This window comes from Nuphar pumila, chromosome 15 (assembly GCF_984573655.1).
Source record: "Nuphar pumila chromosome 15, dmNupPumi1.hap1.1, whole genome shotgun sequence".
Lineage (NCBI taxonomy): Eukaryota > Viridiplantae > Streptophyta > Magnoliopsida > Nymphaeales > Nymphaeaceae > Nuphar > Nuphar pumila.
The window spans coordinates 36,148,600-36,220,688 of NC_143263.1; the positions used below are offsets into that span (position 1 = coordinate 36,148,600).

Here is a 72,089-nt window from a genome sequence, read left to right on the forward strand (position 1 = left end):
GTCTCAACTACGGTTCCCAAACAGGGCCTAAAAGATCTTGAGATCAGATATTCTCGGATCTCTGGTCCGAGGTATCATCCTCAAGTCTAAGATACGAGCCATTCAAATGCAGACCTGAGGCTCCAAAATTGGATGCATGCCCACGCCTGCGCTGGCACACACACAGAAATATCAAATTCTAACATATCAAGAGAGGAGAAGCTAACTTGAGACTTATCCACTATAGGCCAGATTCATTTACATTCCCATACAAAACTTTGCTACAATTTCAGCAGAGCCATCCTACTCTCACCAGATAATGATACTGCAGCATTTGCCAATTCCACTTCAGTGCAAAATACAAAGGGGAAATGCTGTAACTGCCTCCCCAACTCCTCAAATGTCTTCTCAGTTCCTTTCTCCCAAACAACCATCGTTATAGTGATTTGACCTCCTCAACTGTTTACTCCCAAACAGAGCCTTATCTCATGATGCTCCTCAACTTGCCAATATACAGCAGACAGGTTGCCGTCATGAAGCTCCAGTGCTGTTACACAGACCAACAAGGTCCATCAAAACTGCATACAGTTCCTCAAGGGATAAGTGCCCCAAGAACCGCTTGTTGTCGGACTCCCCATTGCTGATAAAATCAGTCTGTATCTGCACTTCTTCCATCATTGAGTCTTGAACAAGCCACCATGTTAAGCACTGGTATTCGTCGTCGGGATCTAAATGGGCCAATAAGCTTAATTTATCACCGTTCTCCAGCTCGAAAGACATACTCAACAAGTCTCTTGTTACCTTCATCCCTACAATCAGAGCTTCCTCGAAAAGCCACTGCATGACTTGGCTGGCAATCTGTTCAGCATTATGCGGAAATCAGTTCATTTTTATTCTGAATAAACAAGATGTGGTTACTAACTGAAAGGTTTATGAAGGCTTTATATTTAACCTGTTGGAGCAGTACAAGTGAGAGATTTGTAAAATCACATTCATGACGGTTTATGGTTGAGTTGATTTCCACTGAATCACCTACAAACAGACCCACAACATTTGGGGTGCCTTCTCCCCCAACTGTAATGCATTCTTCATTCACTACCACCTTATTGTGGAATCTTGACATGATTATGTCCCTCATAAAATCCACACTAGAAGGCTTGACTTGACGACGAAGATGCAGATCCAGGATAGCTTGGGGAACATCCACAAAGATCGACCATGAAGAAGAGCGAGAATGCCAGGTAGGATGAGATATCAACCGAAGATACGGGACTTTGGCTACCTGTCAACGAACAATCTTTGTTAGTTGTACTGAAATCTTTATTTAAAGAGTTGGGCACAAAAGAACTGAAGTTTGTACCAGATTTTCAATCTTGGATAGGACTTTATATGAAAATATGCGGTGTGCAAGAGTCATGCAGAAATGACTCAGGAGACCATCCCCCCCACCTGCAGGCTGGACAGCATTTTGCAGCCTTCCAGAACTTTGCTTCTCCTTTGCTCTAAGAAGTGTAGTTTCATGGACTAGCTGTAGCAAATAAATCTCAAAACTGAGTGGATTAGGAAGTCTCAGTATATCTTTTTTAAGATCTTGTTTCTTTATTGCAACTATTGCTCCCTCCATTGTATCAGGCATTGTGCCACCTTCCCTGCTTTGCAGAGTATCCTTGACAATTTTACCAGCATCTTGGCCAGAAGGCAAGAGACGCAAGAAGAGTGAAGCATCTTGACCTATGCTCAAGAGTACAAAATTTTCATGCATTCCTGCTACATACACCCCAGGATTTTGGCATAGAGCCTCGCAGTTAACCAATTCAAACACCTGAGCTACCATGTGGCAGTTAGCATATAATAATTGGATGCAAGAGAGAACAGACAAACAAGTAGGCTACTTATTTAAAGAGATCAAACTATACCAGCTCATCAAAGATAGCCAAATGAATGTCACGGAGAACAGAGTGTGTTTGCCTGACACTTGTATTGACATCTTCATCACTGATGACTTCCGCCTTTCCCCCAAGGGAAACCTCATCTGAGCAATCTGTCTTGTTTGTGCTGAGCTGTCTCCGCTTATCGGTTGCTTTACCACCAAGAAAACCAAGCTGAACCATGTAACAAGATTTTGGAGGGACATGAACAGTGAGAATCCCTGCTGGATCATGATCAATGCGAACCACAGATGCAGAAGATGGACGAAGAGAAATTTCTGGATCAGATACTGAGTTATCAGCCAAATCAATTGTGAAACCCTCACTGCCTGCTGTGCTCGCGAGTGCACGTTGGCGCTTTACTTTCCAATTCTGCTGCAATCTATTCAGATAGCGGAAGGACAGAGCATTCCATAAGAGCAAAACAAACCCAAATAAAAGGCTTGCAATACCAACCTGCTTAACGCACCATAGAATCTTGCCTCCCTTGCCACTTTCTGTTCCAATGCTTTGGCGGATTGCTTCAGATATTTCCCTAAATGCTGCAAGATGAGTTGCACAAATGCTAAAGATGGCGATTCATCAACCAGTCATGACCAAGTCCATGACCTTAATTCATTCATATGTTTTCTTTGTGTTCCAAAAAATAGAAAGTTTCCCCAGAATCAACTAACAGCCAATAAATATGAAGTTCAAAAGGAGATATCCAATGGAATTATATGCCAGCAGAAGTATCTGAGATGTTACACAACAATGCAGACACCAGTTCAGGTAATAAAACCCACGTAACAAAGTGCTCTTCTTACCAAAAAACTGCATTTCATGAAGCACAAAAGTTTGAGCTACTTTAATACATAAACTGACTGGAACGGAAGATATTCGTGGGAAATGGATGGCTCTGAAAAGGGCACCTTCATTACTTCTTAGTATTATTTTCTTTTTTTAAAGTCAGCATCTATCCCACAAAGGCAGCATGTTATTATCCAGAATATGAAATTTCAGTCCCTTTCCTTCAGAAGAAGAATAGAACAAATTTCAAGGATGTGAGCTAAATTTGACGTCCCAACATTCCTTGACGACCTAATGAGGATAACGCTAATTGACATACCAAATCGTAGAGTTTTTCTTGGCTCTTCTAGATAATCAAGTGAAGCCAAGCACCCAAATTTTCATTTACACATTCAGTACATTAATGCAATGGGCAATGTTGAAAGATGTGCATGCTCAGACACTATGTGGTGTTAATGCCTCATGGAATGTATGCTGATTCAATTAGAAAGGGAGGTAGAAGTGCCTAACTAGTAGTGGTATCATAAATACCTAATTCGAGTAATATTTCAACCACTTCTTCAGGTATATCCAGGGATGTTAAAAAAAGGGGTTTTTAAACAAAACAAATCAAGCTAACAAGGGAGCAAAGCGACCAATGAAATCTCTTTTATTTTGTTTTTCCCCTTGACTAAAAAACAAAATAAGTGAGGGAGCGAAGCGACCGATTAACGAGAGATTAGATTAATGTAAAGTGGTTAGATCTACAAATTTAAGGGCAGAGGAAGATGCTAAAATGTATTGATCCTTTATATATATATATATATATATATATATATATATATATATATATATATATATATATATATATATATATATTTCAAAACCCGATAAAGGGTATTTCAGTCTTTTCTCATTTTGCGCATATTCTCATTTGAGAATATGACTGTATTTTGCTTTCTTTCAATTCTTTTTAGTTTTTCTTTTTTCTTTTTTGTATTTTGTGTCACATGGGGGGGGGCTCAACATAGACGTTGGAGAGTATATGTTGGAGCCCCCCCACTCCTCCAACATTGTATAAATAGGGGTGCTCCCCTTCTCTTTTTTCTTATGCTTTTGTAAAGCTCCTCCTGGGACCCAATATATTGAAATTGATATTTTTTATGCTCTCATGCATTTGTATCCGTGCCTTTGTGCACACTTTGTGTTTTTAGCATTGTGTTTATACACAAAATCTCTTTTTATAGAGATTTTTACATGGTATCAAAGCAAGGTTCCTTGAAGAAAGAAATTTGTGCCGTTCTTCACAATATCGAGTGCCTCGAAAAGCGTGCCTTCAATTTTTTTAGATTGGCATGAAGACTTCTCTTCATCAAATATTTTAGAAGATTACTTCAACGAGTAAGAGTTAAAATCTCTTTTTGGTACGTATTTTTTTCCTTCATCTTATCTCTCTAATGGGTGAAAAAGACTCCCATTTCTCTCTTTGCTTTAAGCTCAATGGTTCCAATTATCATGTATGGGCCGGTAATATGGAAGCCCATATTAAAGAAAAAAGGGTTTTGGGGTTATGTTCAAGGCTCGATTTCGGAACCAGAGCCAAAAATTACTTTGGTTAAAAGAGAAATCAAAATTCTTGAGGGAGATGAAAGAACGAAGGCTCTTGAAGAATATAGCAAAAAACATGAGTGAGATATGAAGAACTTCAAGATTTTATCGTGACTTTTCTCATTCGTTGAGACTAGAATCAACGTTGATATCATAAAGTTTAAAAAGGCTTCTCAAGCATGAGAGTACCTTGAGAAGATATAGACTTCTAGAGACTTGTTCCATAAGTATTACTTCCAAAAGAAAGCGCTAACCCTTCTTCAAGGAGAGATGACTATAAGGGAATATTTTGTCAAGTTTTCATCCATTTAGGATGAGCTTGTTATGCTCGAACCTAAGTGGAGTGGAGAAGCCATAGAGCTTCGTCATAAGCAACTTGAAGAACATCGTTTTTTCAACTTTTTGAATGGACTAAGGGCCGAGTTTGAGCAAATTAGATCTTCTCTCCTATCCTCCTTCACTTCTTCCTCTCTTGAAGACGTCATTACTAAATTAAGTGGAGAGGAAACTCGTATGGGCATTAGCAAACAAAATCCAAGTGTTCTTGCAATCTCTACAAATCAAGATAAATATAATGGAGCTAATGCGGTTTCTAGGCCCGGGAACAACTTAAGGACATATAAATCTCTTCATTTTAAAAGCCAAAATCAAGGTGGTCAAGGTGGAAGAAGGGACTATAGCAAAGTGTTACTTTTGCAAAGAACCGGGTCATATCAAACCGGTTTGTCCTAAGTGGAAGAAATTGCTAGCAATGACCACCACATCTCAACCACAAAAAGAGGAATCTACAAATAGAGCTCTATCTCTAAATCAAATTGTGGAAGCTCTTCAACCTCTTCTTAAGACGGCCATTTCCGGAGACGTTGTGTCTACTATGTCTCCTCCAGGTAAAACTTCTTGGCTTTTAGATTCTGGTGTTTCATTTCATATGTCTCCAAGCATTTTCTCCCTTTTCGAATATTTTGAAAGTTTGTCACCATCTTTTGTTTCAACCGCGGGTAACACTTCTCTTGAAATTAAGGGAATTGAAAATTTTGAAACTCAAAACTTCTTTATTCCAAAAATTAAGTTTATACCAAAATTGAATTTGAACTTACTTTCTATCTCTCAACTCTTGGACCTTAGGTGTGACATTTAATTCTCATCTAATAAATGTTTAATGCAGGATCACCGGTCTGAGAGGTTGATTGGGGAAGACTCTAGGAAGGGAGACTTATACTATGTGGATTCACTTCAAATTCCAAAACCCCTTTTTTTGTAATGTGGCCCAACATAAAGACATAAATGTTTGGCACAAAAGACTTGGTCATCCCAATATCACCAAGTTGTCCTATTTGACTTTACTAAATTTTTTTGTAAAAATATTTTCTCTTATAATGATTGCATTCTTGAAAAAATGAGAAATATGCCTTTTGAACAAAGATTTATGTTTACCACTAAACCTTTTGAAATTGTTCATTCGGATGTTTGGGGACCGACACCCGTTATATCAAAGGGAGGTTTTGTCTATTATGTGATTTTTGTGGATGATTTTTCACGATATTGTTAGATTTATTTTCTTAAACATAAGCATGAAGTTTTTTCATGTTTTAAATCATATCATATGATGATCAAAAAACAATTTAATAGTAATTTAAAGATATTTAAGACCGATTTCGAAGGAGAATATCTCTCTAATGATTTTAAAAAATATCTTGAAGAATATGGTATTGTCCATCAAAGATCGTGTCCTAAGACCCCACAACAAAATGTTTTGACCGAAAGGAAGCATAGGGATATCATTGAAACCACTAGAACCCTTCTTATTTCTTAAAGTATTCAAAAAAAAAAAATTGGCTGAGGCAGCTCTTGCTTCCGTTTATCTTATTAATCGTCTTCCATCCAAAAATTTAGATAAAATTTCTCCGTTTAAGGCTCTATATGAAAAAGAACCCGATTATAATAGATTAAGAGTGTTTGGTTGTAAGTGCTTTATCCTTACAGATAAAAATGATAAACTCTCCCAAAAAGTCATTCCTTGTGCTTTTCTTGGCTATTTCGAAACCCAAAAAGGGTTTTAATGCTATGATGTTAAGAATGATAAGTTATATGTTTCAAGGAATGTTACGTTTTTGGAAAATAATAGTGGTTTTGAAAAGAATGAATCTCATTTAGAAAATGCCGACTATCCCTTTCTCTATGATTTATTATCTAAAGATGATGATATCTCTAGTGATGATGAATCAACATATAACAGTGACAATGAAGCGGTTGAAATCAACAATAATTCTAACCCTACTACCTCTCAAGAAGAAAATATATCTAGAGACCCTATCACTTATACTCATAGAGATAGACACACCTTTAGAAGGGATATTGAACGATATAGTGAACCTAGCGAATCTATCTCCACACATGATTCAAATCCTACAAGAACCGAAAGAACTAGAAAAACTCCCTCTAGATTCGTCTCCTTTGATTCTTTCTCTCCTAAATATCGGGCTTGCTTAAGTGTCATTCACTCGTATTTTGAACCAAATTTTTTTTAAGATGCCAAACGTTGTATTGAATGGAGATAAACCATGAAAAGTGAACTCAAAGCGCTTAGGAAAGCCAACACTTGGGAATTTCAAATGTTTCCCAATGGAAAAAAAAAACTATAAGATGTCGATGAGTGTTTAAAGTCAAAACCAAGAGTGATGGATCTCTTGAGAGGTATAAAGCTCGTCTAGTAGCTAAAGGGTATAGCCAAGAATACATGATTGACTATGAAGAGATATTTGCTCCAGTAGCTCATATGGTTACTGTCAGATGTCTCATAACCATTGCTTCCATTAGAAAATGGAATAGTTACCAAATGGATGTCAAAAATGCCTTTTAAATGGTGATCTTAATGAAGAAGTCTACATAGACGCTCCACTTGGTATGAAAATTCCTAAAAATAAAGTTCTTCGTCTTCGTAAAGCTCTTTATAGTTTGAAACAAGCTCCAAAAACTTGACATGATAGGTTTAACAATGTAATGACTGAAAATGGTTTCACTTCATGCTAAGTCACAGGGACTCGGCAAAGCAGGTGCCGCACCCGCGTTGACGCGACGCGACGCGACGCGGGTGCGGCACCGGGTGCGATCAACACGACTCTGGGTGCGGGCAACGTACCCAGGGTCATTTAGATCCAATTTTTAGACTATTTTTTTTTTTGCCCGATGAAAAGCGAGTGAGAGAAGCCTGAAGCCGATGCCGATGCCGATGCCGATGCTGACGATCTCCGACTCCTTCCGGCCGCTCCTCCTCAGTTCTCAGGTATGTCGCCTTCTGACTTGCTCTCTCTCTCTCTCTCACTCTCACGGTCTCTCTTCTCTCTGTCACTCTCACGGTCTCTCTTCTCTCTGTCACTCTCACTGTCTCTCTCATAGTCTCTCTTCTCTTTGTCACCCTCACTGTCTCTCTCTCTTCGTCACTATCATTGTCTCTCTTCTCTCTGATTGTATTATATGTGGGTCATTAGCATCTAGGGTTTTTAACTTTTTATTTATAGGCTTTTTGGACATTTCAAAATTTTTTCAATAATATTATTTGAGGGTTTTGGGCATTCCGAATTTTTTTCAATAATGTTATTTGGGGGGTTTGGGCATTTCAAAATTTTTCGATGAATTGATGATGCTATAGAGGTATATAGTTAATGAAATTTGTATTTATTTTTTGGGGATCTTTGACTATTTGATTTTGGGGCTTTTGATTCTATGCTAAAATGGGTTTTGTGGAGCTTCTTGATTTTTTTATTTCGTTTACAATCTATTTTATTAGTTACTTATGCTTGATGACTCAAGGTCAAATGTTACTTTCATCTTTTTTGAAAAGTCGTTCTATCAACCATTGCTTAAAATGTGTTGCTATGTTAAGGGCATGTAATGGGTTTAATTTATTTGTTTTGGGATTGATTCATTATCTAAGTTCAGTTCATAGGATTATAAGATCTACCAAGTTACAGAAGTTATTGATTTGTCAATATTTTAAGGTGCAGTTGCTCACTTTCCTGTTTTAAGAAACACAAGGTATTCTCTTCATTCAAGTTCTTTTTCTGGTTGCTCTTCGTAAAGGTGTATGCTTATATGTGTTTGTACTCTATTTTAGTTTCTGTTGCATGGTCATAATTATGCTAGAGTTCGTTTCATAACTCATTTAATGACACATGCTGCGGAAGGTTTAATGTTAGAAATATGAAGTTACATTGAATCACTCAAGCATGTATATGTTCATATAACCTGGTTAATGTACCCCTGTTTTGACCAGTCCAAGACATATAGTTGACTTAGAAAATGGTCTATCTGACTATGCCATGATTATGCCAACCTTGAAACTGTCAAGGTTTCTCTTTTATATATATATATATATATATATATATATATATATATATATATATATATATATATATATATATATATATACATTTTTGCCCCTGCCGCACCCCCGCACCCTAGGTTTTTGAAAGTGCCACACCCGCATAGACTTCATGCTATACTGACACTGCATTGTTTGTTAAGAAATCTGATGCAGGAATTGTTATATTATTGTTATATGTTGATGATATGTTAATAACAGGTGGTGATACCAAAGAAATCAAGAGTATTAAATCTATCTTGACTTCCAAATTTGAAATGTCAGACTTGGGATTTCTGATAGATTTTTTGAGAATTGAGGTTACTTACTCTCAAAGAGGTTGTTTTTTGTCTCAAACTAAGCTTGCTTGTGAGATTCTTGACAGATCAGGTATCACAGATGATAAGGTCTGTGAAACTCCTGAAATAGTAGGTTCGAAGATGAAGATTGATGACGGGATTCCCCTAAAAGATCTCACACCTTACAGGCAACTGGTTGGATCTTTGACGTATCTCAGCATTACGAAACCTGATATCTCTCATGCAGTACATGTTGCTAGTCAATTTCAACATGCACCTACTACAGTTCATATGAGCGTCATTCTCTGCATCATCTGATACATAAAGGGTACTGTAAACAAGGGGGTATTTTTATCTTCTTCTTCTAAATTGAATTTAATTGCTTATACTGACTCTGATTGGGGAGGTGACCTGAATAATCGTCACTCCACCACTGGTTTTTGCATTTTTTTAGGAGAATCTTTAGTTTCTTGGAGATACAAGAAACAACTGAAGATCTCACTTTCATCCACAGAAGCCGAATATAGAGTCATGGCATCTACTACCATGGAGATCGTTTGGATTCGCAGCTTGCTGGAAGATATGAATGTTCAAGTTCAAGGGCCCACAAAACTGTGTTGTAATAATTAAAGTGTAATTTACATTGTCAAAAATCACACATTTCATGGGCGTACGATGCATATTGAGATGGACTGCCACTATGTTCGTGAAGAATACTTGAGAAGAACCATAGACCTCCCATATGTTACATCAGAATACCAATTGGCATACTTCTTTACCAAAGCGTTGTGCTCACTAAGATTTAACTTTCTTTTTGGCAAACTTTCGGTTATGTTATCCTAAGTTTGAGGGGGAGTGTTAAAATGTATTGATCCTTTTATATATACATACATATATGTATGTATGTATCGATCTATTTATATATATTAATATATTTTCAAATTTTGATAAAGGGTATTTCAGTCTTTTCTCATTTTGCGCATATTCTCATTTGAGAATATGACTGTATTTTGCTTTCTTTCAATTCTTTTTAGTTTTTCTTTTTTCGTTTTTCTTTTTTGTATTTTGTGTCACATGGGGGGGCCCTCAACATAGACGTTGGAAACCCCTTCAACGGTTATATTTATAACCGTTGGAGGGGCTCCAACGTATATGTTGGAGCCCCCCAACTCCTCCAACATTGTATAAATAGGGGTGCTCCCCTTCTCTTTTTTCTTATGCTTTTCTAAACCCCCTCTTGGGACCCAATATATTGAAGTTGATATTTTTTATGCTCTTGTGTATTTGTATCTATGCCTTTGTGCACTTGTGAGAGTTCTCCCTTGTGCACACTTCGTGTTTTTAGCATTGTGTTTATACACAAAATCTCTTTTTATAGAGATTTTTACAGAAGAGAACCAACTTCATTCTAGTTTTTTCAACTCCTCAAAGATTGGGATTTTAATAAATATGCCCTAATCTGACCATTGCAAAGCTTGGTTCATGCTTGAGGTAGACTATCGATTTAAGGAATGGCACATGAAAAGTTAAGAGGTTACATCTACATTAGAATCCTTCAAATCAAGATTTAATATTTATTTTTTTCAGGTTTTCAAGATCTCTAATTTTTGGCATTTTAGAGTTCTTTTTAATCTAATATTCTAATTTGACTAGACAACTCATGACAAGATTCAGTTTATGCTCTCAGAAAGTAATGACATTGAAAGCAAACGGAAAACTTAAAAATGGCATGGCATGGCGATTTATATACAGATTGACTATCAGCATACTTTTCATACCATAGTCACAAATATTGGCAACAGTTCAATTTTATCATGAAAAGGATCATGATAAATTCACTCACCAATATTTATACAATTAAAATGCTGTGTGTTCAACATATCATTATATTTAAGTTTGTTGTTTTTTTATCATGACATTTTTATAAAGTCATGATAAAATTGATAACATATCCCAAAACTCTAAAGGGCAATATTGATTAATAACCGAACTTTGAATTTTTATTTTTATTTCTTCATCCTATTCATTCCTCGGAGTGAAATAGGTGAATGGACAGAAAGTTCACCAACATCTACGGCAAGTGGTCAAGGAAAGCAGGTATGGACTCTCCAAGAACAGGCTATGCTACTGCAGTCAGGATGCATGTAGGAGGCCAAAAAGAAAACCAAACAACTATATCCCTCTATAGATACCAGTAAGCCATGCATCCACATTAAACAAAAAACAGAACATATCATAAGATAGAGAAGGAAAACAAACATGTTTATCCAATGGGTTCCTACTACTATGACAAAATCACATCAAAAAGCAAGAAAATAGACTCACCCGAAAGCACTGCAACTTGGTTGACAATGAGACAGATAGGTCTGACAGCAATTCATTTGGTAATGGTTTTGGCTTTGTCATCCCAGCAACTGCTACTGCATCATTTGCCTCAACCTGTTATTAGCCATTAAAGAATTTAATGGATCAAAATTCTGCTCAAATCAGAACCTAAGAAAACTGTACCCAAATGATCAACTGTTAAGTGTCAGGAAGAAAGGCTGGAGTAGCACAGTGGGGGAATGTGCTTGAGTTTTTGAAGAAAATTACTAAAATGATATGCAATAATGCTCTGCTAAAACTGATGATGCTTGCCATGCAAAAACTAGTTGCTTTCCAGTAAAAATCTTGGTCTACATTTAGGACATCGGAGAAACTTATCAAGGTACTCCCTCGATCTGAAACCTGCTCGAACATCTAGTTATTACAGCGCAGGCAAGCAAATACTTGTGCATGAAAATGGTGAGATAAAAGACTAGCCACTTATCTTAATAAATTTAGTCTGCCAACATTTTGTTCTACGTTGTCATCCAGAAAAATAAAACATTTCTTATTTTATGCAGTTCAGCTGAGAAAGGTCAAGTACAGATTTATATCATAGCCACCCTTATCGCCGATATTTTGAAAATATCGGCATTTTCAGCTTGGCCGATAATATCGAGATATTTTCAAATTATAGCAAAAATGAAAATATCGCAATCTTATCACGATATTTTGAGATTTTTTTAATTTCCTATATTAGTATATTTTAAGTTCAGGTTTTCTATTTTTAGGTTTCTTTTGCATTTTAAAAACTTTTAAAACTCGTTTATTTACATTTTCTGAAAGAAAAACAATAGAAAACCTATAATTTTCCTATCTTTGTTATTATTGTTTATATTTTTTTAATTTTTAAAGCTTCTGAAATTTTCTCGAGAAAAATCACTTTTTGAAAATATATCCGAGAAAAATCCTCGCCGAGAAATTACCTTGAACGATACACGTGACTATGATTTATATATAGCACAACGAACAATGGTCCTCATCCACTAAGTGAAAGCATGAAAAATAAAATAATTTATCTGCTTCTTCTTTGCCATAAGGATCCTATGTTCTATGAAAAAAGCAGCTTGACATGATTTCTGCAACTCATTAGGTCAATGTACATAAGGGAATGAAAAAAGGAAAAAGTGATGAATCGATGAGAAGGACCATCCACGGAAATCAGGGATATCCCCACAAACAGATACAGACATACATCTTCAAATCTAATCTGTTATAAACAACTTTCGCTTAGTGATGAGCATATCGAGTTGCATAAAAAATCGAACAATTCGAATCCGGATTTAATAATTTACGAAGCCAAGCTGACTCGAGCAACACAGCAATTAGTTTTTTTTGTGAATTTCCATACTTTTGTTTGGGCAGAGAGAGAAATAAGATCACTCACACTGTTGATAAGGTCCATGACGACTGAGAGCTCTTGATGAGCCTGCTGAAGGTTCTCCACCAGGCTCTGCCACGACCACTGCGCTGCCGCCGCCGCCGGCTGGCTCTCCTTCGAGGTCTTGGGCTTCTTCGCGCCCCTCTCGGCGACGAGCGGAGTGAAATCGATGCCGTAGAGCAGAGAGAGCAGCTTCTCGTCCGCTGAGACTTCGCGCCTTCGGGGAAGACGATGGCAGAAAACAAAGAATTCATTCGTTTGCGAGGAACGAGAAAAACACCCTGAACACACGGGAATTGCAGAAAAAAAAGGGAGAAGAAAGAAGGGGGATTGGGATTGAGGGAGAGGAGAGATTAGGGTTAGGGTTTTGTTACGGTGGGAAATGCTCGACGCCGTTCTCGTCGATGGCGCTCAACCTCCTTATGGGGAGCTTGTCCAGCGACACCATCATGCTTCCGCCTCCTTCCATCTGAGCTTCAGCTTCCACACTGAAAGGTGGGATGTTGGTCCATGTTTTCATTCAGGTTTCATGCGTTTATGGGAGAGGTGGGCTCACTCACACGTCACACTACGTCACACTACGTCACACTGTCCGGTTGGTTTGGATAAGCTTAAGTCTGAAATTGTTTACTTATTTTTTAAGTCCCATATCAGCGTCTCATATCAACTGGGTATCGGCTAGAAACCGTCAGCTCCTAAGGGCTTACTCAAAAAAAAAAAAGATACTCAAACTTGAGAGAGCAGTTCCTTCTAGAAGAAGGCATGTTACGACCTTCCCTCACTGTTATTCTTTTTTTCAACTGCATGCATTCCTTCGGGGGTATCAGAGCTCGAGTTCTTGCTGCGTCCAAAGACTTATTCACATCGCATCTGTCTTAACTCAAGTTTGTCGATCATCATTCGAAATTGCAGATCACCGCTCAAGGTCATCGATTCGTCGTTCACCATTCACTCAAACACACCAAAAATCAAAACAGAAAAATGAAAGAACTGTTAATACCTTTTCTTTTTAAAGGAGTAGTGTTTGTTTATAAGACTTAGCAGATAGGTCACCAGACGCACAACAACAATAGCAGGAATAACAAAAATAACCAGCAAAAGAAGAGGCTGTGTGATATCGGAATGCTCTTATGCAGACTAGGCTCTTTCTGGAAGGTGAGTAGACTCTGTGGCAATACGTTATATAGTCATGAGCAAGGAAGAAATGGTAGACATGATCGAGTATAAACCCAGTGAACATCGGGTATACGTGGGCAATAGCATCTACTCTGATGTTACGGGTATTTGAACTTATCACATTGAAACTTCTAGAAACAATGTTTTGCTGGCAAATGTCCTGTTTGTACCATCTATGAAATGTAATCTAGTGTCTGTTTCGACCTTGGTTGATAAAGGTTTTGAAGTTAGATTTTTATCAAGAAAGGTTACTATAAAAAAACATGGTCGAGTCTTATTTGATGGGGTCTTTAATAAACAATATAGTTTGTTCAAAATTTATGATTCTGATATGAATAACATTCTTTCAATTTCTGTTTATATTGATAATGTCTTTAACGTGGATGTAAATGTGTAGCACCAAAGACTTGGACACATTAATTAAAGAAAATGAAGAAACCTGTTGAATTAAATCTAATACCTGACTTTAATGAATCTTCATTTCACATATGTGAACCCTGTATTTATGAAAAAATGACAAGAAAACATTTTTCGAATAATGTAATTAGAGCATATAAATTATTAAAAACCATACACACTGACATTTGTGATCCTTTTAGGACTCAAACTCATAAAGGAATGCAATATTTTATATCTTTTATTGATGACTTTTCAATATATAGTTATGTCTACTTTATAACTTATAAGCATGCAGCATTAAACAAATTTAAATAATATCGTCAAGAAGTCAAAAATCATCTTTGTAGAAAAATCAAAGTTTTACAGTCCGATCGAGGAGGAGAATATACCTCAAATAAATTTTTTGAATATTATAAGATTAATAGGATCAAACCTCAAACTACGACTCCAAGCACTCCTCAACAAAATGGTGTGGCTGAAAGATTCAATAGAACCCTTCTCAACATGATAAGATGCATGTTATCTAATGCTTCATTACCCAAAGTATTCTGGGGTGAAACAATGCATACCACAACATATGTTTTAAATAGGGTTTCTTGTAAAGCTATTGTCTCCACATCTTATTAATCGTGAACAAAAAAAACCTTAATTTAAGTCACCTTTGTATATGTGGTTCAGTAGCTCATATAAAGGTCATAGAGCGATCAAGAGATAAACTTGATACTAGATCTATAAGGTATATCTTTATTGGATATCCCAAAGGATCAAAAGGTTATAAATTTTACCACCCTGATAAGGGTTTTACATGGCATGTAGAAATGCATTGATATGCATCTAAAATTTTATGTTTGTGCTATGCTATGAAATATTGAGGTATAAGTAAACATCATAGACTTGTGCATGGACAATATCTGACATATAAAATGAATGTTGAAATACATAGTTGGTTAATGCTTTCTTATGAGCTTGGGTGAGTTGTGAACCCACAAATTATGAGAGAAAGTTTTACTTCACATATATATATATATATATATATATATATCCATATATCAAAGATCTTTGTCACCAACTTCACCGACGAAGTGCTCATATGGGCTAAAGGCACTAGAGCACGTGAATGAGTGGGTATAAACCATGTCATGACATGTATACTGCCCTGAGGGGAGTATTGAGGCTATTGAGCATATTTGCCTCATGAATCGAGGGCGTGATGTACTAACTATCCTAATAAATATGAGACCACCCATGTAGCCCATTCACAATGTGGTCCACTTTAGAGAGGGTGGAACGATACAACCCTGAGTGATAATGTTGCTTGTAAGTCTTATCTACATGTCATACCAACTTGAATTAAAGAGCAAAGGTCCTTGGACCTTCAGTCATAGGGAGTTAGGGAGGTCAAAGCTTTCCAAAAGTGGTATACCTTAGCTATTGTAGTAGTAGGGATTACAATCTGGTTTACCCATGAGCAGACAATCTCTTGATCACAGACCGCTCGCCTGAGTGTGTTTATCTGGTATGTAGGTACTATAGCAAAAATACAAAAAATGGTATAATGAACACGATAGTATACTCTACCAGACCCAATGACAACTACCTCTGCATACCTACAAGTGTAATAAAGAGAAACAAAAGTTCATTAACATTGCTAACTATCTAACTTGATTATTGCATATCCAAGTTGTGTAATTCATGATGATTATCTAATTGATATTTCATGTTATGATATTCAATACTAAGACTCACATGTTGTATCATATGCATCTATTGGATTGTTAGATATCCATGATAGATGCTTTGATATTTATCATTATGCATATGAATGTGAAATTGCTTATTGATCATGCATATATTTCACATTTTATTAATCATTCTTTATGCATGATCCATGTTAAAATCGCCTTAAAACCCCATTTTTATCGTTAGTTTTGAGAAACTGCATTGAATTGAATTTTATCAAAAAATCATGTTTTTCAAAGCTTTTCTTGCATTTTTAGTGTTTTTATTAGATTTAGAATTTCTTAATTATAGTTTAGTTAGCTTAGGTTTGTATTAGCTAATTTTTTAATTAGTTTAGTAAGTTTCGATTTTTAAAAAAACATATTTTCATAAGAGACCTTGTTTTGAAAATTATAAAAAATATTCAGACTCTTTTGAAAACTTTGTTTTAACCTAATTAGGCCTATAAATATTAGTAAAGAAGGCTGTGAAAAATATTTTTTCCAGTAGCCCTCTTGCTTCCCTCTTTCTTTCTCTCCCTTGCTTTTCCTCTCTCTTTTGTCGATTTCTTTTTCTCCTTGTTCCCCTCTTCTTCTTTTTCTTCATCTTTTTCTTCAAACTTCGAACCCTTTCATCATCGGCAACTTCTTCTTCTTCGTCGGGGCAACGTGCATGCAGCTCGGGATCAACCACACTCTCTTCTCAACCCATCCATCGTAGGTAACCATCTTTTCCCTTTCTCGTTATTTTTCTTAGCATACTAGATAGTAGTATTGTATTTTTTTATTGATATGCATAATGTATTGCATTTAGGATAGTGTGATTCGTATTTTATTTTTAGCATATTAGGTTAGAAGCATAATGCATCATAGATTCGTTTCTTTTTATTGTTTTGTTTTATCTTGATTTTTGTAAAAAAAACACAGTATAACTGGTTCTTTATGGCCTGGAAACAATCTGGTGTGACCAGCATAGTGATGCAAGATTGTTTGGATCCAAGCGTGTCAATCATATTCAGTTGTGCACTTTCATGTTTTAGGCAAGATTGACCCGATCAGATCGGTGTTGGTTTGCAGATTGCATGCTTTAGTTCGGGAGTGCTTGATTGATCCAAATTGACTCACAAACTGTGGTCATTTCCCTTTTTTTTTTAGTGCTGGAATTTCCAGTCGATCAGCAAACCACAAATCTACGATACTACGGTCCAACATGAGCGTGAGATCACGTTTATAATCAGAGCCACCAGTTTGTGTCTGGCAGTCTTTGCCAAATACGCTAGTTGACGCTAACTGCAGCATAGTGTGTGTTATCAAGTCTTCCTCAGCATATATTTTTTATATATGGTGCACACATGTGAATTCCAGATCCTACTGACATGCAGTCCAACAAAAGCACGTTGGTCATATTGTGTTTCAGGTCTATAGGTATTTCAATTGGCTGTGTTAGTTAGACTAGGGTTATTTGATTTTTTTTCGTTAGTAGTGATTTAGATTCAACGTTTTATATTGCATTTGTTTGTTTTGAATAGGTTAAATCAATTAGGATCATTAGGTGCATTGTTTAACGCACATTCTTTTTCTATATGTTAGTTCTTTGGTTCAATCAGAATAGTTGAATCTTAGGGTATGATTAATCAGTTAGTGCTATTAGTGGTTCAATGCAATGAGACTTATTTGGTCAAAGTTATTAATTCAAATCAATTTAGCCTAGTGGATTCTGTTTTTTTATTACTATTGTTTTCTTTAGTTGATCTTAATGTTTGCTTAATTATAGTTGTAGCTAGATTCAGTAACTCATATTTCATTTTTATTTTTAGTTTTAATGTTTAGGGTTGGTTAGTTCGTTGATTCACCATTGAGTCTTTGTTTATTCTTTTTGTTGGGTGGTTCATAGGGTAATTATTTAATTAAGACTTATAGTTTTGTTGTAGCTTAGAATAATACTCAATTAATTGAAGTTAGTTTAGAGTCACATATTTATTGATTAGTTAATTTCTTGAATTAGTTTGTTAAAAGCTAGTTCTTGAATTCTTGTTAGTTAGGTTGTTTAGATATTTTATCTTTTAGTGATAGTTTGTTATTAGATTGTTCATAGTTAGTTCTTGTTAGTAGTTTGTTTTTAGTTAGTTGAATCTTGATTTTGTTGATTTGTTTTGTTAGTGAGTTTATAAATTTTTGTTTAGTTTCCTTCGTACTGATGTGGTTCGTGTTTGTGTTTTGCAGGGAAGCATCTGGACGTGCGGTGAGCCCCTTTTCGTGCCCTCGAAGTGCCTTCTAAGGTCCCCTCAAGTCCTCAAAAGTGCCCTCAGAGAGCCCTAAGAGGGTTCTTAATCAAACCATACAAAAGTGTTCAACCTAGAAGGGACAAAAAGGTACCACAAAAGCCTCAAGCACTGAAGACTATTGCTTTCTGTTTGGACTAGACTTTTATTTTATTTAATTCAATTCATGGGGTTTGTAATAAGGCCGTTTTATTCTTTTATTCGTTTAAGCCCTCTGCGTAGGGAAATACCCTTTAGTTATTCATTTATTTAATTATTTCTTTTTCTTTATTTTGGCAATAAAGAGTAGCGTAGCGTGTTTGAAAACAAGTATTTCCCGTTCCTTGAGTTCAACCCGGACTCCACCACTTGTGCGAGCTGGTTATTATAATTTTGGTGTCTAGCATTCACTAGATTTTTATTAAAAATATTGTTTTAAAACAGGTTTTCATTAAACTCACACCACTTATCAGCTTGTAAGAGTTTTGACCCTGTTTCATGGGGCTCTGGTGATGAATGAGGAAGCAGTGCAAGAGTGTGATGTGGCGGCAAGACCAATAACCATCATTTTTTAATCATCTTGGTGATCTTAGGACAACTTTTGGGTGTCTCAATCTATTTGAGATATTTTTATTTCCATTGCAAAACTTGTATTTCCATTTTTGAACTTTATTATGAAATTGGAATGAAATTGGTTTTTTTTTATTTTGTAAGGGACGAATGTGGTTCTAATAGAAATTGGGTCTGGCATAATTAAATTGTTTCATTTCTATAACTCTCTAGAATTGTCCAACTTTTTAAAAAACCCAAATATATCTGTTGTGCTATCTCTATTTCAAAAAAAAAAATTGGTTGAAATTTTACATTTTCTAAGTTGAAATTTTTGGGGCGTTACAACTCCAAATTGTTCGAGATCAATCTGGAGAGAGCCCATAAGTACAAACATGAGGTTACGAGAAGGGTTGCGGTCTCGCGTAATAACAAGCATGCCACAGATGTTTCACGTTGTGGTAGTGACAACTTAAAAAATAAATATAGACTGAGAGCGATCCAGGGGATCGTAGGAAATAAACTTGTTGAGAATTAGGAGAACAACAAGTGGTCATCCCTTAGTGGGCAAGAATCACGACCACCCTTCCATAAGAAGGAGTTTCGAGGAATGAACTTCGCTCCACCAGGCATGAGGCCACCATAGATAGAAGGAGCCTCTCAGCTCGACGAACAATCCTATTTTAGTTGCCCGAGGTACGCACATCACCCCGGATAGGCTTGTCCTCATGATACAGGTGGTTGTCTATATTGCAGCAAGCAGGGCCATTTTATGAAATAATATCGCAAGAAGGCCTCAAAAGATCAATTGAGAAATATTAGATCAGCCAGACCCTCCTAACAGCCGCAACATCATCCTTCATCACAGCGTCTGCCACCACCAAAGACAGAGCGAAAACCCATGGTGGGTCATGTTTATGCTGTATCAACCGAACAACTTGCACATGATGACCTTATCGAAGAACTTGAATACCCTTCATAAATCAAAGTTGTGTTAGATAGGAAGCAACCTTTAAATATCATGCACCATTGAAAACATGTGCTTAGATCGAAGGTCATCCCACTTGTTAAAGTAAGATGGCAACATTATGTAACAGACGATGACACCTAGGAGCCTAAATCTAATATACAGGAGAAATACCCTAAGCTATTCACGTAGTACCCATAAGGGAATTTGGATTATAAAATTCTTTTAAAGGGGCAATGAGATAAGATCCATAATTTTTCAGTAAACTTTTAAATAAAAATATGATGTATTTTTTATATAATTTCATCGTAATGACCTGAAATATGAAGCAAAAGGATTTTACAAAGCTGATTATACTTAGGACATATATATCCTCAGGGATATACACTCAAAACATTCAGAGAGTCATGTCGTGCTCATTTGGCAAAACTAGAGAATTTCGTAGAGAAAATCTACTTCGTCTTATCAAAACGAAGATAATGGCATACTTACTTTTTTTCGTGAAAAATATCAGCAAAACCCCAAAAATATGTGGGTCCTATAAAATAATTGCGGATCCCATAAAAATATCTTATGGGTCCCACATAAATATCTATGTGGGCCCCATAGGGAATATGTTTGTTCTTATCCGAAAAGAACAGAAAAAAATCGAGAAGAAAGGGCATGCTTATCCCTTGGGGTGGGAACCACACCCAAATCCTCTATAAGTAGGACCCCCTCCTCTTTTTAGAAAATCGCCACCCACTCTCTCTAGAAAAGAGCTCTAAAAATTTTCATGTTTCTTTGCACCGACGAGTTTTACAGGAGACACTCTTGCCTGTGACGGTACCTAATGTAAGGATGTATTGGCCATGACCTAGGAGCGCTCCTATGCTTGTGCTAATGCAAAACCGCATTTACGTAAATATCTAAGTCACCATAGTGAAGCCTAACTGAGGCCTAGGTTTTCAATAAACCATGAGAGATGAGACGTACGCACAACGACGCACATCTATCCAATAATAAATGTAGCATTTTTCCTATTAAATAGGGGATATGCTGCCAAAAATTTTGACAAAATGCTCTCTGAGCTAAAAAGAACGTAGCATTTTCTTAGTTAAGTAGGAGAGATGTTGCCAAAATTTCTGGCAAATGATTACCTTAATCCTAAATGGCATGTTTATGCCCTTAAACATGCATAGTGTTTTCTCTGTTAAATAGGAGAGATGCTCTAAAAAATTCTAGCAAAATATTCACCTAAGCTTGTATGGATGACACGATGATGCCCTCGTTGTTGGAACCCTACTAGGGATGACTCATTCCATTTTCTCATTCAAAAGCATCGTACTTGCAAGGCCGCTACGCCAAAGTAGTTATTGCGCCTTGTTAGGTTGGTGCTCGTTGCGACTAAATACGCTTAAGCAGTCGATCAAAAGTAATCCTTGATTATACATGCTTTTGTAAACTACTGTTACAAAAATAATATTTGTAAGTGTTGCCAAAGTTGGTTATCCACCCATAATGGGGTGAAGCACTCGTGAAGGTCGTAGGCCCCAAGAGCGATGTCTACATGCATATAAACAAACATAACGATATCCCTTATCCACACGAGAACCGGTCCATACTTTAAAAAACTGGATGGGATTGGGTTCATATTCTTTTTATGCATAATGCACTGGTTGCCTATGTGACACTTGATGATAATGGTACCACCTCAAGTGATATACTATATATCTTATGAACCAGATAGTCCATGTGATCTTCCGGTAACTCGGAGGTTCGAAGACTGGAATATCCCTAAAACCTAGGGGTTGACCCCGCTACTGCAGTAGTAAGATGCATCCAAACCAGCCTAGCAGGGGGTTATTTCGACAAAAATCTATCACCCTGCTATGAACAGGGTCATTCAGGCATCTTGGCACAAAAATACATAGCATAAGAAACACCCAGATGACTTCGTTTGATGTCGAAGTTAGGTTCTTCTGCATACCAAGGTGTGAACTTATAATTATCGAAATAATGCATTAGTTATAGGTACATTAACAAATGAAAGAATGAATGCATGTTAGTACTACTCGTGCATCACCTTATGTAAGGTACTGATCTTGGTGCACTATTGGACCGATCGAGTAAAGGACCCAAATTGTATTAGTATGGCTAAGCTAGGTTAGATGAGCTTCTGCTTCAGTCCATGGGATACCTATATGCTAAATCGTGGAGATTTGAGCAACGATGTTTTCAACTATGGCCTTTGAGTGGTCTTTTATGTCTTCAACATATTATACTTGTTAGAATTGGAATGCTTTTCTGCCAGACTAGAAATGGTTCTGACCCTACTTTAATGAGGATACAAGTATTGAACATGCAATGTGCGATGCAGTGCATGCCAACATCAAAATCAAAGGTTTCTCCATACTTCGTTAGACATTTCGTTTATAAACCCAATTTATCTAGTATTGCTTTACTGAGTAATAGTGTTAGTAATAAATAACAAGTTTTGGTTTGCTTAAATGAAATATTTTGGTGGACAATAAGTGATTGGCAACATACTTGTGTTCTGCCCGACATCTTCTAAAATCGATGACTAACTATCATCTATTTCTGTTGCTAAAGTCTTTTCTAAATTCCACTGCAAAGAAAAAATAATCCATGAAAATTGGACAAAGTATTATTTTGAAAATCTGGGGCGTTACATTGAGAGTTGTCCATCAGGATGACCAATGCATGGGAGTCTTATATTGACTCCTTCATCCTACTACTGACCATAGACTGCCACTGATTGATAAATTCATGGGCACCTTCCTCTTTTTTCTACTTCAGGTCATACAATTGGCTTATAGTAGGAAGGGCATCAACATTAAACCTAAATCGCTCTATCAATGAATTTATGATCTGCTTGAACTCGCTTATGTTTTGGAGGTTCAGGATGGCAAACCATTCTAATGACTCTTCCTTCAGGCTTTTGGGAAACCAATTAATTAACCTCCTATCGTTGTTTCAATATTTGGTCATACTTCCCATAAATATGGTCAAGTGAGTCCTTGCCATACTTCACATCCTTTGGGCAAGAAGTCATTCATAGAGTACTCTCTCTGATTCATGTCCATGTATCTCATTCTTGACATTAAGCTCTAGACCATGTCTTCCAATGATTTGATTTTTTTAGCTAACTCAGACGATATGGTATGGACTAGACGGATCAGTCTGGATATGTGGGCTCTCCTCGACAGATCAAACACTCGGAACTCTCCCCACTGACTGTACTCCCTGTCTTCTCATGGCTCTAGAGTTTGTCTAGTTCTTCTTTTGGTCTCTTTATCAAACCGTGCCCTTTCATGTTCCGACTTCTTGGCTCTTCAGGCTCTCCTTTTAGCTCGTGCCTATTACCGTTTCCACTGTTCTTGGATCTCTCTTATCTTATCCTCCATTCTTTCCATGTTTTGTCTAGTCTATACTAGCACTTCCTCTTTCTTGAACTGAGCTTTGAAATGTGAGGTCCTAGAAGTTCATCTCCTAATGGACTCACCTGTGCTAGAACTATCAACATCGTAACCCATGGAATGGACCTTACGAGACTGATGAAAGTGTCGTTCTTCAGACTAAGCTTTGAAATATAAGGTCTTAGGGACTCGTCTTTTGATAGACTCGTTCGTGCCAAAACTACCTGCGTGGGGGGACTATACGAGACTGATGAGGGTACTGACGTGAGTTGGTCTCAGAAAGCATTTGAGCCTTTCTCCTTTTTTGATTGTCCATAGACTCATCAGGAATGTCTGTATGGGTCCTTTCTTCAAGATCCTCGTCGAATATGATGTTTTTGCATTGTATGGGCTGTATGGGGTGGCATCTCGTACGTGGATTTTTTCAAAGGTGGTTCCTTTGGGATGAATTGGATTTTGGATTTAAGGGCTTTAGATAGAGTATACATTATACCCCAAGCAAAAATTGATTTACACAAGCCCAAACAAATAATCGAGAGATTTTTAAAATAATTGGGTATCCTAGAATGGTTTATCCACTGATCAACGAGGTCTCACCGGGTTTTAGGGTTTTAAGTTTCCCTTCCAGGTTCATACCAATATACCTCAGCTAACAACTAGAGGGTACTAGTGTGGAGAATCTGGCTCTAATCGTATCATCACCTATATACCCCAGCTAACAATTGAAAGGTACCAATGGGGGGATTCGAAGATCTAAATGATAAGATAGAAGAATTTGAAAAAAAAATCGCTATAAAAGAGAAGGGCTCTTTTCCAAGAGAGAGGAAGATAAAAAATAAGAGCACACAATAAGATCACACAATGTTTAAAATAAAACTCTATAAAAAATAAGAGCACACAATAAGATCACACAGTGTTTAAAACAAAACTCTAACTTACTCGAGGTTATGTTTTTCCTAATTTCTAAGTGAGCATGAATTTTCTTCAACAAGTATTTCTAAAATATAAGAAAAACCTAATCCTAATATTTGATGCATGACTTTAATGCAAAAGCAGCATATACGCAAGATAAACAAATTAAACAGGAAATCTGCCAAAAAGAAAAAAAATAAGTTGCACACACGAGGGTATGTGGACGACGTTGCCTGTCAGTGGATGGCAAAACCTGCAGATGCGAGGATCTGCAGACGGCTCTGCCTGTCAGTGAATGGCAGAACCTACAGATGCGAGGATTTGCAGATGACCCTGTTTGTCAGTGGACAATGTTGTCTATCAGCAGACAATAGAACCTATAAATATGAGGATCTGTAGATGGCATTGTCACTCAGCAAATGACAAAAACTACAGATGAGAATATCTGTAGACGTTATTGTCTGACAACGGACGATAGAATCTGCAGATGGCCCTGTCTATCAATGGACAATGCTGTCAGTCAGCAGACGATAGAGCCTATAGATGCGAGGATCTACAAACGCCCTGTCTGTCAGTGGATGATGTTGTTAGTTAGTAGATGACAAAGCCTATATATGCAAGGATCTGCAGATAGCTCTTTGTCTGTCAGTAGAGGATAGAGCTTGCAGATGGCCATGTCTGTTAGTGGACGACGTTGTCAGTTAGTAGACGATAGAGCCTACAAATGTGAGGATCTACAAGCAGCCCTATATGTCAACGGGCGATGTTGTCACTCAGCATATGGCCAAACTTGCAGATGCTCAGGTCTGCAGAATGACCAAATATAACTGGATGACGTTGTCTGGCAGAACTTTTCAACATATGTTATTGGACGACGAAATTCAGGCAGCTAAAGGCCGATGGACGACAGTCAACGAATGGCCAAACGTGACAGACAATAGTCAGCGGACGACCATACATGACAAACGACAATCAACAGATGACCAACGCTCAACGGATGACAAAACTGAGATTGTCATCCGACACAGACAAGAAACCCCCAAAAAATAAAGTTTTTCAAAAGAAAATTTTTGTAATGGAATTCTAGCTACGAAAGATTAAAAAAAACTATGGTCTTCCATCACGGCCACCAAAAATCTGTTGATGATTATTTTTTAGCGTTGGCAAGGACTTACTTGGATTCATTAAAATCGTAGGGGACACCATTACAAACTTCGACTGTCTTTCGCCTGATGGGAAGGTAAAAATGGGGCAGGTTTTCTCAATCTCCATAACTCGAATCGTGCCACTACAGATTCCAATATGCAAATAAAAAATAAAAATGTGTATAAGCACATAATCCAAAAAATATATGAAATAAAAATAAGCTGATTATGGATCTGTAAAAAATACTTTTTCCAGACTTGAGGGTTTGTTTTATCATTCAAGCTAGTTCTTCTGTCTGTTAGTACCTCAGTGTGGGTATGAGCATTCTTTAATGGCTTCTTGGACAATGTGTTGGCAGGGCTTAGGTAGGCTTCTTCCCTAGGGCCAACACATAGGTATGAGATTTCTAGATACTTTCCAAATGCTTGAGGTATAGGGGTGAGCCCCTATTTATAGAGTTCATCACACTCATCCAAGGGAGTTTTCTTGTACAAAAACTCATCCCAAGAAGAGTCCTTCCGTTCTGCAAAACACACAGGATGATTGAAACTATATAGGGACAAGCCTTAGGGATTATCTGCATGTTCAGTACAGCGGACATCAGAAGGGTTGTGCCATCCCCTAATGGACGACACTCCTTGTTCTGTCGTCTAACAATGAACAATGGTCTTGGTTCTACTATCCACTAATGGACAACGATGATTGTTATGTCATCCATGATGGGGGTGTCCAATTCTAGTACATGCAAACACTTGTTTTAAGAAAGATATTAGTAATCATGAAATTTTTGGTGTCTATAGTACAATAAAAATGACACATTTTAAAAAATGCCCCATAATTTGCCAAATCTATCAAATGGACAATTTTGCAGGTTTTCACTTTTTTTTATGCTTTTACCACTTGCAAATGTGAATTTTTGATTTTTGCAGGTCACGATGCTAAAAGTGGATGAACTCACAAAACTCGTCAACAAAATCGCATCAGAGGTTGCAATATTCCAAAAAAGTTACAAATTTTCAAAACACTTGCAAAAATCATGACGAGTATCGTAAGACACATTGCAAAAATCCTTTAAGTGTTACGAAAGTCTATACCTTGCAAAAACTTCAAAGGAGTATTGCAAATTTTTTTTTATAAAAATAACACTTTGTTTCTCAACCCCTTATTTGCATCTAGATGCCCTATTTTCACAACCTTAGGATTCTTTTTGTTTCCAACCAATGGTCCCCAATCCTTACGGTAATCTTTCAAAAACATTTTAGAGACATTCTAACGATATTTAGACTTTGCGAAAACCCCTCATTGGCAACAATTCATCAACAACAGTTCACTGGCGGTGGTAAACCCTGAAAGCATGAGCAACACTTCATCAACAATGATTTTTTTCGGTAAAAGCATGAGTGACAGTTCATCGACAATGAGTTTTTTTGTTTAAAACATGGGCGACACTTCATCGATGGTGAGTTTTTTCAATAAAAGCATCAATAGTGAGTAGATGGATGACACTTCTGGTAAAAGCATCGATGGTGAGAAGATCGATGACACTTAATTGATGTTGAGTTTTTTCGATAAAAGCATCAACAATGAGATCTTATGGTATGGGTGGGATAGGAAGCTAAAAGTTTGAAAGTTGTTCGTGAATGTTGTATTCTCATCATAGAGAACATGAAGGATAATGATGTATAAGGCATCCACTCTGACAAACTGTGATAGCCAAAAAACTGTGTTTTGACGATAATGATGTAGAGTTGATGTATCTCATAGTTAGCATTCATTCGATCACATGGTATGAGTGTGATAGAAAACATAAGGAGAACAACACAAAATTTAAAATCAATGATGTTATACTATATTTTTTCCCTATCAAAGATGCAGTGCACTTTGGCAAGGTACCTCGATACATACTCTATTTTCTCCCTATCAAAAAGGCTGTGAGAAGCAACATTCTTGTAAATGAATAGAATGAATGCAATGTATGAGTGACTTCATTTTGTGAAAGAATGAAATGTATGAGCGACTTTATTTTGTGAAAGAATAGAATGAATGCAATGTATGAACTACTTCATTTTGTGAAAAATGTAATAAATGCAATGTATGAGTGACTTCATTTTGTGAAATAATAGGTTGTATATATGCAAATTTTCAATACAAATTCACATGTATATATGTGAATTTCTTTTAAAATATGTGAATTTTCTACTTATGTGATATTTTTACTTTAAATTTCACTATTAAAGAATAAAGTCGCCTATTTAACAATACATACAAACAAAAATAAAATTTATAACTAAAATTCATTCACAAACATAACAAAATAAGTACAAATTTTGTCAACCTTACATGCAAAATTAGAACCAAGTTTTTAAATACAACCATGAATGAACTTTACATCCAAATAGCATCAAAGTTTTTATTCATTATATCAAAATGACATCCACATAGTGATGCAAATAAGAGCTTAGGACCACAAGAACTCTAGAGTTGCAAAAATATGGCATCCAGATGCAATTAAGGGGATTAATGAACGAAGCATCATTTATTTATAACATAATTTTACAAGAAAAAAAAAATTCAATACTCGTGTGATACTCGCCACAATTTTGCAATATCAAACTTTCATAAGTTTTTTTTATAATTTTGCAATACCTCATGTGATACTCTTTGGAAATTTTGCAAGGTACAGACTTCTACAACACTTAAAGGATTTTTGCAACATGTTGTTACAGTTTCACAAGTGTTTTGGAATTTCGCAACCTCAGATGCTATTTTGTTGACGCATTTCGTGGGTCCATCCACTTTTAGCGCCGTGACCTGTAAAAAGCATCAAAATAAAAAATTGAAACATGTTGAATTGTATGCATCATTTTTTTTCGTATAATACGGTCATTTAATTTATAGGTTGGTTTAGGAGTTCTATTTATCATAAACATGTAAATTAGTTTACGGTTTTTTTATGTATTATGACAATAACAACAAGGTGTATAGGTGTTTTAATTTTAAATTGCATCCAACTCTAATTATGAGGCATGCTATTTAAAACAGGTTGGTATATGATATGATTACTGTTAGTAACCAATGCACTTTTTTCAGATTTAAATTTTATACCAATTTCAACTTTTAACGGGGAAAACAAAGAATTTAACATGCAACCCTACATTGAAGAATGATGCTATTGTTTGACTGTAAAAATGATTAACAAATTGAGTATTTTAAATAAGATCCTCTTCAGCTATTGAACAAGAACAAAGTTCTCAGTAGAATGATCCACCTATATTGCTTCGGGAATGAGAATGAGGGGAATGAATCACTTTGAAAATGAGCATGCAATTGTCAAATGATGAATTTCAAGTAACTCAAACTCCTAGTTAAAACTCATCAGGACAAATAATAAGTAAAATATTGGCTACCTTCATGGTTTCAAACTCCTAGTTTAAAACTGAGTGCCAAACATGTAGTAAATCACATCCAGAGGGTCAGGCATGAAAAAAAGAGTTTTTCACTATAGGGTTTGTGTTTGTAACTCACAAGTATAACAAACATTATCTTATCCCTATATATATATATATATATCTGTTATATGAGTCCGGATCAAGTGCTATATGATGGCACAACAATTTGTGCCTTACGCATCTGATCAGCTTCCATTTTGGGGATAGGGTCTGTCAATTGTGGGGCCAAAGACCTGATGGAGAGTGATCAGGTGTTGTAAGGCACAAATTTTTGTGCCATCATATGGCACTTGATCCGGACTCGGCTTAAATAGGGATGTCGATTAGTCAGATTTGGTAACCAAATCTAGAGCAGATTATAAATCAGATTCAGGTTTGGTATTGAGTTTTGCATTGAAACCTGACCTGAATCCAACTAAAACCTGAATTCGTGAAAATATTGGGTTTTAAACTAGTCGGTTTTAAATTTTTTCATCTGAATTCGAATCCAATTAGGTTGGATCACATTCCATTTTATCTTTTTTTTTTCATCCAAATCCAACCCCTTGACATCTCTTAAGCTTAAACTGAACTGAACCAGCTTGGTCCGTTTACCAACCCTATTTGGATCCTGCAAGTCTGCCATCAATGGGTCGGGTTTGACTCGGACCTGACCCGTACCAAACCCTATAGGGTTAGGGTTTGGTGATAAATGAGAAGGCTCAAATAGAATCCAGGTCAGACATGAAGGGTCTGATTAATATATGGATCCTAGTATGGTTTGTGAAATTTCATACCAGACTTAGGCCGGACCTGAGTTTCAATTAAGAACCATATTTTTTCAATGTAAAAATAATAAAAATTATTATTTTACGGGATATGGTTCGGGTCCTTATAGGATCCGGATATGGTTTCTCTTATGATTGGTCCGATTAGACTCGGATCAGAACCCGGTATCCTCATCTCAAATCAATTTTGGGTCTAGTTCTACCTGGGCCCGAACCAAACCCGACCCGTTGAGACTCCAACCATGATTTAACCAATTGTACCTACTTTAGTAGGTCCAGACCTTGGTGATATTTGGGTCTGCACCGGTAGTAAGATCCAACCCGAGTTCCGGGAACCAAGGCTTGTTGAATTGGTGATTCAAAAGCAGAGCGAGCGAGAGAAAGAGAAGAAACCCTAGACGCAACCTCCTTCCTCTATTGTTCAAGAAACCTCTCTCTCTCTCTCTCGCGCGCGCTCTTCTGTTGCTTCTTCTTCTTGTTGGGTGAAGAAGCAAGAGAGGATGGAGGAGATAACGGAGGCGGTGAACAACATGAGCATCTCTGAGCCCCACAAGAAGAACAGGATTCAGGTCTCTAACACCAAGAAACCCCTCTTCTTCTACGTTAACCTTGCCAAGGTATACCTTCTCTCTCTCTCAGAGAATTTTCACCATGAGCTGTTTTTTTTTTCCGATTTTTCGTGTTGAGTCTCTTTCATTTCTTCTCTCTCTTGACTGCCCATGTTCGGATTTCTTTTTTTCCATCCTTTTTTCTGTATAATGTTATTGTTGGATCTAATCTTTTTTGCGCTTTCCCGAGGTGTAATCTTTTCGCCTGTGGAGTCGTGTGTCGTTATTTGCAGAACAAAGCGTTTTGAAAGATGATTTATTTGTTATTCTTGGCTTCTTTGTGCTGTTGCCATCATAAATTCTTTTAAAGTCTATAGGACCAGAGCTTCGATTTCGTGTAGATTTTGTTGCTTTTAGTTGATTGTTGCGTTGATTCCTGGAGGGAACAATTTCTGTTTCATGAGAATCGTTTTTTATCAAGGTTTTCTCTTGTTTTTCTCTCTGGGTTACACTTTGGTTCTTGTTCGAAAATTTTCAACGTTGATTAAATTTTTGGCGTTTTATTTTGCCACATTGTTGTTTTGCTAAGCAATTGCGCAGTCGTAGTGTTGATGATTCTTCTTCCTATTGCAGAGATATATGCAGCAGCACAGCGAAGTGGAGCTTTCAGCTCTGGGCATGGGTATTGATACTAATTAGCGTTTTATGCTTCCCTTGTGCTTGTATTTAGTATCAATTATTCATCATGATTTGGAGTTTTTCGGGCACACACACACACACACACACACACACACACACACACACACACACATATATATATATATATATATACATGGGTGGGTGGGTGGGGGCTTCCTCGCCGGCTCCCCTGTCATCAGGTCACCAACTTTCTTAACCTTCTGGCACTGGGCAAGCATCAGCCCCCATACATGGTCTTACGACTTTGCGGAGACCTGCCCATATTGTAGGGTGGATCTCCAAAGATATATATATATATATATATATATATATATATATATATATATATATATATATATATATATATATGTTCCTTTATTGTTTTCCTTCCCTCAATCAGTCTTATAGGGACGATTAGTCGCTCAATTTCATGTATGTGATCTTGATGGTTTTAGGAATATTTTTTTGTACCCCCATTTTCTTGTATATGGTTTTTCTTACTTTCCTTTCGCAAAAATATAATGTCTTAGTCTGATATGTTCAACAGAAAGTCATACTGATGCCTTTTCATTTTTCTCTCTTTGTGTGTGTATCTCTTTTGGACCCATTGACAAGTGTTGTATTCCTTCAAGCAGCCTAATTTTAAAAGTGGCTAGTTATACAGGTCCTATTATGGTCGGTCTCGAGGATTTTAGTGTTGCTACCACTGATTGAATTTCTGCTTCTCTTCATATCTTCTATAAGGATATATGACACCTTGCACCAAGCAGCTGGTCTTGACAAAGTAGGTAGTAAATCTCAGTTTAATGGGCACTTTTTGTGTCATTGCTCATTAATCAGCTGTTGGTTTTCTTATTTACAGCCCATAGTTAGCAATATCTGAAATGACAAAAAATTGTTAAAACTGAATATGTTAATGGAAAGGATTTGCGCAAAAAATATCTGAAAAAATGGTATAGAGAGCGAGTTGCAAAACAACTGGCAAAAAATACATACTACTTTAATTCGGTTTGAATTTTACAAAACAGAGTTAAAAAAGACAATATATATATATATATATATATATATATATATATATATATATGAGATTTTTCATGAAAAATAAGTTAGGGTACATGAACTATGAGTTTCGGATTCAAGAATCATTATGAACTGAATCCAAGATCCGATCAATTGGATCCATGATTGAGTTTTTTTTTTGAAAAGTATTTTGTTTAAATATAAATTTTTGTGTTCTAAATGCTTCTATCAAAAGAACATGTTTTTTTGCTGTTTTTTTTGAAAAAGACCGTGTTTCAGTTGTTTTTTTTAAGTTTTATTTAAAGAAACATGTTCTAACTTTTAAACAGAGTTTTGTTAACTATGTTACAGCCACCGATCTTTACTTTTGCGTCTTTCTATCACTTTGAGCATGCATTTAAAGTTTACACATTCTTGGACATCATTTTAACTGTTGTCATTGCACAAATTTATTGTTCTATCATTTTGCTGTTAATGCTGCTATCAGTGTTCATGATAGCATTGGAAATGATGAATATTAACAAATTTATGTGCTTATTTGTTCTGTATTGATTATATGTATATGGTAATTTTCTCCTCATTGATATGTTTTAGCATTGTGTGCTATGTGTAATTAATGAAAGTGATAAGTGTCAAGAGGTGGCTTCCATTGTAAATCCTGTACTTTATACATAGATAATATCCATATTCCGATGTAAATCCTGTACTTTATTTATAGATACTATCCATGTTTTGAAATTAATGTTGTGAAGAATCATTTTGGACCTGCCTATTTCTACATGGTTTGAACTTGTAAAATCAGATTGCTTGCTGTTTTATTTCTAAAAAAAAAGATTTTCCTTCAGAGTTTCTCATTTTTCAAAGCATATAAAACTTGATAAAGTCAGAATAAAATTGGAAAATTAAAAAGGATACAATTTGTGAAATGCCTGTAGTTGGGAGGAGACATTGCATGTATTTTATAAGTGGTACTTTTGGAAATGAAAGTTGTAACTTATCAGGCGCAAATATCAAACTGCTCTTAAAAGTAATGAAACCGTGGAAAGGTAAGACATTGCAAGTCTGCAAGAGAATAAAAAGTATCTGTAGAATGTTTTACACCATATAGATAACAAAACCTCTCTCTGTGTGAGTGGCACATGCACACAGAGGCACGAACTGACAGACATCAAAATGCACTTTGTCATGTAGTTAGCTTGTATAATTGTTGCATTCTATATTTAATTATCTCATTCCTCTATCATTGTACATATGCTGATATAATTGGAGGATATGTTTCTGAATTTGATGAACAAACTCCAAAAGAAGGATCCAGCACACACACACACACACATATATATTATTACTGTTGGATTCACCATGTTTATGCAGAAACCTGGAATAATTTGGGATATTGCTTTATGTAAAGCAGAATACTATGTCGTACTTTATCCATGTTTCTGGATAAGCGGGTGCACCCAATCACCATGAGAAGGATCTGGCATAGTTTTTTTTGGAGTATATTACTGCAACTGTGTGGCATGTAATAATATCATAAAGTATGCAGTGTGGCAGCAGTATAATAAACATTACTAATACTGATGCGCAGTATGTTATATGTAAGTTGCTGTTATCGGTGATGCTGAGCAATGTTTATTGCTGTTATACATATCATGCTGTAAAATGCTATTGTAAGCATATGAAAAGTACAAAAGGTTCTGTTTGAGGTTATAGAAGCTTGGTTTGATGGCTGTTGGTTTTAGTTCTCTCTTTTTGTTTGGTATTTGCTTTTTCAGATGTAATCTTCAGTTTGGCTATGTTTGTGCTTCCATCACTGTCATCTTTTATCACTCACCTGCTTATTCTTTGCAAACCTGCAGCCATTGCAACTGTTGTCACGATAGCAGAGATACTAAAAAACAATGGGCTGGCTGTAGAGAAGAGTGAGATTTTATTCTCCCATCCTTTTTTTTCTCTCTTTCATAAAGAAGGTACTAGTCTCTATAACTTCACCTGTCATGCGTGTGCAGAGATTATGACATCTACCATCGACATGAAAGATGAATCAAGAGGGCGACTTATCCAAAAGGCTAAGGTATGCAACATGTACTTGTGATGCTTTTGAATGTTGGAAGTTCTTAAGATAAAATCTTGATCTGCAGATCGAGATCTTGTTGGGGAAGACTGCCAATTTTGATGAGTTGATGGCTGCTGCCGTGGAGGAGAGGGAGGCGGTTGGAGATGAGCAGAGTTAGATGCGTGCAAGTCAGTTTTGGTTTTTCTATGTTTCTGCTTTAGTGTGGGTTATTGGAGAATGATCTTTGTAGCTCATATTCCTAGCTTTCATTGTGACAAGGTTGTATTGATAGTTTTGCTGATGTATGGTTGGATTCTTTGTTTGCATCCTTTCACATTTATATCAGGAATAGCAATGTTCTCTGATTACTCTATCAAGTTTGGCTGCCTTCCAAATTTTGGCCCCCGGCTAGGCCAAGGTTCTTCCCACTGGGAAGTATAGTCAGCTTGGACCTTAAGACAAGGGACGCCCCTCATGGGTTTGAACTGTGGTCTTCCCATGTTATGTGCCCAACCATGGTTGCTCCTAACTAAGTAGGCTTTGTGGGCTACATTTCAAATTCAGTACAGTACAACATTGACTTCAAACCTATGTCACAGAGATGGGACATGCCATTTTTGTGGAATAGAGTGAATTGGAGTATCCTTGTAACATCAGCTTATGTACTTCTGAATATAGTGTTTGATGGGATTGCTCTTATATTAGAACTCATGATTTGAGCTTAATCTGATTTTCTGGCCTCATTTGTAATCACTTTGTTGCTGATCCACACGATTGCTCATGATTTAAAAGCTCTCTAATTCTCTGTTGGCCTGGGCTTTTATTTAGAACTTTGGGAGAATTCTGGAAACCCTTGTTTTGCGAGATGTTCTGATGCCCTATTGTATTGCAGTTGAGCACATTGAGACCATGAACACTCGATTTGCCAAACAAGGTTTTAGAGTCTATAGAAATTCCATCCTGGTTTTGCTGACATGAACCGGCTGATCTCCAACTCTGAATGCTCTACGAGAGCTGCTTTATCAAGTTGCCCACGTAAGGGAATTTATGCACGACCAAGTAAAAACAGTCACCAAAGGGGGGGTTCTGCTTGGTGGTAGGAGCTGTCAGTGCAAGTCTCCCTGTGGTGGGACGTTGCAGGTTCAAAACCCCAGTGGTGGGATTGAATAATAACTGGTGGGGGTCTGCCTATCCCCAGCTTGCCTTTTAGAAAAAAAAGTAAAAACATAGTCCTAATAATCACTGAATAAACAACAGTGATAAGGTGTCCCAAAAAAGAAACAAAAATTCTATGTTTAGGACAGTGTTACTGTCCAGGCCACCATATTGACACCTTAGTGTACATAAATAGCCTTTAGCCTAAGATCTTCCGTGAACAACAATTGTTACGGATCCTTCTCTCCCCCTTCTTACTCTCTTTTTGTAATCTTGCAACTTATGAATGAGTTACTTCCTCTCTATCTTTCGTTTCTTCTCTCTCAATTGCTCTCTTCAAGTTTGTGTGAGTTTTGTTGCGATTGTGCACCCTGGTGTGGGGTGTTTGTGTTGCTTTCTCGACTCGGAAGGCTGACTTGGTTGGAACTACCAGGTGCAGCACGAAGCTTCTAGATAAGCTTGTGACAACTGGTACCAGCTTACTAGAGAACTGGGGAAAGGAAATAGGGTATTTGCTGATACCCTCGTGAGTTGAGTTCAATAATGTATTCGGAGTTGGAAGAACTCCTTGAAAAAGTCCATAAAGGGAAAGAGACAAGGAGATATCGTGTCGATAGAAATGTCTCGCTTTGAAGAAATGGCCGGCCCTATAGAGAGATGGGTGACCAAAGTCGAGAAAAGAATGACGGAATTGACATGTGACATTTGTACCTATGTCACTGCTGTTGAAAGTGCACAGGATGACTTCGGAAAGTTAGATGGTGATGTGAGGGTTGAGACTGACGAATTGTTGGCTACGGTTCAAGAATTATCAGATCGGTTGGGTATGCAAGAGGCTGAAATGCGAGAACTTTAAAAACGATATGGAGTATTAGAAAGGCTATTGGGAAGCGTGATTGGTGGTGTGGCCAATGGCGAAAATCTTGGAAACAACCCACAAGGGGAAAACACAATGATGGTTCGTCGTGAATGCCCTAAGTTGAAACCAGTTGAGCCGTTGAAATATAAAAGGGAAAAGAGATGTCAGGATTGTCGAAAATTGGTTGTGGGATGTAGAATAATTCTTTGATCAAGCGAAGATTGACATTGATGCTGATCGAATATGTACGACGACTAGATACTTTGTTGAGAACGCAATATCGAAGCATGGAACACAAAGCAGTTATGATTGAATCGTGGGACGACTTCAAAAAGGAAATAAGTGGATATTTTCTTTTACACAATGCTGAAGAACTTGCCCGTGACAAGTTGATGGCCCTAAGACATACATAAAGCATCAGGAATATGTGGCGACATTTTCAGCCGTAATGCTCGATATAGAGGACATGTCGAAAATGGATCACATTTACTTCTTCAAAAGAGGCCTAAAGTTTTGAGCTCAACAAGAATTGACTCGGATGAAACTGACGAACCTTGCAAGTGCAATGGCGATAGCTAAGCAAATAGTCGAGTTTCCTAATCGAGGGGGACCTCAAGCAAGGCCACCCCGTAGGGAGGATCAGGGGAATGTTGCAGGAGGCCAAGGGGAAAATCAATATCGATTACCCCCCGAGACCAGAGAAATCATACCCAAGCACGACAAAAGGGACTTTTGGGAAACAGACCGGTACATCCGAACCTTCGGTGTTGGTATTGTAGTGGAAATCACTTTGCGAGGGATTGCCCCAACCAAAATCAAGAAAATGTGGGATGAAGGGTGGCTAATGCTATCGAGATTGAAGAGACCCCCGCGGAAGAGGAAGTCAAAATGAGAGCCTTACAGAGGGTAAATGCACTAGAGGGGTCCACCTCTGCAGTGCCCGTGGTTAAGAAGGAATTAATGTACTTGACAATGACTATCAATGGGAGGACTACTAATGCGATGGTTGATACATGAGCCACACATAACTTCATGGCCCAAGAGGAAGCTCGGAGATTGAGCTTGCAATGGGATAAAAAAGCCAATCGTATGAAGGTCGTGAACTCAGAGGCACAACCCATCTTCGTAGTAGCTCAGAACGTACAAGTTGGGGCTGGGCAATGGATTGGCAGAACAGATTTCTCTATTGCTCCGTTGGACGATTTCAAAGTAATCTTGGGGATGAAGTTCCTACGGGCGAGTAAGGCAGTGCCCATGCCCCACTTGGATGTGGTCAGCTTATGAGTGAAGAGTCCCCTTGCATGATCCCTGCCTCGACATCGGAAACGTCGAACGTCCACATGATCTCTGCATTGCAGATAAAATGAAGCCTCCAAAGAGGCGATCAAACATTTCTAGTAGCGGTGCGAGAAGAAACAGAGGGGAACCCCCCGAAGATATACCAGCTCCTATTGTTACGATATTAAAAGAGTTCCAAGAAATTTTACCCCAAGAGTTGCCAAGAAAATTACCATCGCGAAGGGAAGTAGATCATCAGATAGAGTTGGTACCAGGTGCAAGGCGTCCTACAATGGTACCATACCGGATGGCCCCGCTTGAACTGATAGAGCTTAGAAGACAACTGAATGATATGTTGGCTGCTGGTATTATCCGACTATCAAAGGCTCATTTCGGAGCTCCCGTGCTCTTTCAGACCAAGCATGATGGGTCCAAGAGACTGTGTGTGGATTATAGGGCACTCAATAAATTGACTGTCAAGAATAAGTATCCTTTGCCCCTAATTGCTGATCTGTTCGACCAGTTAGGGGAAGCTCAAGTTTTCTTAAAATTAGATCTGCGATCAGGATATTGGCAGGTCAGAGTTGCAGAAGGAGACGAGGCCAAGACGACATGCGTTACTCGATATGGTGCCTTCGAATTTTTAGTGATGCCCTTTGGTTTAACGAAGGTTCCTCAACTTTCTCTACACTGATGAACCAAATATTTTATCCATATCTTGATCATTTTGTGGTTGTGTATTTGGATGATATTATTGTTTATAGTCGAAACATGGAGGAACATGTGCGACATCTGCGCACGGTGTTTCAGATTTTAAAGGAAAACGAGTTGTATGTAAAAAAAGAGAAGTGTATGTTCGACCAAGAAGAAATCATTTTTTTGGGTCGTGGTTGAAAAGGGCTGTCTAAGGATGGATAGTCAGAAGGTAAGAGCTATTCAGGACTGAAAAATCCCAACCAAGGTTCCTAAGCTACGATCCTTTTGGGGCCTAGTAAATTACTATAGTCGGTTTATTAAGGGATATTCAACTATTGTGGTGCCTCTAATAGAGTTGATAAGGAAGGACAGAGGTTGGGATTGGTAAGAGGAATGTCAAAAGGCATTCGAGACTCTTAAGAATGCCATGGCTAAAGAACCGGTCTTACAACTGTCGAACTAAGAAAAATTGTTTGAAGTATATGCAGATGCATCAAACTTTGCCATTGGAGGTGTATTGATGCAAGAGGGTCATCCCATCGCCTTCGAGAGTTGGAAGCTAAACAACGCTGAACGACGATACACAGTCCACGAAAGAGAAATGACTGCCATCGTGCATTGCTTATGTGCGTGGAGGCATTACTTACTGGGGTCGACATTTGTTGTCTACACTGACAATGTTGCCATGAGCTATTTTCAAACACAGAAAAAGCTCAGTCCTAAACAAGCTCAGTGGCAAGAGTTCTTAACTGAATTTGATATGGTTCTGGAGTACAAGCTGGAAAGCTCCATTGTAGTGGCAGACACAGTGAGTAGGAAGGCCGGATTGGCGACTTTGATTGAAGATAAAAGTGGGAGTACTGAACCCCAAAGCGACCTTCTCGACAGAATCCGAGAGGGCTTGCGAGAAGACCCCATGGCACATCTTTTCTCTCGGGTAAAAGAAGGAAAGACAAGACGATTTTGGGAACGAGAAGGATTGCTGATAACAACTGAGAATCAAGCATATGTAACCCGATGGGGATCCTTGCGTTGGGAGATATTAAAGGAGTGTCACGACTCTCCCTGGGCAGGACATCCGGGGCAAGAAAGGACATTGGCGTTGATGGAGCGAGTTTATTACTGGCCTCAAATGCTTAACGACGTAGATGGTTACATACGTACTTGTTTGATTTGCCAACAGGATAAGGCCATTAATCAGAAGATTGCGGGTCTATTAGAGACTCTCCCCGTTTCAAGCCGACCTTTGGAGAGCATTTCTATGGATTTTGTTGTTAGTCTGCCAAAAGTTGAGGGGAACAATATCATCTTTGTTATGGTTGATAGATTCTCAAAATATGCGACCTTTGCACCTGGTCCTAACAATTGTTCAGCGGAAGATACAACTCGACTCTTTGTGAAGCATGTCGTGAAATATTGAGGCATTTCGAAGAGCATTAACAGCGATCGGGATACCCAGTTCACAGGTAAATTTTGGAGAGAAGTCTTTCGGTTATTGGGATCAAAATTACACTTTTCTATCAGTTTCCACTCGCAGATAGACAGCCAAACTAAACGTATTAATGAGATGCTGGAAGAATATTTGATGCACTTTGTAAGTGCAAATCAGAAAAATTGGACGAATTTATTGGATGTCGCTCAATTCTGTTACAATATTCAAAAGAGTGAATCATCATGACACAATCCATTCGAGATTGTGACAAGGCAACAACCTCAGACACTACACTCTATCGCCGCCCAAGGTTGAGGAAAAGCGCCCTTTGCGTATAACTTTGTCAAGAACTGGCATGATCAGACAAAATTAACAAAGACATTTCTACACAAAGCTGCAAAATGAATAAAGAAATGAGCAAATCAAGATCGTCAACATGTCGAGTTCCAAGTCGGAGATAAAGTACTGGTCAAACTATACCTCGAGAGAACGGTTATCTTTCAGGGACATCATCAAGGAGTCATTCGAAAATATGATGGACCCTTTTCTGTCATCCAGAGGATTGACAAGTTAGCATATAAGCTAGACCTTCCTAATAGTTTCTAGGTCCATCTTGTCTTTCATGTGTGTAATCTAAAGCCCTTCAACGAAGATGAAGAAGATTTCAGTTGTAGTCTACCTCAGCGAGTTCCCATTCCTTAGCGAGCCCCAACAACAGCCCCAACATCGACCTCTAGGTAAATTGAATTCATCATGGACCACGTCAACAATTATCTAGGAGAAGTAAAGAATTATCTTGTAAAATGAAAATGATTGCCAGAGAGTAAAGCCAATTGGGAGACTCCAAAAAATATTCGTCAATTTCAGCAAACCATTGAAGACTACCAACAACAGATTGCGCCGAGGACGGCGCCAGTTTAGGCAGGGGAGAGTGTCCCAGGCTGTTATTTTGACACCTTTGTTTCTTGATGTAAATACCTCTTTGATCCTTCGTAGTGTACATAAATGACTTGTGGCCTAAGATCCCCCGTGAACAACAATTGTTACGGGTCGCTCCCCCCCCCTCTTACTCTCTTTTTGTAATCTTGCAACTTATGAATATGAGTTACTTTCTCTCTATCTCTCACTGCTTCTCTTTCGATTGCTCTCTTTAAGTTTGTGTGCGCTTTGTTGCGACCATGCACCCTAGTGCGGGGTGTTTGTGTTGCTTTCTCGACTCAAAAGGTTGACCTGGTTGGAACTACCAGGTGCCGCACAGAGCTTCCAAATAAACCCGAAACAGTTAGCCCTTGAACTGATAAAATGATTATTGTAGGCTCAAGTCTCCATTATGTCATGCTGCCACTTTGTATTGATTCAGGGGTGTTCTTAATATTGGGCAAAAGGTGCAGGGGATATTGTGGGAGAATGCATGCGAATTTTTTTCCATAGGTCCAGAAATAATCTTTCCAACTAATAATGGGAGAACACTTCCTAGGAAGTTTCTCCTAGGAATGTGAACAAAAGTTCTTTTGGAAAATGATCTTTATATCGTTCATTTTTTTTTATAGACAAAGACGGGGGACATCCCCATGGGATCGGTTACAATACCGTGTGGCCTAATCATCCAGCCACCTCATTCAACTTGATGGTCTTTGATCGCTGTAGGGGTCTGACCAAGAAGTTCGGTATTGTAGGCTTACACCATACTCATATTAGGTGAACGTGCTACTAATAGGTTCTTGTTTGGTATAGGGCTTGCATCTCTTCCTGAACAGCCAACAACCAAAAATCGTTTCAATGCAGATCTCAGGATAGGTTGGATCTAAGACTGGCTGCATGTACCATTTGCTTAAAAGAATACAGATGAACAAAATTTAAATGTGATCATCTAATGTGCCAGTATGCTAGTTCATAGATGAATTACTCTCCTTGGGCCACCCGCCCAATGACGAAAGCAAGTTTGCCAAAAACTATGGCAAAACGTCATTGGCATTTAGAAGAGCAGAAATGGGAACAGTATCATCAAATCAAGCAGCCTCTGCCGAAAGTCACTGGACACTCGAATTTTCAAGAACCTGAATTTAAGATAAACAGTACATGAACTGCATAAAGGTCGATATTTTAAGTGGGGTTTAAAACACAAAACTAAGAACTGATATATATGCAAGTCGAGAGATTCATCATGCTAAAAGATGACACATCAAAGATGCCACCGAGATTTCCTAAATGGTGGTTTTGTTAATCATCATTGTTCTTCACTTATATAAATAACCACATGGCTACGGCAAAAAGAGATTTGAGTGCTCCAGAAGCAATCAACAAAGTCTAAGCTAATCCAAGCTTATTTGTCAAAACATTTAGCTGACATGTGCAATAAAATCGAAGGCAAATAAGACAGCAATATGATGATGACAATGGTGACTACATTCTTATTTTTGAAGTGAAGAGTAGCACATCCATTTCAGGAGAATGGCAAGTTATAAGACACCAAAGGAGCATAGGACAACCCCAGCCAAAAGCAGAATGAGACAAAACTGAGAAGCACAACACTGAGGGCAGAACTGCAGGAAGAACCCTCCTCTTGGCTCAGCAAAATGTTCCCCCAAAATTGGTCTCAAACTCCAGCTGAATAAATCAGTTCCAAGCTTGCACAGCATCAGAAGTGATGATAATGACAGGGTCTTGCCACCACACTTTTCTGCCTCTAAACATTGCAAGCTTCCAAAAAGTAGAAAAGAAAAATAATGGGTTCCCAGTGCTTCCTTTGCTTCCAATAACAATAGCGAAAGACCATAGTTCAGAAATCTCAAGTCTAAATTCATCCCATCCAAAAGGCTTTTATTAGCTAATTTATATCTGACCAAATAAAGAAGCAAAAAAAAATGAGGATCTGTTTAGGTGAACAGGAAGAACAATTTTTGGGAAAGTTGGCATATGGAGAAGACAACCGGGTGTCTTCCATTCCTGCCCCTCCTAAGAAGGCACCAATATGTCAATGCCATAAACTCCAACTATCGCTAGCAAAGAAGGCTATCCTTCATCCTCCTTCATAATAAGTATCCTTTTGCAAGCCTCATAACACATGAATGAAATGCCAGCTGCAGGTACCAACTTCATACAACTAGGCCCTAGTCCTACATAAAGCCCTCCAATCCCTTCTTTCTCTAATATGCTTGTCAAGGCATGAAGCATATTCTTGTATACCTGCCTTCCACTAACAGCACCAACTTGCATGTGTTTCCTGGCCACCTCAAGTGGGAAAGTAGCACTGCTTGAAATGGCACCTGCAGCTGAACCGATCAGAAGTGTTGCAACGTTTCCTATTTCATCTGTCTTGAAGGCTTTCTTGTAAGCCTTTCTCAGTGTTTCATAAGCACAGTAATTAGTGGCAGCATATGGCACCACCCCAATAAGACTTGGGGTAAGACCTCTATAAAGTTCACTAGGCCCTTCCTCTCGTATAATCTTTAGAAATGCATGCAGCAGGTTCTCATAGACGCCTCTCTTCAGCAGCCAAACAAAATGACACGAAAATAGTAAGGCAAAAGATGTACAGCAAAAGTTTCAAAGATGAACATCTTAGTTCAACTTTTTGATACCTGAATTGTCAAGCGAGTCTTCACTAGCTCCAAGGGATATGTACACAAAGTTGAGCTAACACCAGCAATTGCTCCAGCAACCAAAGAAGCAGGGACAGGCAGTTTTGGAGGTTCCCCCGGTTTAGGTGACAAAGCCTTTCTCACTGTATCATAAGCAAATAACTGCGGAAAAATATCTATCAGCAGCAACACATAAAACGATCAGGAAATTGTATCAAACCATAAAAATGTACATGATGATTCCTACCTAATACTTGGCAACTCTCTCTCTCTCTCTCTCTCTCTCTCTCTCTCAAGCTTGGGTCAACATTCGTGGAAAATATGGATGGTGCAGATTGAAAGCATTTCATATCACAGCACACGCAGCCATGCAGGTGTACATACAAACAAACAAAGAATAAACTACACTATCTGCTGCAGCTAGAGTCCATTTATAAGAACTAAATGCACTAGATATGGTTCTGCCATCCTCTGAAACGATTGATTGAAGCTCATAAATCCCAAGCCCTCTCCCTAATGAAGCAGCTTTCTCCTGGTAAGGGGAAATTGAGGCCTAGATGCCTTCAAGGCCCAAAATTCCCACACACCATTAAGTTTGTATCGTTTAGGATCTTTCTAAAACCCCACAGAACATGAATTTTGTCCTAAATTTGAAGTTTAGGATCACACTGTCCATGCCACCAGTATCATGTCAAATATGAGCAAATGTTAAGAGCACGAGGCATACTGAATATGGAACAATTGAAGAAATAGAATCAATGACGTTGCCCTTTTTTTTTTTTTGGTTCTGGCAAGAAATCAAGCATCAAAACAGAAAGTCCACTCTTTCTGTAACAAAATATAATGTTAAACTGAATTTATCATTCAAATCAACTCCCAGTTTAAGGTGAGCACAGAAATTTATTCAAATGCCCAAATTCAGACTGCTCATGTTGCCTTCAGACAAAGGTAGGAATGCAAGATAATGAATTTTGGTTAAGAACTGAGAGAACAAGAAGAAAGAACACCTTTTTCTTTTGATTGGCAAGCTGGAGATAACCCCCATGTCGTTCAAAAGACAGAAAGAAAGAACATTTGATTAAGAATGTGATGTTATAGCAGAAAAAATGGTATAAGATACATATCAAGAGAAAATGTGAGCTGATATTAAAAATGAAAACATAAAACAGGAAAAATAAGAAAGAGACAGAAAAAGCTGAATACAAGGCTATGGTTTCTAGCAATAGGCTACTAGATGTCATATATTTAGGGGATGAGTACCAGGCTACCAGCTTATATAATTTTTGTGATGTTAAGAGTGCCATTAAATTTCCTGCAGAACATTTCACAACCAAACATAGCATGTTAAATTTAAACATATGTTTTAAACTCAATTTCCAGGGCATATTTCTACACCACATGCATAATGTGTAATGAAATCAAGCGGAGAGCGAAATCATAATGTGCATAAGCACAAGAACAAGTCCTACAAAGGACAATACAAATGCCAAAGACAATACAAAAGCACCTAAGTGAATACAATGGCTACAAAGAGCCTAAATGTGCACAAACACAAGTCCATAAAGGGACAATACACAAGCCAATAATGGCAAATACATGAGATCATAAGAGGCACCAAAGAACACACACAAAAGAATACAAAAAACATAAAAAATAATAATCTTTATTGAGATAGAATGCTTAGGAAAGCATTAACAACAAATGAGGGGGAGATCCCCTTTATAAAAACATGGAGAGGCTCAAGAGCCGCTGGGAGCATCCCAACGGCTATAAATATAGCCGTTGGGTAGCTCCCAACGGCTCTTAGGGCCCTTGACCAAAATGCACTTAGCCAATTAAAAAATTACAAAAATAATAAAAAATAAAAAATAAAAAATAAAGAATAAAAAGACTGATGTGCCCTAATGGGCACAACCTATGACAAAAGATGAAAATACCCCTAGAGGGTATTACCTATTACAACATTACAAATAAAATATATGTATGGAAGTACATACATATATATATATATATATCATAGTCACAGATATCAGCGATATTTTAAAAATATCGCGATATTATCACTGTAAATTCAGCAAACGATAATATCATTAAAATATCACGATATTTTGAAATACCGCTAGTTTGATAATATCGTGATATTATCAATTAATTTTACTGTTTTTATTTATTTTTTACATTTCAAATATGTTTTTCTTATTTATTTTATGTTTTTTACTTATTTCATTTATTATTTATGTATTTTTTGTCTAAACATGATATTTTCTTACTTATTTTTGTTATTTTTTAAGCCTCCGAGATTTTCCCGAGATTTATCACTAAACCTATAATATCGCGAGAAATAGCCTGCCGAGATATAGCTGATACCGATATTTGTGATTATGATATATATATATATATATATATATATACATGTACAACTTAATATAATGGCAATCAGTTTTTTTCTTCAAGAGTATCATGCATGTATGTGTACATGGAGATGCAAAAGCAGAAATCAATCCTTAAAAACTCCCGATAGTACTGACTATATATATATATATATATATATATATATATATATATATATATATATATATATATATATATATATAGAGAGAGAGAGAGAGAGAGAGAGAGAGAGAGAGAGAGAGAGAGAGAGAGAGAGAGACCAAATAAATGCCAACAAAAGGGCAAAAAAATCTATATGGAAAGCACTGCACATAAAGTCCAAGAACAAAAGATCTGACCAACAAAGAGCACATGGCTGTGGACCGTGTACTCCCGAGGAAACTCTTAGTACATTCATGGTTCATTGCGATTGGAGAAGGCTCAAGACATGAAATTTGATCACCAGTTTAGAATTGAGTCACTTGGAGGGATGCGCATCAGACAAGCAATGAACACTCATTTCTTCTCTATCCTGACAGCTAACATCCCTGTGCCTAACAAATGCTCATTTGAGCCCCTAGTTGAGCATTTCCAAATTGAAAATGAATGATGGATTTGCGCGTACAGTTCAATAGTTGGTTCTACAAGGTAATGACCAGCAATAATTTCCAATCAAAATGTATCTCCAGATTCTCCACAGTGATAAATTGCATTCTATGTTGCATCATATTCGAGAACTAGACATCTTGTTCATGGAAGTTCTATCCTTGAAGAATTCAACCTGCTTGAGTGGCTGAGGTGAACAGGAAGACTTATGGCTTCAAGAAACACTAGAATGCTGCCACACATGCAATTGCTCTTACTTCTAGACCAAGACTGGGAAAAGAATATTCAGAAATGGTGGCAAATCCACCTAAAATTTGTTCAATCTTTCTTTTGAGATGGAAAACACCAGCTTGATATGCTTTGATAATTCCGGCTGGGCAGAGACTGTTCTTGAATGCAGAATGTGGAGACTTGAAACCTCAAATTTGCAAAAAATGAACAAAATTGACAACACAAATGTCTAAATTGAAATTCTAGAACACAAGTCCGACCATTTATTCAACAAGGAATTATTACTTTGCAAAAGAATAGAATCATTAACTAGAAAATTGCAGTCTAGTGGTTACTAATGATTAAAAGGAAACTTTGGTATTTGCAATGCCTCAAAATTTTTGTATATGCTTGCCTACCATTTTTATTATCAAAATTATGTATATCACATGAACTGGGCTGGCTACATCAATTTAAGAGCACCATATACTGGGATCTCTTTAAGTACAGAATGGGTTTAGGTTTAAGGATGGAGAAATAGCCTAGAAGTATCAATGAGAAAAATAACGTGCCATTAGGAAAAGCCAATCTAGCAAGAGCTCAGATAGGATCCAGATTCAAGATGCTCTGGAAATGAAAGCCCATCTCATCAATAATAATGTAATGCTACATGAAACACATAATCTGTCAACAAAAAAATTGAAGAAAAAGCATTCGTGAATAATGCCCTTTCCTCACATTTTATGAGATATGGATGCAGTTGGTCAGGAGAAAATTCTTGATTCCTATCATCAATGTTCAATTCCATGAAAAGAAAAAAATCTAAGGTTGTCTAAAAATCTAGATCACTAGCATGGCCAAAGCTTTTATACAGCTTATCTTCTTCAGAGAAGAGCCAGTCTATCAAACAGATGATTAAGAAATCTTATTCCCAATTTCTTCTACTACAAGCAATAATAATTAAGCTTTAGATCCTTTCTGCACTGATTGAAAGACCTAAGTCATGCAAGATCCAAATTTTTTAGTTGAGAAATAAAATTTTCCTCCATGAGATGATGCATGGAACAATCGTTATGTTATACCCTCAAAAATATCACTTTATGTCTTTCCAATTATGCTAGCCACCCCTCCAAGTATATTGCCTGCAATGGAGATGGTAAAGAGACTACAAAGTCTACCTCATCTGGAAAACCATCATGACAAGTAGGAACTTTATCCAAGCACAGACGGAGAAAGAGAGAATGCAACCAAGCCCCATCTGCTAAATCTTAGGCCAGCCTATGATAAGAAAAATTGCCAGGAAATGAAAGGGCTCAATGGAGAATAGTAACTTTCACAGGTTGACCAAGTAAACCTGGAGGGGAACAGTTACTTCACAGATCAGAATACTGAATGAGAAATTTAAGCAGTTATAGTAATAAACTCTACATTTTAAGCAAATAAGTTCCCAAAACAGAAACAGAACCAAGACTTCTAAAACATGAAAATAAACTCTCATAGGCTGTTCTATGATCCTATTATTGCTAAATAACACTCCATAAGGAACATGTAGAAACTCCTAAACCTATCAAGCAATTGGTACTTAGCACTAGGCAGTCAACATGTGACATTAGGCATTTCATACGGATTTTTGTTCTTCTTCATCCTTTTCCTTTGTACCATTTTTGTTAAAATCTGCACCAGTTTTGGGAACCCTGGCACTCAAATAATGTCCACAAGAGATGCAAAATTTTGTAACACTCACAGCAATTTAAGTGGCCCAATCATCATCTGATCATATACAAAGAGACAATAAGATTACTGTGAGAAAGCATCATAAAAGCCACCTCTATGTCTCATTACGTAATAACTCCTCTTGGTGATGGATGATCACACCAGTTTCATCTCAAAGTACCAGTCAAACAGAAACGGGGAGAATGATCCAACTCAAACTCAGGTCATCATTTATCTACCTCAAACATAAAAAGGAAGAAAAGATACCCTACTCAGTTAACGATAAGATCAGCTTAGCTAGCTTGTTTTAACTTAGATTTCCAGTTGGATGAACCAAAATATTCTGTAGAGTTAGAGTACATCTGGTATGCTTCACAAGCTAACTTCCACGATCAATATCTTCCACCTGAAGCCTATCTAAGCATGATTAGAGGCCATCATAAATCCACAATCAACTTTGCGATATAACGCTGCTTAAAGCATAGGTCCATTTGACCATAAGACACACACGTCAGTAGGGTTGAAAATGGATGTGATTCAGGAAGGGGCATTTGCAAATTTTGGCTGTCCCGGATCCAACTCCCCAATGTATTTTCTGATCCAAAACCAGAACCGTTTGCATCACTAAACGTCAGGAACCATACAGTTAGTTAAGGACAAAGCATGATTAACCTTTTTCTCTTCTCTGATAGATAACCTTGGTTACCCTTTTTTTGCTTAAGAAAAGCTATGTTACCCAGACATGGATACGGGTTTTCGTATCAAACAGGAGTGCAAAGTGCTTCAATACTAGATTCCCTCATAGCATGCACAATAATCATCAATCTGATATTTGAACTTCAACTTTACTTTTCACACTCTAAACTTCCAAAAATCAGCACCTTCCCTATTGCCATTTCAGAGAAAACTTACATATAAACCGCAGGTCTAGACATCTCAACCACTTAACACTAGATACTGCAAGAACAACAGATTCACGAATTACAACCAATTAACAGAGCTCTGAACATCCAGCCTTACAAAAGAAACAATATCATTTCAAGGTGCATGCTCTTTATCATGCAACCAAGCTGTCATGATTAAGTGGAAGGATGGAATTAAAAAAAAAAGAAAAAGAAAAAGAAAAAGAAAAAGAAAAAGAAAAAGAAAAAGAAAAAGAAATGATTTAAATCCAACAATCTCAAGTTGGATGAAATGTTTCTTGATGCATGTCAAATTTTGGTTCTATCAATGGTTTCAAGAGAAAGGCTCCAAACGCAGAAATCCAAGCAACTCTACCTCAATACATGATCCGTCCAACAGCTCAGCCAATAACAACAAGCCAACCCCAATACTCATTCAATATATACAAATTCAAAACAAAACCGACCAACATGAACCAACATAAGAAATCATCATATTGAAATAAAAATTTCAAAAAGAAAAATATATTATTGAAGGAAAAAAAAAAAAACCGCTGGATACCATTACTCACCTCTATGGCTTTGCTTGGAGCCACCCGGATAACATTAACCAAATTCCCCCTAAATAAACCCTTCCACCCGTCTGTCTCCATTATGGTATTAAACACCTCCACAGTAGAATCCCCACTGCTACCAACCATCAGGTGGGTCCTTATCGTCTCCAGCGGAGCTACCGCCGTCCTCGAAACCGCTCCGGCCACTGCCCCACTGATCAATCTCCTCAACGAAGCATTCCGAATCTTAATCTTAAAACCGTTCTTACTCTTCACCTTCATCTTAACTCCCTCACCCGGTTCACCCTCCCCCTCTTTCTCCCAAATTCCAATCTTAAGAAACCCAGCCTCCGGCAACGCAGAAGACGGCGGCGGAGGCACCGACGCCAAGTACTTCCCGTACAGATCCGAACCCGGGGGCTCCGGCGCGAGCATCCTCTGGATCTGCCTCTGTCCATCTTCTCTCGGATTAGGAGGAATCCCCACGCCCACACCCATCTTCCCAACGCTCGCAAACAACCCACCGGGCGAGAAACTCGCCATGGAGTCATTCCACGCAAAACCCACATCAGAAAGCGATAAAGAGACCGCCTTTTCCATCTTCTTCCAATTCTGCATGACACCACCGACTGGATTCCATTGGAAGGCCTCTTCTGATGCAGAGGAACAGACCATCCTCTCTATTTTCCCTCTGCTCTCCATATCCCAACTACCCATATGAAAGCTTTTGAGCTTGAGGATGGCTTCTCTCAATACATTTTTTCCTCCGGGAAAGACGGCTCAGAGGCGAAAATAACAAGGTGGATGTGGCGGAAATCGGCTTCTTCCCTAAGATTTCGGTCTCGAGAGAATCTGTAGAGGGGAGAAGAGTTGGTGGGCGGCGGGCATCTTCCTCCCTCTACCCACAAGGAGGGCCTAGAAATGCTTCTCTCCCTTTCGTCCCATCCTTTTTTTTAATTCTAAGGGTCGGCTTTTGATACTGTTCCACTTGTTTATAGGGTTGTGGGAAAAATAACGGCAGCTAAATTCTCGCGAGAAATTGGTTTGTTTTTTTTTCTCGTGCATTTTTATAAGTGAAATATTCCAAACATAAGCAATTTAAAAAATATGAACAAAAATATGCAACAAATAAAAAATATAAATATAAATATAAATATAAATATATTTTTTGAGATTTTTTGCATGTAACAAAAATATCGCAACCAAATCGTGATGTTTTCCGTTAAAATGTTAGTATTTCGAAATTTTGGCCCTTTAAAACAACAACAAAGATATCAAGTTTCTCGCAATATTTTCAGAATAAAGCTGATATTTGTATCTATGGGCTTAGGTAACATGCTTTGTCACAAATTGTCATCGATGTTTCCAAAATTTCGTGAATTTAAAAGGCTACTAAAATATAACATGTTTTAAAATATCACGTTTTAATCCCGGTATTAACACAATAAAAACAACTTCACAACATTCTTATATATGTTTTATACATTCCTTTTTAATGCATGCTGATATTGGCTCAAGAATTTTTAAACAAATTAAAAATTTCAAGAGGTCATAGGATCTGGAGTTATGATAATTTTACCAAAACTAGAATTCTGACACTGCTGCCACGCACATGAATTGAAACGTTACCAATATGGGTCATTATGGCCGTACATTTCTCTGGACCCTCGGTTGCATTTTGTAATGCAAATTTGCTTTGACCACCAGCTACCCATAGGGATGGCAGTGGGGCGGGGCGGGGCGGGGCGGGGTCTCCACCCCCGCCCCGCCTCCATCCCCGGTGGGGAATGAATTTGATCCTCCATCCCCGCCTTCATCCCCGTTTCATGTCTTCCATCCCCGGTTCAAACGGGGATGAGGCGGGGCGGGGCGGGGATATTGCGGGGAAAAGTGGTCGAGGCGGGGTTGGGGCGAGGATGAGGCGGGGACGGGGCGGGGTGGGGAAAAGTGCACGTCCATCCCCGCCTCCACCCCCCGGACGGGGATGGATTTTAACCTTTGTCCCCGCCTCCATCCTTGTTTCATACCCTTCATCCCCGGTTCAAACGGGGTGAGGCGGGGGCCCCGCTTTCCCCCGATCTACTGCCATCCCTAGTGAGGGATGTAAATTGGATGGATTGGGATCGGATCTAGGCATTATTGAGTCCGACTTAATAAGGTTTGGCCCAATCGGATTCTAATTCAATGAAAAAAAACAAACCGAACCCAGTTCCTACTTGATTAAAACCGGGTATTTACACTTTCCGGTTTTAGTCAGATTTGAGATGGGGTTTGAATGCAAAACTCAATACCAAACTCGGATCTGATTATTAATTGGATCCAGATTTAGCTACCAAAACCCACCTAATGGACTCAGATTTGGATGGGGGTGTTGTCGGGTTGCACCAAACCTTCTGACATCCCTATCAGTGAATGGGCCCTCCCCTTCTTTTTGTTTTCTTTTAAGAAGCCCTCCCCCTTCTTTATGTTGTGCTTGGAGTTGGTGCACATGAACAATGAGAATGAGAATTCATGCATGGCAACGTGCATCAGGACAATGGACCCTCGTGCATTATTGGAAGCATCACCAAAGAGGCACCTGTTTTGTGCATTATTGTAAAATAGTCGCATCCCCTTCATGTGACATAGCCATGAACTTAGCTACACCCACAGTTGCCAAACTCGTGACTTGGAGTCAGATTGCCCAACCCTTGACTCACTAGTCAGCAGGTCAACTCGGTAACTCGAACGAGTTAGGACTATGCATTTTCTAGTGTTATGATATAAAAAAAAAATCAAATTTCATATTTTATGATCACTAAATTTAGCACATGACATCAAGACTAAGCTATATAAGTATTCAACTATACATAATTATTAATTTTTATGATTTAAAAATATATAATTCTTTATAGCAAGTATTCTTTTATGAGAATTATGCATTAAAATCGCAAAAATGCATGAAAAAAAAAATACATAAAGAGGCATGTGGATTCGGCAGTCTTGAATCGGTGTTCCAGTTGAAGTCCGATTCAGGTTGAATCGGACGATTCTCGAGTCACTCGCTGGATTTACCAACTATGACTACACCCGGTGCCTTTGACCGAATAAACTGAGAGGTAGAACAGCCAATGATTCTTTAATCTCATGGCCTGAAAGTCTTATGAACCGAACTGAAATCTGTCTTACTGGCCAAATACCTGAATCAATAAATATATGGCTGTGTGGTGTGTTTGAGAGTATCGGTAGGGATCTGATTTGAGATCTTCGAATTTAAGAATTGAGGATCTTTGGCCTGGCCTTATCAAGTAGGGATGCAAACGGTTAGGAGTTTTTTTTTATCAGAAAACACATTAGAGAGTTGGATTCAGAACAACCAAAATTTGCAAAAAACTACATCCTGAATCCGAACCATTTGCAACCCTAATACCAAGTGAAGTAGTTTCTTTCCAAACGTGGGAAGCCTAACTTGGGTCTTCACATTTTTCACACAATTGTAAACCCAACTATATCGGTTCAAACCCAACTATTTCTGCTGTGAAAAGATCAGGTGCAATATGATTGCACAAATATTTGTGCATTAAGCACCTGATCACCCTCTATCTTGGGGACAGGCCTGTCATGTGTGGTGACAAGACCTGATGGAGGGTGCTCAATGCACATTTTTTGTGCAATCATATTGCACCCGATTCGGACTCGTTTCTGCTGTAGACTATGTTGAAAATGCAAATCCAAAGCACCAAGATGGTTGGAATCCCACTTAGTGGTTATGCCTGTCTATTGCAAGTGACTGAATATGCATAAGCAGTAAAAAAGGAAAAAGTATAGTAAGTTTTTGTTTAAGAAAGGGGACAAATGAGAGAATGTTTGGATGAGATCAACAGTAAGGCAGGCAGCCACCGCTGTGGTTACCCATGTGGTGAGGGGAGTCTTGTGTCAAGCAGAGGGCCCCCGATCGAATCCTGCTGACGCATGGGGGCTGTTGTTTGCTTTATCATGGTTGAGCCATGTAAGGCTGGGTAGTCATGTTTTCAACTCAGAATTTTACCACACAGGGAGGCAAGCCCATAAAAAAAAAACAATAAGACAGCTGAGGGGCTTTAACCACTTGAAGGTAGGTCATATGGCAAGGCGTCATTCTCTTTCAAACCCCACCACTGCCTGAACCGGAGTTTTCTGTTGTTAAATGCAAGGTTGTTAAATGCGATAAGGTGAAGCGAGGCGTTGAGCCTGTTATGAAGTGAGGCATAAGCCTCGAGGCGTTGAAGTGGAAGCTTCATGATCAAAATAATAAAATATATAATATTAATAAAATAATAAAAATTTTAAACAAGAACTACTAATAAACAATAGTATAAAATAAATACTACTTTCTTATAATTAACTCGTATTATTCATTTTCTTATATAAATGCACACGTAAACCACAATTAAGTTAGACTCATAGTGCAAGATAAAACAAGTTATATCTACAATCATGAAATCATATTGAATACATGTGGGGCCATCTTCAAATAGACCTGTTCTAGAAATACCTTCTATGCACAAAATTTTTGTTGTAATAATAGAGTTCAAATGCGCAATTAATATAAAATAAGTTAATTCCTCAACTATTGTACAAAACTAACATTCACAGAATCACAAATGAATAAATAAAATTAAAAATATCTCTTCAAATATTTAACAAAATGTAAACAAGAATCAAGATACCTCTTCAAGTCAAATAACATCAAATATTTAACAATTCATAAGTTTTAAATGTCTCCTTAAAGGCAAATAATATAAAGTCGAATCTTTTCAATGTCACAAGTCTTAAATAACATCAAATATTTAACAAGTCATAAGCCTTAAACAATATCAAATATTTTCAACAAAATTGTCTTCACTAGGGCTAGATAGCTCATCTTCATTTGAATCATCCATAAATGGGATAGTTTATTCTTCATCTTCAGTTTCTTCATTATCCGCACTCTCATTTTCTGAATCTTCTACTTGTTTTCTTTTACCTTCATTCCAAAATATTAACAAAATTAATATTTAAAATTCAAAAAGTATAAGATTTACAAAATACAAAACATACCTTTATTAGCATGGATCTTTTTCATGTTTCTTAGTTGAGCTTGGTGAAGTCGCAAAAGGAGTAACATCTATATCATCCAAATTAAAAGCCAGATCCAACCAAGAATCTTCCAATGCATCTTGTGGCAAAACTGAATCTTCTTTTTCTATAATTCACTCATCATCAGAATCAATATTTTTAAGACACAAAGGATCCTCAACTGCCCTCCTTCTTATATCTCTTTCTTTCAACTTCATATTATACATGATAAACACCAAAGCATTGAGTTTTTCTTGCTCAAGGCAATTTTGCCTTTTTTGTATATACCTATAAATTAAAATTTTATATAATTATAAATTTGTAATATATTATGCAACAATGAACAATCAATAATATGAAAATATCTTTATTTATCAACGAAAAAATGCTTCAATTACGCTCACATCTTGATGCACTACATGTGAGATTCATCACTCGCATTGCAAAGTTTTTCAATTCTTTTGTTTCATCACCAAATGTATTTCACCAATCAGTTGAGAAAATAAAATAAAAAAGAATGTTGGTAAGAAAAAAATTAGATCAATTAGAATTGAAATTAAGACAATATAAAGAAAAATACATACCTGGATTTTTTTCTTTTTTGTGTCAATATCCTCCGGTCTTCCAAACAAACCAATTGCATTTTCATATGTATCAAGCTGAATCAAAATCTCACAACGTGCAATTTGTCTGCTGCTTCAAGTGAAGAGTCATAAGAGTAGCTTGTGTCATGTAATTTTATAGAGATATTTACAGTGATCCAAGATTATGTAAGAGTGTTTTGGCAATGGTGGGTAATGCTGACAAGACCAACAGTGCAGACAGTATTTGATTGTTATCTTCTTTGTAAATTTATATATGTGAACGGTGAACATGATTTCAAATGTATATGGGGATATGCATGAGAACTTATTGCCATAGAACTCTACTGCATAGCCTGCATTCAGCTGAGAGTTTACTGCTAATTGATACGCATGTCACTTTCTGAGGAAAAAGGTTATATACTCAGCAAGACTTAATATTTGGGTCTAAACGAAATCAAATACTCACAGATGTTATTTTACCAGTGCTGGAATCCGAGTCTGTTCATGCAATCTCAGCTGCATATTATCTTAAATGATTATAAGATGTGCCAATTTTTCTGTTGCAATCTAATAGAATATTGTAAATTTTGGTTCACATGAATCAACAGTTGAAAAAGTACATTCCTTAATCAGCAGTCGAACTTTGCAAAATTAAGCACAATTGCACAAATATAAATTGAAATGCGTGATCATTGGTGTTTATTACATGTACTTCTGTGAATATGTGCCATAGTGAACACTCCTTTTTGAAGCGCTTCGTCTTTCAATGAATAATACAACATTGATCGTATTTTGTAAGAAACTGTATGTTGCAGCTACAGCAACATATTGGTTTGCACCAGTTCATACAATCCTCTTTTAACTTGAAGAAAACTCTTCTTTGTACCTACTCAAATCCACCTTATGGTTTAAAAAGCTCCATCCCACATCATTGCCAACTTCTCACAAAAGGTTGCGTCAGCTTGACACATGCCCAGCCAACTTGTATTGGCCAGCTAGTAGGTCTAGAATTTCATAGATCTCATACGGTTTTTTTTTATGAGCATTACATGATGTGTACGCCTTGAAAGCGAAGCGTGCCTTGACATGAGGCGTGTGTTTCAAGCCTGCAAACACCTCCCTATAATGCCTCAATTCTTTGAGCTTGTGCTTCGCCTCTAACAACACCGGTTAAATGTTAAAAAGGTTTCAGAGATTGCTTTGCCACCAACCAGGAAAACTACCTAAATTCTAGGTTATGAATTCTAAACCAAGTAGGTATGAGGTTGAAATCTCAACTTCATAAAAGTTGTTTTCTTCACTTATATTGACAAGTTTGGGTCCAAGTAAGGAGACATGACTTTTTTGGTTCTATCATGTGTCAATTTATATCATTGCTCATGAAAACCGCATTTCCTTTTCCTTACTTTTTTAAGGACCTGTTTGTTTGGTATCCATGGAAGGGAAGGTTTTTTCACAAAAAAAGGCACTAATTTCTAAAAAACCTTGTCTGCACAGCTTTCATGGAGGGGGCATGGAAGGATATCTTTTAAAGCGAGAAAATAATAGGAAAAGTGAAAGTAAGAAAGAAAAAGCTACAAATTTTCCAACTATTTCAAACGAGAGTAAAAATTTCAAAAGCAAAGTTTTTTAAAAAGTATGATTTTTTATAAGAAAAATTCTTCCACCTGGGTGGAGAAATTTTTTCTGTCAAAAGTTCTCTCTCTATGAGCTGTGCGTGCTCGAATTCATCGGCAATGCAGCCCCAACTCATCGAGCATCCCTCTCCCTCAGAGCCGCTCCTTGCCCATCCACCATTCTGAGTGGAAGGCGACAACTGCCACATCGTTGCCCTCGCCTCCAGCACCGAGAGAAAGGCGACACCGTCCATGAGACACATGGATGCTCTAAGAAACGGTGTCTCTGATCTTGGTTCACCATTTGATGAATTGGGTATCTAGATTTTACCCTCAGAATTGAGGGAGACGACCTACAAGATCTTTTTTTGTTGCATGTAGATCGGTCGGAGGGAAACCCTTACATTTTTCAATCCGAGAAGAGCAGCGACAAGGACGATTCGTTAACATCATCATCACTGTCTTTCTCTTCCCCTTCTTCTTCATCATCTCATTTGCATAGATCATTGACCTATTCTGCAGCAAGCACAATGAAGAAGGCACTAAGGTTGAAGTCCTCCAAGAAGATCCCGCTCAAGGATGAAGCCTGTGGACATGAAGGTGACACTGTCTGTGACGCCCCTTGGCAAGTCCGAAACCATGGGCGTGTGTGATCGACCCACCTCTCTCTCACACACATGCACATTTTTTCATTCGGTTATTCTTATGCTAAACAAATTAACAAGCAAAAATTTTCAAGTTATCATATCAAAACTTTGAGGAGACAAACTTTCTTTTTACTATGAGCTTCCAAACATGCCTGAAAAAAGAAGTGATAAAAAAACTACTGCCACTTGTGTCAGCATGGTACTTTCCATCAATAATGATTTGATGTTTGTATTTCTTAGGGTAAGAAAAGAAGGAAAAATAATGCCACCTCAGCAATTTCTTATAAAGTTTGCATGAAACAAACAAGCCCCAAGTATCATACAATTCCAAACATAAGCATATCTAGAGAGTGCTATCTTGAGATTAACACACCTGGACTTCTCTTAGATCAGATCCTTCTTTCATGAAATGGAACTTAGATAAATAGGAAACAATGCGCAAATTTTACAATTTTCAACGCGTGCATACACAACAGTAAAACCAGATTTTATTTTTCTTTCAAAAACACACACACAGTAAAACCAGGTTTTCAAGGTTTTTAAAGTCCAGGTTTCACTCTAGGTTTTCTCAATAAAGGTTTTAAAGAAAACCATGTTTTTATAGTCATCCAAACGGCTCCTAGAGATTGATATAGATGGAGGCAATGATCAGGTAGCTTGTGTGAGTCCCTCCTGAACTGTGAGAGTTGAAAACAAACAGTCAACCAAGAACAGGGGCCATGACATTCGTTTTGGGCCTCCCATTTTGGCATTCCTAGGTATTTATACCTAGCTTGAAAAGACCTCCTTAAAGTATAATTTTAGAAATGGTACCTAATTCCTTAGAATAATTCAAAACTGCACCTAATGTTTAAAGATTCTCAAAAGGGCTCCAAAATGTTGCTTATGTGGATGAAAACAAACTATTTAGAATTAATTGCAGTCAAGTATTATCCTATCCTTTGTTGCCACAAAAGTATTATTACTATTATTATTATTATTATTATTATTATTTTACTATACAACAACTAAAATATAAAGGTCATACTTGAGACTTGGTGCAACTTTAATGTTAAAAGCTCTTTAGGGTTTTTTTATTAACCATAGCAAAGTTTAGGTGCACGCTTGAATATTTTAAAATATACATGAATTTTTTAGTTAAGAATTTGGTGCCAATTCATTATTCAATAACATTCATGCTAATGTACAAACAAAAAAGTAGTCAAATTTCTCATTGAACAAATGCTTGATAAAAGTAATAACGAATTTGATATTAACGATTCAGTATCCCAACTAATGTAAAAAAAAAGAGCCAAGTTTTATTAGCTAAAGATGTATCGGACAAGTGGTCTAATGAGATGGCTAGATGGATTGGTTAGGTTGCACTATCATAACCGAGAGGCCATGGGTTAAAATCCCATGGGCCCAGGACAAAGCCAAGAACTAGGGCTGCAAATGGATCGGGCATGTTTTCTCATATATAGATCCTTTAAGTAAAATCTGGGTCAGATTCAGATCAGCATTACAATTCAGATATGAGGGTGATCAAAATCAAAATTCTTCCCAAATACATTTTTTCATGTAAATAGCTTATTTTATTCTATTTTTTTTATGGATCTAATATTACCACATGTATTTCGGATTTGGATTCAATCTAACCTCCTTGGATCTGATTCAGATCAGGATTCTGATCTACTGTTTATATTTCGGATTCAGATTTGGATCTGAAAGGATCCAACCTAAATCCAACCCATTTGCACCCCTACCAAGAACTGAGATTCTAAGATTGAAAAAAAACCTGGTTTCAGATAAATGTTTTTTGTCCATTCTAGCATGCTCGTTTGCATTTGGTATTTCTTGGTCGCCCTCAGTCTACACATGGGGTTTCCTCTCTGTTTTCGAAACTAGCAATAGGAGGTCACGGGAGTGGTAAGTGTGGAATCCCCACTTCCAAAATTGTTCGGAAACCAGAAAAATGAGGAAAAGTGGGAACTGGCATGTCCTATGCCAGTTTCAATTCCTCATTTCAGCTACCGTGAGGGTAGGGATGCACACGAGCCGAGCCTAGGCTGTTCGAACTTGGCTCAGTGCAAAATATTTCTGTCCAAGCTCAGCTCGAGCTCAGAGCCGAACTTGAATGGCTTTATCTGGACTCGGCTCGGTTCCAAGCTCGAGCTGAGCTTCAAGGCATTCAAAAAAAAAATCATTTTTTTACAAATATTGTTGAAGGTGGGTTTCAAACCCTAACCTCTCCCAAGTTACCCGCTACAAAAACAAAGTGTATATTTTAATCATTGACACCTAAAATAATATATACATACTAAAAGTAACAACTTTTAACCAAAACACAGAATTTGAACTATGAGCCTTTTGATAAAGGCCCAACGACTTACCCTTTACACTAATAAATAACTTGTTGAATAAAATTGCAAATATATATATATATATATATATATATATCCGAGCTTTATTGAGCTTATCAAGCTCAACTCGTCTGCTCATTCGAGCCTTAAAACCATGTTATATATATATATATATATCCGAGCTTTATATTGAGCTTATCAAGCTAGACTCGTCTGCTCGTTCGAGCCTTAAAACCATGTTCAAGCTCATTTCATTTAAAGCATGGACGAGCTTTGAGCCAGCTCGGTTTGTTGTGCATCCCTACGTGAGGGTGAAAATTATCAAATGCTGCATCCCATACAACATAACTATGAAACTGGAGAATCCCTAGTGGACTTTAAAAAGTGCTCCCCAACAATCTTGAGGATATGCTAAATCGATGACTATTATCAAATCCACTTTTTTAGCCCAAGGACGAGTTAGATAACTTTATTTGGAGAAAAAGTCAAATAGGGATTTCAGGTCAACATTTATCATTCGTTGAAAATTGAAAAATACTCTTAATGACTAAGGATATTAGGGGTGGACATCGGGTCGGCATGATTAGGGCTCAACAGGCCCGACCCTGGCTCGACTCAATTATAATCGGGCTTGGGTCGGGCCAGCATCTTTAAGCCCGACCCAGTTAAGGGGTTGGGCTTGTCGGGTCTTGTGTGTTTTGCACATGGGCCCGGACCGGCCCGATTATCTAGTCAGTCCTTAGGCTGCAAAATTGAAGCCCTTGCCCAACCCGATTCAGATCGAGTACCCGAAGCCCGACAGGCATCCCGGCCCGATGGTCACCCTTAAAGGTTACTATTATAATTTGACTAGTGATTTCACTTGAATCAAAAGACAATAGTAAATGTAGGCGCTTGTTTGGCAATTTCTTAAAAAGCAGAAATCCATATTTAGAATTTCTAAAATATTAGGTCTATATTTCAATTTAAAAACAAAAGGTTGGCCCCTAAATGAAATTTTCCTAATTATTTTCATCTTTTAAACTTTCAAATTGTTGGCAACTGGCATCAACGACGAGGATAGTGGGTAGCTCTAAGGGGTCCTTTAAACATCCGGACATAACCAACTTTGAGTGAGAAAGAGAGAGCATCGACCTAAAATATAACTCAAAAGTTGCTATCCATCTCTATGTTACCAATACAAAAATCAGGAGTTTATTGAAATTAGCTCAAAAATTTGACATTTTCTAGTGATAACCATTTTGATAAATTAACGGGTGAAAGCATATGGCCTCTAGGACTTAATTTTCAAACACGGTTTGGGTTAAGAAAGTTTTCTTTATAATTTGTTTTATTTGTGGTTGTCACAACATTTCCCTCCCAATTTCCTATTTTATTTTTCTTTATATTATTTTTCCTTGATTTACTATTTTTAGAAAGATAAATGAGAAAGTTGAATCTATTCATAATCTTTCGTGTTCCTTTCTCTACTCGTTTCGTAGGTTTGTGGAAGGTGGTTTGGCACTACGTGGTTGAGGCTTATGGGATTAGAAAGAGGAAGCATTTGTAACCACAAAAACTATATAGACCTATTTATACTTAATCATTCAATTATGATAAAAGTGGGCCCCTAAGCTTTGTTCTTATTGATACTCATACTTGGCATAGATCCCTTTGAACAAGATGTCACTACACCTAGAGAGAGGACGCACGGGTTACGTGTGTTGTTGAGAGGAGTTATTTTGCCTCTTTTTCCTTAGTGGTCCTCCAGCTATCAGCGACAGTCTTATCCACTTTGATACGTTTAAAATAGCAAAAAAAATTGATGGTACTGTACGACGAAAATAACATATTTTTTGAAATACTTTATATATATATATATATTTTAGTTTGCACGATGTTCAAATTCACAAATTTTTAATTTTAAAAGGATCTTTTAACCTTTCACACAACTGAATTTTTTTCTAGATATTTGACATTTCTTTCAAATATGTGAATATGCAATTTTTCTTCCAAAATATGCTATTTTTCTTCAATGAGTAGTGAAGATCTCCAAAATGTGAACATCTTTTTTAATTAAATACTTTCATATTTGCGAATGTCTTAACCTTTGCACGCAAATGTCCTCGCACATTTGAGAATGTCTTCTTGCCTGTGCCTCTTATGCAATCTTAGTAAAATGAGGTTCACACATTTTGAGGACCTTTGTAACTCATGATTGCGAATGTCAGTACATGTTAGACAAATGGCTTCCTATATGGTATTTGCAACAGTGTCACTAAAGGTAAAAAAACCTTTAGCAATCATTCAAAAACATTGTTAAAGTCTTTAATGACGCTTCAAAAGTGCCACAAAAGGCCCTTTACTTTTAGCATGCCTGAGTCAACTAGCGTCTAGCCAAGTCACTGGTAGGCAGCTACCACTCACTATATATATATATATATATATAGTGAGAGAGATAAAATTGAACATATTAGGCTTCATTTCTCGTTTGGCCCCATAGTTTTGAAGTGTTTTATGATAGTTCTGAACCATTCTATGTGTTTAACATGCTTAATTTAGTAGGAATCAACTCTTAGATCCCGTTTTTTGACTAAAAAGCATGTTTTGATTCAAAAGTCAGTTCTCACTAAACAAAAGCTATAGATCACATGTATGGTGTTAGATGAGAGAAAAAAATACCAAAAATGCGACTTTGAAGGGGCAGAGAGAGAGAGAGAGAAAGTAGGCAAAACCAACCCATTATATATATATATATATACACACAAAAAAAATGACCATACTTTCTAATTGCAAATGTCCACAAAATGTGTGAACCTTCTTTTATTAAATACTCTTACTTTTGCGAATGTCTGTACACATGTGCGAACCTTCGTAACAGGAGGACATTCACAACCATGAGTTACAAATTTGCATATTTAGGAAAAAAAATGCATATTTGAAAGAAAAATTACATATTTTACATTTGAGAAATTAGCATATTTGGAGAAAATTCTCTTGTGCAAATGGTAAAAAAAAATCCTTTTACAATAAAAAAATTTATGAATTTAGATATGGGAGAGATTTTGAAAATTATGAGGCATATTTCAATAGATGGAAGGTTTGATGATGCCTGATTTTGGTGGCATTTGTAACTTTAGTTTCTTTACGACATTTGTCGTACATTACGGTCATTCAACATTTAAAATAGTGACCGAGCATATGGAGAGTGCCATACTTAGGCCATCAATCCCTAAAAACCACTGAATTCATGTTGGCCCAACAACGTGGTAACATTTGGACAAGTAGTTTCCAGAATGAATGGCTCAGATGAAGCATTCACTACAAGATTCTTAAAACAACATTTGTTGCCTTTCGAGCTGGTAAACAAGCTAAACAAGTCGAGCTTGAAGTGCTCAAATTTAGCGCATTCTTGTGGCTGTTCTGGGTTTGAGCTCATCATGAGTCCACACTAAATGGGCTTGTTTATAAAAAATAATACATCGTTTTAGACTGAAAGTAGTAGAATTACAGAAAAAGATACATTCTTTCATAGTTGGACTCAATAATATTTTATCCCTAAACCTATTGATTGCAAGCCAACTACTACAACTGATTTGTTCTGCACTATACATTGTATGATGTAAAATGTATATAGAATATAATATATTTATTACTAATTTACAAGTTTTATACAAAACTTTATTTTGGATAGTCAAGCTGGGGCTAGGCAGACCCCTACCTGTTTACATCATAAAATCCTGAAGGAAACCAGGAGCACCACGATCACAATCAAGGGTACCTAGCTTAGCTAACTTTTTGGGAACATAATTACACTCCTTAGGAATCCACTCACAATAACAGCCTGAGATGCTGTTACACCCTCAAGATTTTGAAACCTATATGAGTCAGAGTTGGGACCGGTTGGGAGATCTGGGTTTGCATCAAACAAGTACTTCAATTAGAGTCCCACAAACTCAAGCATATTAAACCTGCGGGTCTTCGGCCATAGAGCATGTGGGTTACATGTCTGATGCTCAACACCCTTGACGCGGTGGGGAAGTGGTCATAGGTTTCTCATGAGTGCGAGAGAGGAGATACAGTAAGACTAAGGTAAACGGTTAGCATTCTAACACCCCAAAACTCTCAGACTTGTAATTTTTAGGTAATCATTCATTTATCAGAGTTTTAAATAGTAATTCAATAGAAAATGATATTTTTGAAACAAGTCAACGAACCTTGGGATGGACCTTGGGCGCATTACTTGCAAAACCCTTTCCTTTACGCAACGAGTTTGAAACTCCATATATTCAAAACCAAATAGATTAAAAAAAATACAGTTTTAATAATTTAGAGTTTATACAAAAGAAAATTTTTCAAGAAAACCCTTATGCAAAATTATAAAAATGTCCTCAAGAGTGAAATGTTAGGAAAATAATCTTATTTTGATACCATCATGTCATTGTGTCATCGGGTGTCGTATCGACCTAATCGTCACTTGTACCCATAAATTAGATCAATTTTATGAAAAACTGGTAGATGCACAAGTACGACAATATAAAACCATATTAAGCATATGCATTTCATTTTAATATGATAAATAATTTTTAACAAGTAATAAGTTAAATCTAACATAGGCAGTTGCTTAATAAGAAGTTATTTAACACAAGTAATAAGAAGTTAATTAACTCATGATAACCTGACTCATCAAGTAACTCGAACAAATATGGCATATGTATTAAATACACACATGGTACACAATTCAACAAGTAATACAAACAAATCTAACATATGCATCGGATTCATGTATCATACATAATCCAACCAGTAATACGACAAATATGACATGAACAATTATTTAATACATAATGCATAATTCAATAAATAATGTGAGCAAATTTATATTCGACAAGTAATATGAACTATTCTAGACTCAACAGGTAATGTGAGCAATATAACTTTGTTTCGATATTAGCTAGCCTGTGGGCACACACAAGACACAAAACGTAGAAACAACTGAGACTAATCTGAAGGTTTATTATGCCATATATTTTAGATACCTCGCGTAGCTAACTAAGTCTGCTACTAAGGAGATGGCTAGTGACCGAGAGAGAATTCTCCAAAGGCATATATAGCAAAGGATGCATCCAACTTCTGCAGAAGTCTATGCGATCTACCACCTAAGATAATTTCCGATAGTCCCGTCCCTTAACTCTAATGACTGAGGACACTCAGTCATTTGCCCAAGGGGTGGTTGTTAAGAACTTGTCCATTAAAGTTTTTTCACCATCCAATCCTTTCGCTTGACAGAAAATAGCGACCGAATGGATGTGTCAGGTTTTACTTAACTGACTATCCATTCCACATGCACTGGTCTTTCAACCCACTCAAGCATCTTGCATGTGAAGAAGAAACATCACTATTTATGTGATTTTCATTTCATCATTGTGCCTTTGCATGTTGTGAGGTTACCATAAACCTCTCATCCAATCATCGTAGTGCTAACATGTTGTATCTGTCTAAAAGTATGATTACGATGAGAAGGGTATAGGTTTTTTAGAAAGAAACCTCAGCTTTAAGAAGAGTATGGGTTTCTCAAAAGAATACCCAACACAAAGTTTCACAAAGACATGATGTAAATAACTCATTTTGATATGTTTAGTCTTTTGAAACAAAAATACAACATACATGATATAAGATCACCATAGATTCGAAACACTTCTCCCAAATATACAGACTTGGGGAAATCTAGTTGCTATTTCATAACTCACAATATTCTCAAGCTTTGCTTTGCAAGGCTGTATACTCGTGAACTCGAAATCCGTGTAAAGAATCCTCTTCTCGAGGCTGTAGCATCCATACATAAATTCGCATCTTTTCGAAAAGAGCAAAAATGGTATACGCATCCTCAAAGACTTGCTTTTAAGAAGTCACAAGTATTAAAAAAAAATGCAAGCCTGCGCGCTAAGCGTGACAGCAAGGTAAAGACAAAAAATAGTAATGTGGAGTAACAACCTGTGCACTAAAGTGCAACGGCAAAACAAATACATAAATTATAAATGCAAAAGTCAGCTTGTGCACTAAAGCGCAACGACAAAGTAAACACAAAAAGCAGTAAAAACAGAAAGTAAATGCAAAAGCAAACTTGTGCACTGAAGCACGACAACAAAGTAAAGACATTAAATAGTAAAGACAGAAAGCAGTAAAGATAGAAAGTAAATGCAAAAACAAGCCCGTGGACTAAAGCGCAGTGGCAAAGTAAAGACAGAAAGCAGTAAAGACAAAAAAGTAAATGAAAAAGTAAACATGTGCATTAAAGCGTGGCGAAAAAGTAAAGATAGTAAGCAGTAAAGAGAGAAAGTAGTAAAGACAGAAAGTAAATACAAAAGCGAGCATGTGCACTGAAGCACGTCAGCAAAGTAAAGACAGAAAGGAAAAAAAGACAAGGATCGTGAAACCGCATCCTTGAGTTAAAAGTGTGCATATATACATATACGTATATATATATATATATATATATATATATATATATATATATATATATATATATATATATATATATATATATATATATATATATATATGTGTGTGTGTGTGTGTGTGTGTGTGTGTGTGTGTGTCTTTGTCCTTTTTTTTTCATTTTAGTTTTAGGTGCTTAATTTTAGTTCGTCCATTGTTTTTTGCATAACTTTTTCCTACCTTGGGGAGTCACGGTGTTGCACACGTCTTTGAGTGTAAGTGATGAACGTCTCAGGCTGCGAGGCACGAGCCGAATTCATTGCATGAGCTGTGAAAGGAAAAATGTGAGTACACAAACAAATGCTCAAAAAGAATAAAAAGGGGTCGCAAGCCCCAAACAGGGAAAAGGAGAGGGCTAAGCTCACTTGGATGAGTAAGCACGCTAAGCCCCTATCCTGAATCATAAAGAGGGTGGGGCAAAGGTGGGCTCGGCTGTCAGGCCGAGCCCGACCCTTGCTAAAAAACAATAGGGGCTGAGCGGTGGGCTCAGTTGTCAAGCCGAACCCAACCTTGGCTCGCCAAAAGCAAGGCCGAGGGACAAGGGTGGGCTCGGCTATCAATCCAAGCCCGACCTTTGCCTGCAAAGGCTAGGGCCGAGGGGTGGGCTTGGTAATGAGCCCAACTCTGGCCTTCCAAGGGAAAAACAAGGAGGGAGGGAGGGGCAAAGCCCCTACCTTTCAAAAAATACAGAGGCAGGGGCAAAAACCCTGCATGTCAGAAATGAGGAGGCGGAGGCAAGGGCGAAGCCCTTGGCTACCGAAAAAGCAAAGAGGTAGGGGCGAAGCCGTTGCCTGACAACAACGAAGAGGGAGGCAACGGGCTTCACCCTTGCCTGCCGAAAAAGTGCAAAGGCAGAGGCGAAGCCCCTGCCTGACAATAGTGGAGAGGGAGTGTAAACACCCCAAAATTTCCACATCCATTCTCAAACAATCCTCCTCAGGCAGTGCCAACCCTGTTAGGTCAGTGTAGGAGTCAAACCTCGAGTCAGTTTCAAAAAAATCACCACTTTACCCATTTTCATTAGGAAAATTACCATTTTACCCCTAGGTCATCCCGAACCCCAGTCAGTCAGAGTCAACTAAGCTTATTGGTTAGTTCAAAACATTTAGAATATCAGTCATTTCAAATTCATTTGAGCTCACAGCGAGAAAGTCATTTTCATTTCTGACAATTCCTGCCAAAATGGGATCATTTCTTCAGAAATGAGCTCATTTCTCACTCAAATCCAAGCCAATTGTCTCTGAATCAGTCATTTACAGTCAGTCATATTCCCCAAAGTCTAACTTGAGCTCACCAGGAGTTCAAGTGCTCCAGTTTCAGTTCAAAACCATTTCCAAGTGTCTAGGAGCCCATTTTAGTCCATTTCAGCTCTTTTAGCTGAAATTGAGCCGAGTTTAGTCAGTTGAGCTAGTGTTTGAGCCTCGATTTTAGTTCACCTCAGTATTACTGACCTTTGTTTTAGCTCAAACCCAGTTCAGGTTCGTAATTCACTTCATTCCATACCATTTCTCTAAAAATGACAGCTTTTCTTGAAAATTCAGTTGGGAAGGTCAGTTGAGTCAGTGTCTGGTGAGTTCATTTGAGTTCTGAATCTCTAAAACCCAGCTCAATCTAGCTCATATCAGTTCAATCCAGCTCGAACCCCAATTTTCAGTGTCACTCTGACCCAGTAGAGTCCCGAAAATCATTTCTTGAGCTATTTTGCAAGTTTTGTCAATTTTAATGCTTTTTAAACTGGTATAGCTGCCAATCAGAGTCTAACATCTAAAATTCTCCATTCAGGGTCTGCATTTCGCATGTCATTTCTCATCATTTCATATCATTTCTCATCATTTCATAACATTTCATCACATTTCATCACATTTCATTTCATTTTCGAAGTCCAGAACTCCAGTTTTATAAATTTCAATCCAGATTGAGTTTTAAAAGTTTTCAGAAATCAATTTCAAACCTCGGGTTTTTCAAAATTGATATTTTTTCCCCTGGGATTCTAAATTTGGAAATATTTTCTTGAGAAAAACAATCTGAATTTCTTTTAAAATTAAATTTTCAAATTCTATACTAGATTTGCTTCGCAACGAGGTATTGAACCTCAAAATCCGAGCTCGTTTCAAAAACTTCCAAAAATAGCTCGTTTCGTCTGGAAATAAATTTAGAAGTATTTTCTCGAGAAAAACAATCCAGATTTCTTTCAAAATTACATTTTTAAATTCTACATTGGATTTGCTTTGCAACGGGGTATTAAACTTCAAAATCCGAGCTTGTTTCAAAAACTGCCAAAAATAGCTCGTTTTGTCTGAAAATAGATTTGGAAGCATTTTCTCAACAAAAACAATTTGGATTTCTTTCAAAATTACATTTTTAAATTCTACATTGGATTTGCTTTGCAACGAGGTATTGAACTTCAAAATCCGAGCTCGTTTCAAAAACTGCCAAAAATAGCTCGTTTCATCTGGAAAGTTTCTGAAAAGACTATTTTACCCCTTTAATCGTCAAAATGAATTTCAAAAGTGGAATTTGGACCCGCTCTGAGATGGCCCATCCATTTGCATTTTCTGTTTTAATTTATAAAAAAAGAAAAAAAATTACCTTTTTCTTTATTTTTTTTGTTTGTTTTATTTTTTTTTATTATTATTATTTTATTTTCCTAAGGTGGGACCCACAAGGAGGTCGACCACCCTATCCCATTTCCTTTCTTTCTTCCTCCATTTTCTTTTTTATTTTTATTTTTATTTTTTTTACTTTCCTTTTTTCTTTCTTTTCTTTCTTTTCTTTCTTTCTTCTTTCTTTCTTTCTTTCCTCTCCCAGCCACTCACGTATACCCTATCCATCCCCTTCTCTTCCTCTTTCCCTCTCCTTTTCCTCCCTTTCTTTCCTTTTCTTTCTCCCTTCTTCTTTCCTTTTCCTTTTCCTTCTTCCCTTCCTTACTCCTTTCTTCCTCCAAAGCCATACGGCTATAGCCTTGGGCATTACACAGCCTTCTTCATTAATCAATGGTAACTTAGGGAAAGATATCATCTTTCCTAAGTTACCAATCAAAAACAAAAGGAAAAAAAGAACGGCTGGCCTCCCAAGCTCAATTCACGTCTCTCTCTTTCTCTCTCTCTCTCTCTCTCCCTTGAACTCTCTCTTTCTCATCCCTTGGCTGCAACTTTCAGCCATTGAAACCCCATCCTTGCATCCCTTACACAGCCACCAGCTGGGCCTCCATCATAGTTTTTTTTGGTGCCAGCAAGAGCACCTCATCTGCAGCTTTTTCTTCAGCCTCCATAGCAAACAACCTTGCAACTCCACCTTTTCCAACGTTGAAGTATCTCCAGCCGGTGCCTACAACACCATTGAAGCAGTACCTCCAACCACTTCACTTGTTGCAGTTCATCTTCAACCATTGGCAGCCTCCAACAAGGCTAAGTTGCTTCAGCCCAAGCAGCTGACTCCTCCGTTTGCATTCATTCCAACTGATGCAAATAAGCAAGGCTTTCAAGGTAAAGTGCCTATTCCTTTTATTATTTGGAGGATTTTTCTTGCTAACATGAGTTTTTTTTGTGTTAGGCTATGAATACCATGTGAAACTAATTAAAACTGGATTTACGTTGGTAAGAGACCTTGCTTTATGGATTTGAAAACGTGAAATATTGGTTTTGTTATGACAAGGCTATGCAAATGAGGTAATCCATCCGATAAATGGATCGGATCCCTCTACCACCAATAGCCAACATTAAAATAGATCATACCCTGTCAAATTTATTTTATTCTCATATTTCATGTAGTGCATTTAATTCATTTTCATTATTCATTTTATTCACTTTGTGTGGTTTTTGTTAACATTTAGTTTAGAATATATAAGTTTTCGGTTATAGGTATGATCTAGATGTTATTTTGTGTAGATTCATTTATCAATAAATTTTTTAGATTTTATGATCTTTATATTTATGTGTCATTAAACTTCTGTAAAAAAATTGGATTAGCTTGAAATTCGGAATTTCATAAAAAAATAAAAGATTGACATTGGGTTTTTAATCCCCTGGAAATTCCAAATTCTGCTTTGGCAAACAAGAACCTCCGGCACCACCCTTGTGGGAGATCCGGATCATCCTCCAAAAATCACAGTGGATTCATAATCGAATCTACTAATGATCTGGAAATTTTGAAGTTTTTTCAGTTAGTTTTACTCTCTAAAAAAATCGGATTTCCCAGACCTCTGGGAAAATCTTGATTTTCTTTCGTCAGGGTATAGACAGAACTTAATTCACCAAATCCGTTCAATCCATAGCTCGTCTGCAAAAACTTTCAACATGAAAGTTGTTCCTCACATAGTGTTTTGTCATTGCCCAAAATTTAGGAATTGTTTGAAGTGTTTCAGTATTTTTTCTGAAATTTGCATTTCTGTCTGACAGATTTCAATATCCCGAAATTCCAGAGATTCGGGTCTCTGATAACAGCATGCCTCTTTCCAAACCGTAACCCGAATCCCAATTCTGTAAAAATAGGAAATCTTTTTATGTTTGTCAGGGACATTTTCCCACAATTTAAGCCTTTTTCCCATCTGTCTGCCATTTTTCCCACATTTTCTACCAAAACCTGTCTGTTTCCTTCATTTACTAGAGTCGCCGAATTCTGATCCGACTTGACGGAGTGGCACAGCTCCGACCATAGGTCAAAACCAGAAAGTGTAAAAGGAAAAAATCCTTGCCTTACTGTCCTCTGTCACCCCATAAAATTTGGGAATTTTTTATGGAAATTTGATATCCTAAATCTCCTTTAGAATCAACATTTTAGGCAAAAATCACAAAATTTAAGGTTTTTATTTGAATTTCTATACTTAAAAATACAAAAAAATTAAATTCTCGAGATCCATTATGTTTCTAGGGTTATTTTAGGTGTCCATGCCAAATTTGGTTTAATTCCAAGTTCATTTGCTCCATGTGTTAGTTTATCTTTAAATTCAGAAGCGAAAATCAGGCGAAAATCAAGTTAAATTTGATATTTTATGATATTTTCGCCATTTTAGGGTTTTTATCAAGTAAATGAGCATGTAGAATCATATTAGGGTTAATTTTAATCTCATTTGCATTTCATATTTTTCAATTTTGCAAAATTTATTTCAGAAAACCCTGGTTTCAAGGCCATAGTCTTGTTATCAGGGGTATTTTGGTCATTTTGACCTAAATTTCGAAATTTCAATTTCTAATTCTCCAAAATTTCATGCATATCATCATATTTTATCATATTATGTTTGATTTATTTTATTTGATTTTTAAAATTCCAAAATTTAAAAAAAAATTCTTTCATAAAACCCTGATTTCAAGGTCATCAGGGGTATTTTGGTCATTTTGACCCCAATTTCGAATTTTCAAGTTTATTTTCAAAATTTATTCATTATTTTTCATGTTTATATCAAAGGGGGTATGATTCTGGGTTTATATTTGAATAATATTCGACAATTTTCCATATTTTTGGATAAATTCAGAAAAACCTACATTTTTGTGCTAACTTTGTTTTCTAGTTTTGCAGGAATATTCAAGGAGAAGACTTAGCCATTTTATTTCAATTCAATGTAAAAATCAATGTAATATTTGGAATAAGAGTTACATTTTCTGCTTAGAATAGGGTTGCATTGCATATAGTTTAATTTATGCAAATTTCAATATTTGATGTATGATTCATGTGCATTTATTTCAAATCCACTATGGTTTACACGAATGGCACGTGCACAAGCTTTTATGGAGTTTATAAACTCGGTGGGATTCGTATTTATGGCCATAGTCAGAATACGAAGAAAACCAAGATTTATGATCTTTATATCAGCCACATTCAGCCTACACACTTAGGCTAACTTCAAAATGCACTGCATTTTTCAAAGTTTTAAAAGAATTTCCCAATTCCTCAATGAAATTCTCTTTTCAAATTCATATTCATTCATTCATTCATTCAAATTGCATTATTTTCAAACTCATTTTCCAATTTCCCTTTCAGAAAATTCAGTTTTCTCAAGAATTTCCAAGTCTTTCTCAGGATCTGGTTTTCTCAAAATTCTAAGTTTTCAAATGACATTTAAAAGCATTTCCCAGGTTCAAATTAAGATTTTCCAATGTTTTAAAATTCTCAAATTTCAAAATCCCAAGTTTTCAAAAATCGATTTTCTCAGATTTCCTATTTTCTTGAGAACCCAGTTTCCTGAGAATTCATTTTCCATTTCAAAAATCCTTTTCCAATGAACTTCCCAATTTTCTCAGAAT

General features: G+C 37.2%; 3 protein-coding genes across 3 annotated transcripts; 1 reads left to right on the top strand and 2 right to left on the bottom strand.

The window, feature by feature from the left end:
• Positions 1-186: 186 nt before the first annotated feature.
• LOC149815133 (mediator of RNA polymerase II transcription subunit 17-like) lies at positions 187-13,191 on the bottom strand. Its single transcript, XM_089988875.1, has 8 exons — positions 13,062-13,191; positions 12,694-12,904; positions 11,268-11,381; positions 2,364-2,449; positions 1,896-2,289; positions 1,340-1,801; positions 932-1,261; positions 187-837 (listed from the first exon to the last, which is right to left on the bottom strand). Exons 1-8 carry the CDS (start codon positions 13,154-13,156, stop codon positions 511-513), a joined length of 2,019 nt encoding a protein of 672 aa, XP_089845001.1. The 5' UTR covers positions 13,157-13,191; the 3' UTR covers positions 187-510.
• Positions 13,192-29,833: 16,642 nt separating this feature from the next.
• Positions 29,834-34,120, top strand: LOC149815134 (uncharacterized protein At2g34160-like). The gene is made up of 5 exons (XM_089988906.1): positions 29,834-30,067; positions 30,632-30,680; positions 33,556-33,618; positions 33,706-33,770; positions 33,838-34,120. The coding sequence occupies exons 1-5, from the start codon at positions 29,951-29,953 to the stop codon at positions 33,928-33,930; spliced, it is 387 nt and encodes a 128-aa protein (XP_089845032.1). The 5' UTR covers positions 29,834-29,950; the 3' UTR covers positions 33,931-34,120.
• A 7,329-nt stretch (positions 34,121-41,449) lies between these two features.
• Positions 41,450-50,063, bottom strand: LOC149815135 (adenine nucleotide transporter BT1, chloroplastic/mitochondrial-like). Its single transcript, XM_089989243.1, has 3 exons — positions 49,127-50,063; positions 42,754-42,915; positions 41,450-42,658 (listed from the first exon to the last, which is right to left on the bottom strand). The coding sequence occupies exons 1-3, from the start codon at positions 49,823-49,825 to the stop codon at positions 42,185-42,187; spliced, it is 1,335 nt and encodes a 444-aa protein (XP_089845369.1). The 5' UTR covers positions 49,826-50,063; the 3' UTR covers positions 41,450-42,184.
• Positions 50,064-72,089: the final 22,026 nt, after the last annotated feature.

Bases quoted from the DNA above. Each gene is read 5' to 3' on its own strand.
- LOC149815135 (XM_089989243.1), bottom strand. From the start codon at position 49,825: ATGGGTAGTTGGGATATGGAGAGCAGAGGGAAAATAGAGAGGATGGTC. The intron at 42,916-49,126 runs GTGAGTAATGGT...ATTTTTCCGCAG, and splicing joins CTCCAAGCAAAGCCATAGAG to TTATTTGCTTATGATACAGT. The intron at 42,659-42,753 runs GTATCAAAAAGT...TGGCTGCTGAAG, and splicing joins AGACTCGCTTGACAATTCAG to AGAGGCGTCTATGAGAACCT.
- LOC149815133 (XM_089988875.1), bottom strand. From the start codon at position 13,156: ATGGAAGGAGGCGGAAGCATGATGGTGTCGCTGGACAAGCTCCCCATA. The intron at 2,450-11,267 runs GTGAGTCTATTT...CTCATCTTGCAG, and splicing joins CCAAGTTGCAGTGCTTTCGG to CATTTAGGGAAATATCTGAA. The intron at 1,262-1,339 runs GTACAAACTTCA...GTTCGTTGACAG, and splicing joins TATCCAAGATTGAAAATCTG to GTAGCCAAAGTCCCGTATCT.
- LOC149815134 (XM_089988906.1), top strand. From the start codon at position 29,951: ATGGAGGAGATAACGGAGGCGGTGAACAACATGAGCATCTCTGAGCCC. The intron at 33,619-33,705 runs GTGAGATTTTAT...ATGCGTGTGCAG, and splicing joins TGGGCTGGCTGTAGAGAAGA to AGATTATGACATCTACCATC. The intron at 33,771-33,837 runs GTATGCAACATG...CTTGATCTGCAG, and splicing joins GACTTATCCAAAAGGCTAAG to ATCGAGATCTTGTTGGGGAA.